Consider the following 71914-nt stretch of genomic DNA (forward strand, 5'->3'; position numbering starts at 1 on the left):
TGATTATAAACCCAGTACGATAGGTAGACAATCACACACATTTAGTTTTCCTGCACCGTATGTGATAGTGTCTGACATCACACACGCTTTGCAAATGGCAACTGTGTGCATGTTTACACACGTTTCCTCTCAGTGAACCGTCTCGAATTATGGTGTATATCGCAAACGTTTGTGTTTTACCAACCGTGTGTGTCGTAATGACCTGCACAACGTAATTTTGCCCTAATTCAATTGCTGCTATTTAAAACTGTACCTAATTTAAACTTGAAAGTAGGCTATAGCTTTATTCATATCCATTAGGTTCAAACAACCAATGCATTATTCGATTCATAGGTACATATGTTTAAGAATTACAGAAGCACCAAATAAAGAATGATGTATCAGGGTTCTATACTTGTACTATTATAGATGGTAAAGAAAGAGGCGACAGACATTCCAGTTGCTGAACAAGGTGAAGCGGAATGGCCCTATTGTGCTCTCCTGGATGCAGAAGGCATGCAGGACTCTAGTCCAACCCCTTGTGGTGGCCGGCTGCCAATCATGTAGTTTGAGAGGTAATCTTGAGTAAACTGCTTCAGGATCCATTGCAAAAGAAAAACGATTCAGATATTGTCATCTAACACAACTCATTACGGGCAGTAAAAAGAAGGCTACATGGTTCTTACTTACCATCATGCAGTTCACTATTGTCTTGCATAAAGTGTAAACAAATAGTTCGATTGACATCTTTTGACCCATTTTAGTAACAGTCTTTATCAGTTTCCTCACTTGATGCTGGTTCATGAATATCTCATTGCCCCATACGCAGAAAGGGTCGAAGTTTGAATCTTTGGCGATGATATATGTACCTAAAAGCACCAAGTTAATATTAGAAGCTAAACAACAGTTGAAAAATGATGTAGTACAACACTCCATCCATCCCATTATATAAGATTTCAGTACATGTATATCTAGACATCATCAGAACATTAAGGTAACACTCTTCCTTGTTGCTATGTAGCCTGGGATTGCATATTTAGTCATTCAGTACAATGCATGTTGCTAAACAACAATTGAAAAATGAAAAGGCACGTTAACTGCAATATCCTTAACAGCAACCAAATATCGTAATTCATAGTGGTATTGTTGAAACTATTATTGATGAAATTGAAATGCACAGCAAATAGTTGCACATATAGAGCATCACATTGTGAAGAACTGAAATAAACAAGTCATAAGGACAACTCTAGGCGATCCTTAAAAAGTTAAAGGACTAAAACCCTTAGTGGATATATATATATACTCCAGCAATTTTTGGCCTTTTCTAGTCGATCCCCTAAACTTAAGGTTGTAAACTTCAATTTGATCAAGTTCAAAGCAGGTTCAACCAAAAGTAGCATGCATTCAAACATAATCATAGATAGTTTTGCATAACTGAACATAAAAAATAAATTTAAACTAAGCTAAACTACTTTCGGTCGAAGTAGAGGTCGAGCCAATCCTTCCTCGTCATGTACGGTGTGCCACGAGCCGGGTCCGGGCCAGTACCGCTGTCGGGGTCATTGGGGAAGGCACTCCTCCACTCGTCGACGTCTATCTCCTCGTCCTCGGGGCCCACCTCGATGCCCTCCGCGCCGCCGTCGCCGCCACCTTCGACCTCGTCATCAGAGGGGAGCGCAATAACCTCGCCGCCCTCGACGCCGCCATCCTCGCCGCCTTCGACCTATCATCGGAGGAGAGCGTGATAACGCCGCCGCCCTCCGCGCCGTCAAAGATCTCCCGCTCCTCCTCCACGAGCTCCAGGTGCTGCCGGCGGAGCATGTAGGCCTCGTCGGCAACCTCGGCCTCGAGACACTCCCACGCCTCGCGGTCCTCCCATGCCATAGCCGAGCTCACCACCCCTGGCTCCGGCGGAACGAGGTGGACCGGATGTGTGCCGAAGGGGAAATTGAGCCTAGCCGCCGCGCCGTGGTAGCGGGCCTACCAGCGGTCATACTCCATGGCCGCGAGCTCGGCCGTGTGGAAGCTACCGAGCCACTAGCAGGTGTGGGTCTCTCGATCTGTAATATCGGCAACCCACGTCCCCCACCGCCGTTGCCAGACCCCGAAGTAGGACTTCGTCGGCTGCCGGGTCCGGGGAGGACGGGGAACTCCTCGAACCAGCGTAGGGGCGCGGCAGTGGGAGGATCGGGGGACCGACGACGGAGGATCGGGCCCGCGGAGGACGACGGGGACACCTCGGCGGCCACCTCACTGACGTTGGGAGAAAAGGCCGCGATAAACCTCTTTTTGGCCATTGGCTACTCGAGCTCCCCGGCACACAGGCATAGGGTGAGGATGGAGGCGCCGGCGATGGCGGCGACCTACCAATGGTTTCGAGGGTTGTGTGTGTCTGTGTGAGCGGAGGTTGTGTTTGAGGAAATACTGCGGCAACTGAAAATTTTACTAGGTGGGAGTAACAAGGCGGGGCTACTGAAACTTTTGATCAAGGGCGAGTAGATATTTTTGAGATTGCGAGGGATGCAGAGGCGGGAGTAAAATGCCGGGGCTACTGGAAATTTGAATCAAGGGACTGAAGCAGAGCAGGAGTAACAGACATCGCACATGGTCCGCACATACTAATCATGTGCTATCAAACATTAAAACCTTCCAAGCGGTTTCGAGATTGCGAGGATGCAGAGGCGGAGTTTTGGGGAAGCGAGCTAGTGTGCTTGACACACCGGCTGTGGACTATAGCCGACGCACCTTCTCGCGTAAGCCATAGACGTACTATACACTGACAGTGCTCCAAGACATTTTGTACTACATCTCACACGGTTGGTGAGAATAAACTGTGTGGGATCTACTTGATTTCAATTACAAAATGGGGTCACAGCGGCAATGGACGGTATTTGAATTGCTAGACCTTTTATCAGTGAACATGCAATTGTATGTGTGTCGTAAAAGATTTGGAATTATTCAGGGTTCGTTTGGACATTTCATACATTAAACTGGTTTTCTAGCCATTTCAGGTGCACAATTCAAAATTAAACTACATGCACATGCTCCGGTGCATACAAATTGGTTGAAAAATCAAATATGTGTCCTTCAGTGCATGCTTAGGTCCCATGGAAGAAATGGGAATGAATTTTTTGGGGTTCGTTTGGCCTTTTTCATACATTAACTGGGTTTTCTAGGCATTTTATGTGCATAATTCAAATTTGAACTATAAGCACAAGCTCCAACGCACCAAAGTAGGTTGAAAAATCGCATGCGTGTCCTTGGGTGAATTTCTAGGTCCCATGCAAGAGATGGGAATGAAATTCAAACACCATGGCACTATTGATTGCCGGCAAAACGTTGAGATGCCTGGTTTCTAAATTCTAGTAAATCCAAAACTCGTCTGAAATTCATGAAACTTGGCATGCTATCATGGAGCGGCATCAACATGCCGTGGTGAAAATTTTGTCTCATTTGGGGCAGGTTCGGGTATAAGCTTCTCACAAACTAGAGCTTCTCACAACAAGCATGATGGTTTCGATAGGGAATGTACCACCTTTGGTGGCGGGACAATATCCATTGCCTCTTATTGCTTTCAAAAATTTTCTAGTGTCAACATAGAACAACAGGAGTGTTGTGTTCAATCTTGGAATTTTTCGGGGTTCGTTTGGCCTTTTTTATACACTAACTTGGTTTTCTAGGCATTTTATGTGCATAATTCAAATTTGAACTACAAGCACATGATCCAATGCACCAAAATTGGTTGAAAAATCACATGTGTGTCCTTGGGTGAATTTCTAGGTCCCAGGCAAGAGATGGGAATGAAATTCAAACACCATGGCACTGTTGATTGCCGGCAAAATGTTGAGATGCCTGGTTTTTAAATTCTAGTAAATCCAAAACTCGTATGAAATTCATGAAACTTGGCATGCTATCATGGAGCGGCATCAACATGCCATGGTGAAAATTTTGTCCCATTTGGGGCAGGTTCGGGTATAAGCTTCTCACAACAAGCACGATGGTTTCGATAGGGAACGAACCACCTTTGGGGACGGGACGATATCTATTGCCTCTTATTGCTTTCAAAAAATTTCTAGTGTCAACATAGAATAACAGGATTGTTGTCTTCAATCTTGGAATTTTTTGGGGTTCATTTGGCCTTTTATGCATTAACTGGGTTTTCTAGGCATTTTATGTGCATAATTCAAATATGAACTATAAGCACATGCTCCAATGCACTAAGGTTGATTGAAAAATCACATGTGTGTCCTTGGGTGAATTTCTAGGTCCCATGCAAGAGATGGGAATGAAATTCAAACACCAGGGCACTGTTGGTTGCCAGAAAAACATTGAGATGCCTGGTTTTTAAATTCTAGTAAATCCAAAACTCATGTGAAATCCATGAAACTTGGCATGCTACCATGGAGCGGCATCAACATTCCATGTTAAAAAAATTGTCCCATTTGGGGCAGGTTCGGGTATATGCTTTTGACAAACCAGAGCTTCTCACAACAAGCATGATGGTTTCGATAGGGAACGTCCCACCTTTGGGGACGAAACGATATCCATTGCCTCCTATTGCTTTCAAAAAAATTCTCGTGTCAACATAGAACAACATAAGTGTTGTGTCAATTTTTGGAATTTTTCGGGTTCGTTTGGACATTTTTATGCATTAACTGAGTTTTCAATGCATTTATGTGCATAATTCAAATTTTAACTACATGCACATGCTCCAGTGCATATAAATTGGTTGAAAAATCACATGTGTGTCCTTGGGTGAATTTCTAGGTCCCATGCAAGAAATGGGAATGAAATTCCAACACGAGGGCACTGTTGATTGCCGGCAAAATGTTGAGATGCCTGGTTTTTAAATTCTAGGAAATCCAAAACTCGTATGAAATTCATGAAACTTGGCATGCTATCATGAAACGACATCAACATGTCGTGTTAAAAAATTTGTCCCATTTGGGGTAGGTTCGGGTATATGCTTCTCACAAACCAGAGCTTCTCACAACAAGCATGATGGTTTCGGTAGGGAACGTCCCACCTTTGGGGACGAAACGATATCCATTGCCTCCTATTGCTTTCAAAAAAATTCTCGTGTCAACATAGAACAACAAGAGTGTTGTGTCAATTTTTGGGATTTTTTGGGGTTCGTTTGGACATTTTTATGCATTAACTGAGTTTTCATGGAAGGGGGGAATCCTACTCCCGGTGGGAGTAGGACTCCCCTAGGGCGCGCCATAGAGAGGGCCGGCCCCTCCCCTCCTCCACTCCTTTATATATGAGGGAGGGGGCACCCCATAGACACACAAGTTGATCATTGATCTTTTAGCCGTGTGTGGTGCCCCCCTCCACCATAATCCACCTCGGTCATATCGTAGCGGTGCATAGGCGAAGCCCTGTTCCGGTAGCATCATCATCACCGTCATCACGCCATCGTGCTGACGAAACTCTCCCTCGAAGCTCTACTGGATCATAAGTTCGCGGGACGTCATCGAGACGAACGTCTGCAGATCACGGAGGTGTCGTACCATCGGTGCTACATCGGTCGATCGTGAAGACGTATGACTACACCAACCGCGTTGTCATAACGCTTCCGCTTACAGTCTACGAGGGTACGTAGACGATACTCTCCCCTCTCGTTGCTATGCATCACCATGATCTTGCGTGTGCATAGGAATTTTATTGAAATTACTATGTTCCCCAACAGTGGCATCCGAGCCAGGTTTATGCGTAGATGTTATATGCACGAGTAGAACACAAAGGAGTTGTGGGCGTGGGTATATACATATTGCTTGCCGTCACTAGTTGATTCTTGATTTATGATACGTCCATTTTGCATCATGCTTTTATACCGATATTTTATTGCATTATGGGTTGTTATTACACATTATGTCACAATACTTATGCCTATTCTCTCTTATTTTACAAGGTTTACATAAAGAGGGAGAATGCCGACAGCTGGGATTTTGGGCTGGAAAAGGAGCAAATATTAGAGACCTATTCTGCACAGCTCCAAAAGTCCTGAAACTTCACGGAAGGCGTTTTCAGAATATATAAAAAAATACTCAGCGGAAGAAATTCACCAGGGGGGCCACACCCTGCCCATGAGGGTGGGGGGCGCTCCCTACCCCCCTGGGCGCGCCCCCTACCTCGTGGGCCCCCTGGTGGCCCTCCGGTGGCCATCTTCTGCTATATGAAGTCTTCCGATGGGAAAAAAATAAGCCATCTTCTCGGACGAAACTCCGCCGCCACGAGGCGGAACCTTGGCGGAACCAATCTAGGGCTCTGGCGGAGCTGTTCTGCCGGGGAAACTTCCCTCCCGGAGGGGGAAATCATCACCATCGTCATCACCAACGCTCCTCTCATCGGGAGAGGGCAATCTCCATCAACATCTTCATCAGCACCATCTCCTCTCAAAACCCTAGTTCATCTCTTGTATCCAATTCTTGTCTCCAAGTCTGGGATTGGTGCTAGTAGGTTGCTAGTAGTGTTAATTACTCCTTGTAGTTGATGCTAGTTGGTTTAATTGGTGGAAGATCATATGTTCAGATCCTATATGCATATTAATACCCCTCTGATTATGAACATGTTTATGCTTTGTGAGTAGTTACTTTTGTTCCTGAGGACATGGGAGAAGTCTTGCTATTAGTAGTCATGTGAATTTGGTATTCGTTCGATATTTTGATGAGATGTATGTTGCCCTCATCTAGTGGTGTTATGTGAACGTCGACTACATGACACTTCACCATTTTTTGGGCCTAGAGGAAGGCATTGGGGAGTAATAAGTAGATGATGGGTTGCTAGAGTGACAGAAGCTTAAACCCTAGTATATGTGTTGCTTCGTAAGGGGCTGATTTGGATCCATATGTTTCATGCTATGGTTAGGTTTACCTTAATACTTTTGTTGTAGTTGCAGATGCTTGCAATAGAGGTTAATCATAAGTGGGATGCTTGTCCAAGTAAGGGCAGTACCCAAGCACCGGTCCACCCACATACCAAACTATTAAAGTACCGAACGTGAATCAAATGAGCGTGATGAAAACTAGCTTGACGATATTCCCATGTGTCCTCGGGAGCGCTTTTCTCTATATAAGAGTTTGTCCAGGCTTGTCCTTTGCTACAAAAAGGATTGGGCCACCTTGCTGCACTTTATTTACTTTTGTTACTTGTTGCTCGTTACAAATTATCCTATCACAAAACTATCTGTTACCACTTATTTCAGTACTTGCAGAGAATACCTTGCTGGAAAACGCTTATCATTTCCTTCTGCTCCTCATTGGGTTCGACACTCTTACTTATCGAAAGGACTACTCCCTCCTTCCATCTATATAGGGCCTAATGCGTTTTTAAGACTGCCTTTGACTATTGACAAAATTAATAGTACATTAGATGTATAATGTGAAAATTATATCATTGGGAGCTCCTTTCACATACGAATTTGACCGTATGCTTTGTGTAAGTTGCTTGTCATATATTATTGCTCTAATATTTGATCAAAGTTAGCCTCGAAAAACACATTAGGCCTTATATAGATGGAAGGAGGGAGTACGATAGATCCCCTATACTTGTGGGTCATCAAGACTCTTTTCTGGCGCTATTGCCGGGGAGTGAATCGCCTTTGGTAGGTGGAATTTGGTAAGGAAAAATTTATATAGTGTGCTGAAATTTACTGTCACTTGTTACTATGGAAAGTAATCCTCTGAGGGGGTTGTTCGGGGTATCTTCACCCCGACCAGTAGAGCAAAGAGTTGCTCCTCCACCTACTGAAACTACTGAAAATGAAAATGTCTGCTTTGAAATTCCTTCGGGTATGACAGAAAAACTGTTAGCTAATCCCTTTTTAGGAGATGGAACAAAACATCCTGATGAGCATCTAATATATGTGGATGAAGTTTGTGGATTATTTAAGCTTGCAGGTGTACCCGGAGATGTTGTTAAGAAGAAGGTCTTCCCTTTATCTTTGAAGGGAGATGCATCGACATGGTATAGGCTATGTGATGATATGGGGTCTTGGAATTAAAAACGATTGAAATTGGAATTTCATCAGAAGTTTTATCCTATGCATCTTGTTCATCGTGATCGCAATTACATATATAATTTTTGGCCTCGCGAAGGAGAAAGCATCGCTCAATCTTGGGGGAGGCTTAAATCAATGTTATATTCATGCCCCAATCATGAGCTCTCAAGAGAAATGATTATTCAAAAATTTTATGCTCGGCTTTCTGATAGCAATCGCACCATGCTTGATACTTCTTATGCTGGCTCTTTTATGATGAAGACTATTGAATTCAAATGGGATTTATTGGAAAGAATTAAACGAAACTCTGAAGATTGGGACCTCGACAAAGGTAAGGAGTCAGGTATGACACCTAGTTTTGATTGTGTTAAATCTTTTATGGATACCGATATTTTTCATAAATTTAGCACTAAATATGGACTTGACTCTGAGATAGTAGCTTCTTTCTGTGAACCTTTTGCTACCTACGTGGATCTCCCCAAGGAGAAGTGGTTTAAATATCATCCTCCCATAGAAGTAAAAGTAGCTGCACCTATTAAATTTGAAGAAAAGATTGTCACTTATAATGATCCTATTGTTCCTACTACATATGTTGAGAAACCACCTTTTCTTGTTAGGATAAAGGATCATGCTAAAGCTTCAACTGTGGTTCATAAAAGCAATATTAAAACATATATACCTCCTGAGCAAGTTAAAGTTGAACCTAATATTGCTATTGTTAAAGATATCTTGTCTAATAATGTTGATGGGCATGTTATTTATTTCTGTGATGAAACTGCTAGAATTGCTAAACCATGTTCTAAAGATAAACCTACACCTGTGGTAGGCATGCCCGTTATTTCTGTTAAAATAGGAGATCTTTGTAATCATGGCTTATGTGATATGGGTGCTAGTGCTAGCGCAATACCTCATTCCTTATACAGAGAAATTATGCATGATATTGCACCTGCTGAGATAGAAGATATTGATGTCACAATTAAACTTGCCAATAGAGATACTATTTCACCAATGGGAATTGTTAGATATGTTGAAGTCTTGTGTGGGAAAACTAAATATCCTGCTGATTTTCTTGTTCTTGGTTCCCCACAAGATAGCTTTTGTCCCATTATATTTGGTAGACCCTTCCTAAACATTGTTAATGCTACCATAGATTGCAAAAGGGTTGTTGTTACTATCGGTTTAGATGATATGACTCATGAATTTAATTTTTCTAAATTTAGTAGACAACACCGTGAAGAAGAATTACCTAGTAAGGATGAAATTGTTGGTCTTGCTTCTATTGCGGTACCTCCTAGTGATCCTTTAGAACAATATTTGCTAGACCATGAAAATGATATGTTTATGAATGAAAGAAGGGAAATAGATGAAGTATTCTTTAAACAGGAACCTATTCTGAAAAACAATTTGCTTGTTGAAATCCTGGGGGATCCTCCTCCACCCAAGGGCGATCCCGTGTTTGAGCTTAAACCGTTGCCTGATACTCTTAAATATGCATATATTGATGAGAAAAAGATACATCATGTTATTATTAGTGCTAACCTTTCAGAGCATGAGGAAGAGAGATTGTTGAAAACTCTGAAGAAGCACCGTGCTGCTATTGGGTATACTCTTGATGATCTTAAGGGTATTAGTCCCACTCTATGGTCAACATAAAATTAATTTGGAAGAAGATGCTAAACCAGTTCGTGATCATCAATGTCGGCTGAATCCTAAAATGAAAGAAGTGGTAAGAAAGGAAATACTAAAGCTCCTTGAGGCAGGTATAATCTATCCCGTTGCTGATAGTCAGTGAGTAAGTCATGTCCATTGTGTCCCTAAGAAGGGAGGTATTACTGTTGTTCCTAATGATAAAGATGAATTGATCCCTCAAAGAATTATTACAGTTTATAGGATGGTAATTGATTTCCGCAAATTAAATAAGGCTACTAAAAAGGATCATTACCCCTTACCTTTTATCGATCAAATGCTAAAAATATTATCCAAACATACACATTTTTTCTTTCTAGATGGTTATTCTGGTTTCTCTCAAATACCTGTGTCAGCCAAAGACCAATCAAAGACTACTTTTACATGCCCTTTTGGTACTTTTGCTTATAGACGTATGCCTTTTGGTTTATGTAATGCACCTGCTACCTTTCAAAGAAGCATGATGGCTATGTTCTCTAACTTTTGTGAAAAGATTTGTGAGGTTTTCATGGACGACTTCTCCGTCTATGGATCTTCTTTTGATGATTGCTTGAGCAACCTTGATCGAGTTTTGCAAAGATGTGAAGAAACTAATCTTGTCTTGAATTGGGAAAAGTGCCACTTTATGGTTAATGAAGGTATTGTCTTGGGGCACAAAGTTTCTGAAAGAGGTATTGAAGTTGATAAAGCCAAGGTTGATGCTATTGAGAAGATGCCATGTCCCAAGGACATCAAAGGTATAAGAAGTTTCCTTCGTCACGCCGGATTTTATAGGAGGTTCATTAAGGACTTCTCAAAAATTTCTCGGCCTCTGACTAATTTATTACAAAAAGATATACCATTTGTTTTTTATGATGATTGTGTAGAAGCATTTGAAATACTTAAGAAAACATTGATCTCTGCACCTATTGTTCAGCCACCTGATTGGAATTTACCCTTTGAAATTATGTGTGATGCTAGTGATTATGTTGTAGGTGCTGTTCTAGGGCAAAGAGTTGATAAGAAATTAAATGTTATTCAATATGCTAGTAAAACCCTAGACAATGCTCAAAGAAATTATGCTAGTACTGAAAAAGAATTCTTAGCAGTTGTATTTGCTTGTGATAAGTTCAGACCTTATATTGTTGATTCTAAAGTAACTATTCACACTGATCATGCTGCTATTAAATATCTCATGGAAAAGAAAGATGATAAACCTAGACTTATTAGATGGGTTCTCTTGCTACAAGAATTTGACTTACATATTGTTGATAGAAAGGGATCTGAGAACCCCGTTGCAGACAACTTGTCTAGGTTAGAAAATGTGCTTGATGACCCACTTCCTATTGATGATAGCTTTCTTGATGAGCAATTAAATGTCATAAATGCTTCTCATACTACTCCATGGTATGTTGATTATGCTAATTACATTGTTGCTAAGTTTATACCACCTAGTTTCACATACCAGCAAAAGAAAAAGTTCTTCTATGATTTGAGGCATTACTTTTGGGATGACCCACATCTTTATAAAGAAGGAGTAGATGGTGTTATTAGACGTTGTGTACCTGAGCATGAACAGGAACAAATCCTACGCAAGTGTCACTCCAAAGCTTATGGAGGACACAATGCTGGAGATAGAACTGCACATAAGGTATTGCAATCTGGTTTTTATTGGCCTACTCTCTTCAAGGATGCCCGTAAGTTTGTCTTATCTTGTGATGAATGTCAAAGAATTGGTAATATTAGTAGACGTCAAGAAATGCCTATGAACTATTCACTCGTAATTGAACCATTTGATGTTTGGGGCTTTGACTATATGGGACCATTTCCTTCCTCTAATGGATATACACATATTTTAGTTGTTGTTGATTACGTTACTAAGTGGGTAGAAGCTATTCCAACTAGTAGTGATGATCATAACACTTCTATTAAAATGCTAAAAGAGGTTATTTTTCCAAGATTTGGAGTCCCTAGATATTTAATGACTGATGGTGGTTCACATTTCATTCATGGTGCATTCCGTAAAATGCTTGCTAAATATGATGTTAATCATAGAATTGCATCTCCTTATCATCCTCAGTCTAGTGGTTAAGTAGAATTGAGTAATAGAGAGCTCAAATTAATTTTGCAAAAGACTGTTAATAGATCTAGAAAAAATTGTTCCAAGAAACTTGATGATGCATTATGGGCCTATAGAACTGCATATAAAAATCCTATGGGTATGTCTCCTTATAAAATGGTCTATGGAAAAGCATGTCACTTACCTCTCGAACTAGAACACAAGGCATATTGGGCCATTAAAGAACTCAATTATGATTTCAAACTTGCCGGTGAGAAGAGGTTATTTGATATTAGCTCACTTGATGAATGGAGAACCCAAGCCTATGAAAATGCCAAGTTGTTTAAAGAAAAAGTTAAAAGATGGCATGACAAAATGATACAGAAGCGTGAGTTTAATGTAGGTGATTATGTATTGCTATACAACTCTCATTTAAGATTTTTTGCAGGAAAACTTCTCTCTAAATGGGAAGGTCCTTACGTTATCGAGGAGGTCTATTGTTCCGGTGCCATAAAAATCAACAACTTCGAAGGCACAAATCCGAAGGTGGTGAACGATCAAAGAATCAAGCATTATATCTCAGGTAATCCCATAAATGTTGAAACCAATGTTATTGAAACCGTAACCCTGGAGGAATACATAAGGGACACTTTCCGGAACGTTTCAGACTCCAAAAAGGAATAGGTATGTGGTACGGTAAGTAAACCGACTCCAAAACAGTTTTTAAGGCAATATTTCTCCGTTTTGGAATATTTAGAAAAATAGAAAAATAAGAAGCAGTCCAGGAAGGACATGAGGGCTCCACGAGGGTGGAGGGCGCGCCCTACCCTACTGGGCGCGCCCCCCTACCTCGTGGGTACCTCGTGCGCTCTCCGGACTCCGTTTTCGTACATGACACGTATTTTGGTCGGTAAAAATTCATTATATAATCTCCCGGAGGTTTTGAGTCCCGTATCACGCAAAAATCTCTTGTTTTTGCTTCGAGCTGTTTTCTGTGAAGGTTGTCAAGGCCAAGCACTATGTCGTCTCCCTCCTCCTCCAACCATGAGGGCAACGATGCTTGGCTAATGAAGATAGAGCTGAAGAGAGAAGAACCCATGGAGATCAACAAGGATGAAGGGATCAAGAAGGCCATGGAGGACCAAGTTCCGGCAACAGAAGACATCCTTCAACTTGATCACAATCTTCTTACCCCAACTGAGATCGAAGCTTTCAAGATGATTGAGTTAGCTCGTATACAAAATAAGTATCTCACACGTGAAAATATTTTGTTGAAGGAGCATATCATTGCACTCAAAGGCATTATCCGCAAGTTAGAAGACCTCCTACGCTCGATTTGTGACTATCCATCATCAACAACTCCACCTTCTTCACCAACAAAGAAGAACTGAGCATCGGGTATGGGCACTCCCCTTGGCAACTGCCAAGCTTGAGGGAGTGCCCCGGTATCGTATTAGCATAACTTTTATCTTTACCATTTTTCTTAGTTCGATCCTTTTGGTAATATCTTGATCTAGTAGAATAAAAGTTCTTAGTATGATCAAGTCGTGAGTTTTGCTTTATAATTCCTCTATGTAATCGAGTTCGTGAGCTATATAATAAAGATTAGTGTTGAGTCAAGGGCTTGATTCTTTTGCCATGATCTTAAGTGAATAAAAGAAAAAGAGAAAGAAATAAAAAGAAACAAAGAGATCATATGGATCTCATGGAGAGTAATGAGCTCACATAGAAAAAGTATGATGAATAAAAGTTGTTGAGAGTTGACAAGCATAGTTTTGGTCATCGTTGCAATTAATAGGAAGTAATAAAGAAAGAGAGGTCTTCACATATAGATATACTATCTTGGACATCTTTTATGATTGTGAGCACTCATTAAAATATGACATGCTAAAAGAGTTGACGTTGGACAAGGAAGACAACATAATGGGTTATGTTTTCTTACATCTGAGTAAATTATATTGTCATGGATCATCCAACATGGTTGAGCTTTCCTTTCCCCCTCGTGCTAGCCAAATTCATCGCACCAAGTAGAGATACTACTTGTGCTTCCAAATACCCTTAAACCAGTTTTGCCATCAGAGTCCACCATACCTACCTATGGAGTAAGATCCTCCAAGTAAGTTGTCATCGGTGCAAGCAATAAAAATTGCTCTCTAAATATGTATGACTTATTAGTGTGGGAGAAAATAAGCTTTATACGATCATGTGATATGGAATAAATAAAAGCGACAGACTGCATAATAAAGGTCCATATTACAAGTGGCAATATAAAGTGATGCTCTTTCGCATTAAGATTTTGTGCATCCAACTATAAAAGTGCATGACAACCTCTGCTTCCCTCTGCGAAGGGCCTATCTTTTACTTTTATCTCCTACCCTGCATAAGAGTCATGGTGATCTTCACCTTTCCTTTTTACATTTTATCCTTTGGTAAGCACAGTATGTTGGAAAGATCCTGGTATATATGGCTAATTGGATGTGAGTTTTCATGAACTATTATTGTTGACATTACCCTTGAGGTAAAACGTTGGGAGGCAAAACTATAAGCCCCTATCTTTCTCTCTGCCCGATTAAAACTCCATACCCATAAGTATTGCGTGAGTGTCAACAATTGTGAAAGACTATATGATAGTTGAGTATGTGGACTTGCTGAAAAGCTCTTATATATTGACTCTTTCCTATGTTATGATAAATTGCAATTGCTCCAATGACTTGAAGAATTATATAAGTTGTTGTTCTAAGAATGATCATGATGCCCTCATGTCCGTATTTTATTTTTTATCGACACCTCTATCTCTAAACATGTGGACATATTTTTCGATTTCGGCTTTCGCTTGAGGGCAAGAGAGGTCTAAGCTTGGGGGAGTTGATACGTCCATTTTGCATCATGCTTTTATACCGATATTTATTGCATTATGGTCTGTTATTACACAATATGTCACAATACTTATGCCTATTCTCTCTTATTTTACAAGGTTTACATAAAGAGGGAGAATGCCAGCAGCTGGGATTCTGGGCTGGAAAAGGAGCAAATATTAGAGACCTATTCTGCACAGCTCCAAAAGTCCTGAAACTTCACGGAAGACGTTTTCAGAATATATAAAAAATACTCAGCGGAAGAAATTCACCAAGGGGCATACCTTGCCCACGAGGGTGGGGGCACGCCCTACCCCCCTGGGCGCGCCCCCTACCTCGTGGGCCCCCTGGTGGCCCTCCGGTGGCCATCTTCTGCTATATGAAGTCTTTCGATGGGAAAAAATAATAAGCCATCTTTTTGGACGAAACTCCGCCGCCACGAGGCGGAACCAATCTAGGGCTTTGGCGGAGTTGTTCTGCCGGGGAAACTTCCCTCCCGAAGGGGGAAATCATTGCCATCGTCATCACCAACGCTCCTCTCATCGGGAGAGGGCAATCTCCATCAACATCTTCATCAGCACCATCTCCTCTCAAAACCCTAGTTCATCTCTTGTATCCAATTCTTGTCTCCAAGTCCGGGATTGGTGCTAGTAGGTTGCTAGTAGTGTTAATTACTCCTTGTAGTTGATGCTAGTTGGTTTAATTGGTGGAAGATCATATGTTCAGATCCTATATGCATATTAATACCCCTCTGATTATGAACATGTTTATGCTTTGTGAGTAGTTACTTTTGTTCCTGAGGACATGGGAGAAGTCTTGCTATTAGTAGTCATGTGAATTTGGTATTCGTTCGATATTTTGATGAGATGTATGTTGTCTCTCCTCTAGTGGTGTTATGTGAACGTCGACTACATGACACTTCACCATTGTTTGGGCCTAGAGGAAGGCATTGGGGAGTAATAAGTAGATGATGGGTTGCTAGAGTGACAGAAGCTTAAACCCTAGTTTATGCATTGCTTCGTAAGGGGCTGATTTGGATCCATATGCTTCATGCTATGGTTAGGTTTACCTTAATACTTTTGTTGTAGTTGCGGATGCTTGCAATAGAGGTTAATCATAAGTGGGATGCTTTTCCAAGTAAGGGCAGTACCCAAGCACCGGTCCACCCACATACCAAACTATCAAAGTACCGAACGCGAATCAATTGAGCATGATGAAAACTAGCTTGACGATATTCCCATGTGTCCTCGGGAGCGCTTTTCTCTATATAAGAGTTTATCCAGGCTTGTCCTTTGCTACAAAAAGGATTGGGCCACCTTGCTGCACTTTGTTACTTGTTGCTCATTACAAATTATCCTATCACAAAACTATCTGTTACCACTTATTTCAGTACTTGCAGAGAATACTTGTTGGAAACCGCTTATCATTTCCTTCTGCTCCTTGTTGGGTTCGACACTCTTACTTATCGAAAGGACTACGATAGATTCCCTATACTTGTGGGTCGTCAATTTAGCGGCATTGTTGGATGAAGCAGCCCAGACCGACATTACGCGTACGCTTACGCGAGACTGGTTCTACCGACGTGCTTCGCACACAGGTGGCTAGTGGGTGTCTGTTTCTCCAGCTTTAGTTGAATCAGATTCAATGAACAGGGTTCTTTCTGAAGATCAAAAAGCAATCACTATACCACGTTGTGGTTTTTGATGCGTAGGTAAGAACGGTTCTTGTTCAGCCCGTAGCAACCACGTAAAACTTGCAACAACAAAGTAGAGGATGCTAACTTGTTTTTGCAGGGCATGTTGTGATGTTATATGGTCAAGACATGATGCTAAATTTTATTGTATGAGATGATCATGTTTTGTCACATAGTTATCGGCAACTGGCAGGAGCCATATGGTTATCGCTTTATTGTATGAAATGCAATCGCCATGTAATTGCTTTACTTTATCACTAAGCGGTAGCGATAGTCGTAGAAGCAATAGTTGGCGAGACGACAATGATGCTTCGATGGAGATCAAGGTGTCAAGCCGGTGACGATGGTGATCATGACAGTGCTTTGGAGATGGACATCAAAGGCACAAGATGATGATGGCCATATCATATCACTTATATTGATTGCATGTGATGTTTATCCTTTATGCATCTTATTTTGCTTAGTTCGGCGGTAGCATTATAAGATGATCTCTCACTAAATTTCAAGGTATAAGTGTTCTCCCTGAGTATGCACCGTTGCTACAGTTCGTCGTGCCGAGACACCACGTGATGATCGGGTGTGATAAGCTCTACGTTCACTTACAACGGGTGCAAGCCATTTTTGCACATGCCGAATACTCGGGTTAAACTTGACGATCCTAGCATATGCAGATATTGCCTCGGAACACTAGAGACCGAAAGGTCGAGCGTGAATCATATAGTAGATATGATCAACATAGTGATGTTCATCATTGAAAACTACTCCATCTCACGTGATGATCGGACATGGTTTAGTTGATATGGATCACGTGATCACTTAGATGATTATAGAGATGTCTATCTAAGTGGGAGTTCTTAAGTAATTTGATTAATTGAACTTTAATTTATCATGAACTTAGTACCTGAATGCATTTATGTGCATAATTCAAATTTGAACTACATGCACATGCTCTAGTGCATATAAATTGGTTGAAAAATCAAATCTGTGTCCTTGGGTGCATGCTTAGGTCCCATGCAAGAAATGGGAATGAATTTCAAACACCAGGGCACCGTTGATTACCGGCAAAACATTGAGATGCCTCATTTTTAAATTCTAGTAAATCCAAAACTCGTATGAAATTCATGAAACTTGGCATGCTTATCATAGAGCTGCATCAACATGTCGTGTTAAAAATATGTCCCATTTGGGGTAGGTTCGGGTATATGCTTCTCACAATCCAGAGCTTCTCACAACAAGCATGATGGTTTCGGTAGGGAACGTCCCACCTTTGGGGATGAAACAATATCCATTGCCTCTTATTGCTTTCAAAAAAATTGCCGTGTCAACATAGAACAACAAGAGTGTTGTGTCAATTTTTGGGATTTTTCGGGGTTCGTTTGGACATTTTTATGCATTAACTGAGTTTTCAATGCATTTATGTGCATAATTCAAATTTGAACTACATGCACATGCTCCAGTGCATATAAATTGGTTGAAAAATCAAATATGTGTCCTTGGGTGCATGCTTAGGTCCAATGCAAGAAATGGGAATGAATTTCAAACACTAGTGCACCGTTGATTGCCGGCAAAACATTGAGATGCCTCATTTTTAAATTCTAGTAAATCCAAAACTCGTCTGAAATTCATGAAACTTGGCATGCTATCATGGAGCGGCATCAACATGTCATGGTGAAAATTTTGTCCCATTTGGGGCAGGTTCGGGTATAAGCTTCTCACAAACCAGAGCTTCTCACAACAAGCATGATGGTTTCGATAGGGAACGTACCACCTTTGGTGACGGGACAATATCCGTTGCCTCTTATTGCTTTCAAAAAATTTCTAGGGTCAACATAGAACAACAGGAGTGTTGTGTTCAATCTTGGAATTTTCGGGGTTCGTTCGACCCTTTGTATACATTAACTGGGTTTTCTAGGCATTTTATGTGCATAATTCAAATTTGAACTACAAGCACATGCTCCAATGCACCAAAGTTGGTTGAAAAGTCACATGTGTGTCCTTGGGTGAATTTCTAGGTGCCAGGCAAGAGATGGGAATGAAATTCAAACACCATGGCACTGTTGATTGCTGGCAAAACATTGAGATGTCTGGTTTTGACATTCTAGTAAATCCAAAACTCGTATGAAATTCATGAAACTTGGCATGCTATCATGGAGCGGGATCAACATGCCGTGGCGAAAATTTTGTCCCATTTGGAGCAGGTTCGGGTATAAGCTTCTCACAAACCGGAGCTTCTCACAACAAGCATGATGGTTTCGGTAGGGAACGTACCACCTTTGGGGACGGGACGATATCCGTTGCCTCTTATTGCTTTCAAAAAAATTCTAGTGTCAACATAGAACAACAGGAGTGTTGTGTTCAATCTTGGAATTTTTTGGGGTCCGTTTGGCCTTTTCTATGCATTAACTGGGTTTTCTATGCATTTTATATGCATAATTCAAATTTGAACTACAAGCACATGCTCCAATGCACTAAGGTTGGTTGAAAAATCACGTGTGTGTCCTTGGGTGAATTTCTAGGTCCCATGCAAGAGATGGGAATGAAGTTCAAACACCAGGGCACTGTTGATTGCCGGCAAAATGTTGAGATGCCTGGTTCTTAAATTCTAGTAAATCCAAAACTCATATGAAATTCATGAAACTTGGCATGCTATCATGGAGCGGCATCAACATGTCGTGTTAAAAAATTTGTCCCATTTGGGGCAGATTCGGGTATATGCTTCTCACAAACCAGAGCTTCTCATAACAAGCGTGATGGTTTCGGTAGGGAACGTCCCACCTTTGGGTATGAAATGATATCCATTGCCTCTTATTGCTTTCAAAATATTTCTTGTGTCAACATAGAATAACAGGAGTTTTGTGTCAATTTTTGGGATTTTTCTGGGTTCGTTTGGACATTTTTATGCATTAACTGAGTTTTCAATGCATTTATGTGCATAATTCAAATTTGAACTACATGCACATGCTCCAGTGCATATAAATTGGTTGAAAAATCAAATATGTGTCCTTGGGTGCATGCTTAGGTCCCATGCAAGAAATGGGAATGAATTTCAAACACCAGGGCACCGTTGATTGCCGACAAAACATTGAGATGCACTCATTTTTAAATTCTAGTAAATCCAAAACTCGTATGAAATTCATGAAACTTGGCATGCTTATCATAGAGCTGCATCAACATGTCGTGTTAAAAAATTTGTCCCATTTGGGGCAGGTTCGGGTATATGCTTCTCGCAAACCAGAGCTTCTCACAACAAGCATGATGGTTTCGGTAGGGAACGTCCCACCTGGGTACGAAATAATATCCATTGCCTCTTATTGCTTTCAAAAAATTTCTCGTGTCAACATAGAACAACAGGAGTGTTGTGTCAATTTTTGTGATTTTTTGGGGTTCTTTTGGACATTTTTATGCATTAACTGAGTTTTCAATGCATTTATGTGCATAATTCAAATTTGAACTACATGCACATGGTCCAGTGCATATAAATTGGTTGACAAATCAAATATGTGTCCTTGGGTGCATGCTTAGGTCCCATGCAAGAAACGAGAATGAATTTCAAACACCAGGGCACCGTTGATTGCCGACAAAACATTGAGATGCCCGGTTTTTAAATTCTAGTAAATCCAAAACTCGTCTGAAATTCATGAAACTTGGCATGCTATCATGGAATGGCACCCGACATGATGTGGTATTTTTCGTGTCCATTTTGAGAGAAGGCGCACTCGAATAATGACAGCCAACAAAGGCATTTTGAAAAAATATCTGCCACTTTAATATCTCAAACGTTTGTATAATTCAAACTGTGTGTGTTCTGTTAACCATTCACGTGACGCCATGTGTCTTGGTTTTAATGGTTGTAGGAGATGCCGTGCGGACAGCTGCTTGACCTTGACTGAACAGGAGGCGTGCGAGCGCAGTCCAGTGCGCAGACTGACCGAGAGGCATGCAAGCTGTCCTCCAATGCGCAGGCTCACCGGGAAGCGTGCGAGCTGTACGTTGCGCAGGCTCACTGGGAAGCGAGCCCTTTGAATTCCATGGTCACCCGCCTTCCTCTCCAATAATGACGCCCGAGCCGCTGTTTAATATGGGCGGCCTTACTGTTCGCCTCACATTCCCCTCCCCCTGCAGACCTCCACCGCCATGGCACAGAATGATCATCTGCCACTAGTCTTCAAGTTTGGTGAAGTCGACTCCGAGCCGGGGGAGATAGAAAATAAGGAGGAATGGGGCCTCATGGACATGGCCCAGAACGAGCTGGCCGCGGCGGTTGCTGCCCCCGCTCCTGTCCAGCTCCCATCCCAGCGCCCGTGTCAGCGACCATCCCCGTAGCATTGACGGGCTGGTCGCCGAGCACTATCACAGAGCTGGAAGCCGCGGGTGTCAGCGAGGTCTTCGCGGACCCGCGTGAGCTCGTGTACATGCCAGCGCCAGCGCCCGTGCCCGTGCGCGCCCCTCCACCCACCGTGGCGCCGGCCCCCATGCGTTTAGCTGCACCCGCTGCCCCTGTGTGCGCCCCTCCACCCACCGCGGTGCCAGTCCCCATGCGTTTGGCTGCACCCGCCGCGCCCGTGCCCGTGCCCCCCCCCCTCAGCGGCATGGGACGCTGCCGTCGACCGCTACCTCTCAGCGGTGCCAGTTGCCGTCCTTCCGCGCCCTGCCCATTGATCGCGCGACGACATGATGTTTGATTTACAAGTGAAGAATATTTTGTGCTGCCTTGAAGACTTCAACAACGGCATCCCTGAGGACAACAACGACAACGACGGCGCGACACGCCGCCTCCGCCGCTGTCGGAAATAGTTTTTTTGGGGTCTAATACTGTATCTCGAATTCTCGATCATATGAATATAAATTCGCAGTGTGACTGAATGAAAGATATGGTTTGAACGAACTTGTGTTTTTCTCTCTTAATGTACAGACTTATCAAATGATTTATTTTTTTAAAAACGTCAACGGTTTTTAAATATAAAACACTCATCGCAAACATTTTAGTTAGAACACTCGTATGCAAACCGACAGCTTCCCCAGGAAGCCAAGGCAAAATGTGTCGAGCAGGATTTCTGCATCCCTTCAACGCAAACGGTTGTTTTGCATGACCCGTGTGCAACCATGTATAAAAAATTGGGTAAGATTTGCATATCTGTCATTTTGGGTATGTTGCTATTTCTCAAACTGGAAAGATTGGCATTTGCTTATCTAGTAACATTGCCATTTGTCAACCTTGTAACACTGCGATTTGTCAAAATATGCAGCTACAAATCACTAGCACTATCTAATTTTTGTAACTAAAATCACTAGCACTGTTCATATGGACACCACTAGCAGGTGTGAGTTCATGGAGGCATATGCAAATGTACCATTGATTACATACAACAAGTCATCAACCCACAATGACAACGAGGATACACGTTGAATTATAGATCATTTCCAACAAAACATTCTAGTAAAGTTTTTCTCACACAACAAATAACAAAGCGGTGAAATGAACTTCACCTCAACCACTCGTCGGTGTTGGAAATGCTTGCTTTGAACCAGAAGTGATTCTCTGGGAAGGGCCAGCTACTGTCAATCTCGAGACCAATACAGGACTGATCATCCAGGCTGAAGCGCCCTATTTCAATACCGTTATTGGGACGGTAGGGAAGCATAGTAATGTCCGAGGTATAGATATAGTTGCTTCTCATAAATGGTAGTAACATTGTGTCAATAGCAGCTGGATCGCCTTCCACCATCATTGAATAGTTTTGTCCAAGGAAGAGCGAGTTTTCTCCAAGACTTTCAACATTGAACCAGGGAGAAGGTGTTGGTGCTAGTACACTAGTATCCATCCCGAATACCCTGCAATGGATGTTGGAATAGGTCCGGAGAGTGCGACCATACGAGACAACACCTGCTTCCTTAGTAACATCAGCAGTGCCCCGTATACAGACAAGAAGAGGTGATCCATCGGAATAAGTTGCCAGGCGCCACTGAGTATATGGGTCCTGCTTGTCCTCACACTCGTGAATAAAATATTCAAGTATAGGTGGTGGAATGTTCACAGGACCTTGGAAACACAAGAAGGTTAATTGGTAAAGGGAAACTAGCTAACCCGCATGCATGTGGATGAAACAATTATAATTACGGTGGAAGACAAACGTACCGAAATCATGAGGATTCCATGCAAAAACAGTGCCACGAGTGGTGGCAGCAAACACAAGACCCTCGTATTGAATTGCATCACAGTACTCATCCGTGTATAGCAACTGATTTTTGAGCAATATCCATCGAGTCGAACCATGAAGGATGGCAACAAGCTTGTCGAAGATAGCGACAACATAAGCATCCCTATAACCCCAAGAGCGGTTGGGAACTCAACAAATTGCTATCTTCCATAGACGACGGTCAGCATGATCGTATTTGAACTCGTGTAGAATACCAGTGTACTCAACCTCTAGGCAGTCGTCTGAGATTTTTTGAAGTGGAACCTGGTGACGAGTGTACACATTCACAAGTTCCCACTCGCAGTTGTACCCAATATAAACAACCCAATCTCCATTTGCGCCTGCCCAAGCCTTGTCATCAAGCGATGGCATCTTAACATCATATGTATCATTATCAAGCGGCATCAACTTACACAAGGCGAGGCTTCCCTCGTCCCCGCGCCAGTCAGCAGGGTCACGACGAAGAAGATAGGGGAGATCAAACCACTCCTGAACCCTTGGGTTCCTTGTGATGATGTTATTAGTTGAGTCGAGAATGGTCTTGAACGAACCTGCCATGCTAGCCAAGGTGATGACATTGCACCGATCAATGAGTTCCTCCACCACGTCATCATTCAAATTGGGGCAAGAATAACAGGGTCATTTTCGGCTTGTTCCCTCCATGGAGAAGACGATCAAACAATGGCAGAAGGAAGGGTGAAGGCAAATGGAGGAGGGAGGAAGAGCTAGCATGCGACAACAGTTCCAACTCGAGAGGGAAATGCGAGGAGTCGGTGGACGGTTGCCACGGTACACGAAGAGGCGCCTGGGGAGCGAATGGTTGCCACAAAGGTCACACACTGACGACAACGGCCGAGTGAACCGCATGCAATCCCATCGCACAACACACACGTTTTGTTAAGTTGAACCATTTCTGTTCTCTTGTGTCAACGCAAACAGTTCATCTGAGTGAACCGCGTGTCCTATATCGCACACACCTTGATCTGGCTAACCGTTTCTTTTGTGTTGCCTAATCACAAATAGATCATCCGAGTGAACCATATGTTGTATATCGCACACACTTTCATCTGGTTGCCCATTTCTTTTGTGTTGCCTAATCACAAACAGTTCATCCGAGTGAACCGTATGCTGTGTATCGCACACGCCTTCATCTGGCTGCCCGTTTCTTTTGTTCCTCCTCATCGCAAACAGTTAATTGAACTGAACTGTATGCCCTTCATCGCACACGCAACTAAAATCTAAACCGTGTTTGATGCATCCTCCATCGCAAACATTTTCACCTTTTTGACGGTTTTCATACACCACCATTTGTGATTATTGCATCGCACACAGTTTCTCGAAGGGTCTCTGATCGTAGTGTCGCGTTAGCAGCATCCTGCAGTAGTGACACTTAACGTTCGTTGGCAGTATAGTATTATGTGAGTTGGTGACTGAATGTTGTTCGGAGTCCCGGATGAGATCACGGACATGATGAAGAGCTCCGGAATGGTATGGAGGTAAAGATTGATATATATAGGACGATGCTATTTGGTCACTAGAAAGGTTTTGGAATGTACCGGATAATCATCGGATCGAAGCCCCGGGAGGTTAATGGGCCATATGGGCCAAACAAGGGGAGCACACCAGCCCACAAGGGGCTGGCGTGCCCCTCCTCTGGCCGCAGCCCTTGGGGAGAAAAGGAAGGGGGGAGTCAGCCTCCCCTTGCCTTCCCTCTCCTCCCCTTTCCTTTCCCCCGAGTGCAAATAAGGAAGGGGGCGCCATAGGGCAGGCACCCAAGGGGGCCGGCGGCCACCTTGGGGCGCACCCTGGCTGCCTCCCCTCCCCCCACCTATATATATATGAGAGGGAGGGGGCGCCACACATCCCACGACAATCCACAAGCCGTGTGCGGCGCCCCTATCCCCGGTTTCATCCTCCGTCTAGTTTTCTGCAGTGCACGGCAAAGCCCTGCGGAACAAGTTCACCACCACTGTCACGCTGTCGTGCTGCCGGTACTCATCTACTACTTCGTCTGTCTTGTTGGATAAATAAGGCAAGGACGTCATCGAGCTAAACGTGTGCTGAACGCGGAGGTGCCATACGTTCGGTACTTGATCGGTTGGACCGTGAAGGTGTACGACTACATCAACCGTGTTGATATATGCTTCCTCTCTACAGTCTACGAGGGTATGTAGACATACTCTCCCCTCTCTTAGCTATGCATCTCCATGGATAGATCTTGCGTGTGCGTAGAGTTTTTGTTGTTTTCCATGCAACATTCCCCAACACCCCAATCCCCAACACACTCGAGCACATGATTCCGTAAACTGTATGCGATCGGGGGTCTAAATCATGTGCATTGCCCCTATTGTGTACTTTACATGGGCCACAAGCTATTTAAACTTACTTGGACTGATGTAACCCTAGCCCCCATACACCTATATAAGAGGAGGTAGGGGCCTCCCAAGTTGGCATCCATGGGATCTTAGAGATCCGACCTACACATCTCCCATACGAAACACCATAATACAATCAGACAAGTGAGTAGGGTATTACTCACCTTGATGGCCTGAACCTGGGTAAATTGTTCATCTTGTGTGCATATAATCTTCCCCTCCATGTGTATCATCCCATGACTATAATATGTCAATATGCAAGTCGGCGGGCTGCCAGAATTTACACTAACATTCATCTTCATTGAGCATGGCGGTCTTGAGGGAATTGGCAACAGCGGTGAGCCACTTGGTTTGCCCATTCAATTTCAACCAACAATGCATATAGATGAACTACTTCTTCTCCATCTTCGCGTAAAAGTTGCACACATGCCCTAGGCTAGCAAAAAGGAAGATAGTGAGTGGGCGACAAGTTGCAACAAGCCAAAAATCGATGAAATGATCAACGTATAGAGCAACAAGCAACAAAACTTATGAGCTCTGGCACTCCACCTGGCCACCCAGTTTTCACTTGATTGTAGATGCCACAAAACTTGTTGATGTGCTGAATGGTGTATTATCGATTGGTGAGCAACTTCACATTGGTTGATGGATCGCTTCTTTCTAGTACCGACCGTAGTGCTTTCGCTCGTGAAACCATACATGCACGCCATGCCAAAACACCGAGCCCCTTTGCGATCCATGCCTTGAAATGCGTCGACACTACATGCCAATCATGTGGTACACAACAATTTGTCCTTCTTTGGGGAGAAATTTAGTCCCCTATGATTCTTCTTTGGTTCGGCATCTAGTGCCCACTGCTCATATGAATCTATGTCCGCCTACTAGGTGTATGGCGGCTGGGTACATGTCTGCTGGGAATCCGATTGCGGTTGTTCCTTCTAATGGGAGACATCCACTTGTCCATCTTCATAGCTACCTCCATCGTGGATGATGTTCATTGCTGCCTCGTCGGCCTCCTCTGTCCCGCTAGGATGAGGCATTTCGACAAACAGTGACCGGGCACCGACGAACGAGCGTCCACAACCGGCATCCGTGACCAGCCAAACCCCGGTGACTGCGACTCTGGGAAGGCGAAGTTGGCATTGAGGTCGACGATGAACGAGACTCGATGGACGGCCGCAAGGGAGGACGCGGACTGTTGCGGCGATTGCTGCGCACTGAATTGCTGGGAGGCAAAGTAATAGGGCAACTTGAATTGGGGCAGCCACAGTGGCGGCGCGCTTTGCTAGATGAGGAACTGGATGTAGGTGCACCACCTGTCTTTCTTCTTCTTTGCCTTTTGGCGGTGGGTGTTGCGTTCCGCGGACGCGGCCACCACCGATGGGTCCTTTGACATCGGCGTGGATGCATGGGAAAGGGCGGGGTTTGGCACGAAAACAGTTGTGGATGTCCAAATATGTGGGTTGTGGGTGGGATTTTTGGGTGGGCCCGATGGGCCGGAGTCCGACATGGTGGATGTCCGAACGCCCTTAAACATTCCCTATCTCTGGTGTCTTTTTTTGTGATTTCGGACATCGGGACCGGTCTGAACAAATTTGATGATCGGCGTTAAATGGCAAAGAATGTTCAGATTATCCGGTTCAAACATTTAGAAACGATTTGGCGGACCCTACCCTAAGAAGATGAGATTTTTTTTTCGAATCATAGTGACAAAGGTGGGTATTTCAGTCATACACTCGTACCACTGGCGTGTGGGCTCCATCCGTCGGCTGACTCGGCAGTCCACGTGCGCATCCGAGTAGATAAAGCTTAGCTATAAATCCGGACGGGCTCGCGTCGCGTGCCCGGCCGGCAAACCGCGACCGATCGAACAACCCGAACCGCCTGCCACCGCAGCAGCGGCAAATCCGAGCACGCCGGCGGCGGCGGCGGCAGCACGGCGCGGGGCCGGCTTCACCGCACGCGCGCGGCTCTCGTGCCGTGCGCGCCTCGACCTCCCCCCGCTTTCCCCAGGCGCCGGGAGGCGGATCGTGGTGGGATTCGGGTGCGGGTCAAAAGGCCGGGGATTTGAGGAAAATGGCGGTGCGGGCGGGGTGGGTGGTGGCGGTGGCGCGGGGGTCGGCGGCGGCGTGGCAGCGCGTGGCGTGCAACCCGGAGACGCTCCCGCCCGACCGCGTCCTCGCGCTCATCTTCTGCGGGCCGCTCCACCTCCTCGCGCGCCTCGCCGCCTGCCTCTGCGTCCCCCTCCTCGCCGCCAGCGCCCCCTTCCGCTTCGCCTCCCCTCGCCGCCGCCGCCGGATGCTCCTGCTCCCGGCCACCGAGCTGTTGCTAGCTCCGTACTCCCCCTCCCCCTCCTCCTCCTCCTCATCGTCCGACGAGGATGACGACGACGGCGACTACGGCGGCACTGAGGACGGGGGCGGCATCAGCCCTCACGTCGATTGAGGTACACGGCTGCTCATTCACTGCTTTTGAGCTCATGCCTGATTGCTTATCGCGTACTAGTAAATTAGCTTGGAATAGCTTTGTTGTGCTCCTGTTATGGAAATGGTTTGTGCAGTGCGTGAATTCTGAATAATCTGTACCTCCATAAGCAATGAACATCAAAATTCAGGATGGGCAGTGTGGCTACTACCCGAACCTGATGGATTTTATTTTGGGGAATTCAACCGCATCACAACTGTTCCTTGTAATGTTTTAAACATAGCTCTTCAAGTAAGATCTGGTGTCCTTTTCGAAAGAAAGAAAAAACTCAATCCTATGTATCAGTTCTGGGCATGTGGTCATTTGACAGTATGGCTTATAAGACGCTAAAGTTTGGATGCTACAAAGCGCTAGTATATCTTGAGGAGGTGGATCATATAGCACCATGCCTGGAATTCTGCTGATGTTTGCCTGATATAGAAATCGTTGAGTTGTGGTGTTATTGTGCATTTTCATTGTTTACTCTGCTTTTGATCATATTTCAGATTTGAATGCGGCGTCACTGAGTTGCACACCTGATTTAGTCAGTCTACATGATCAAGTTATCGCCATTAAAACAAACATAGTAGTTTAGTTGCCCATCTAGGAGTTGCATTTGCAAGTTGGTGTCCAACAAACCTTGGATTCTGAACGGACAAGGTGACTCTGGAGTCTACACGCACTCATTTTCCAAGGTCGTGAACTTAGTCATGAGAATATCGATTCTTGAGAGAAGTCTTGCATAAAAAACGTGCTGTGCATTGTTGTTCCAAGACTTGCTCTGTTTTATAAGAGCTATTGTTGCATTAAGGCCTGCTGTAAGCTTGGTCAAAATATGATTTTGAAATTTCAGATCAGTTGCATATCCTGAATTTCTGATGTAAACAGAAAACTAATGCCAGGGGAATCAAAGACTAATTTGACAATGATATTCAAAATGCTGGTTCAGGTTTGGACTCCTAAGCTCCGCCAGAGCAACTTGATGACAACGATTATAAGGACAATAGTTCTCAAACACATCTTCATAATTGACCGTCTCTCCACCTTCCTCGATGAATGATGACGATATGTAGTGACTTGCATGTCCAGTCTGCTAAAACATTTAGATTCACTGCTCTGCTTGATTTTTGTTGCTTGACTTCCCAAAAGTAAGACCTTAGTCTTAGAGAAGAAGCATGTTTCTGGAGTACCATGTGGAAAAATGGAAATGTTCTATTTCGACGGGCACATTTAGGCACTTGAACTATAGTTATCGAATCCAAACGAAGCTTAAGATGAATCTTTAGCCAATTAAGAAATGTGACATAAGTTTTTACGGTTTAACTGCAAGCAGAAGTTGTTTTGATGCTTTTAGAACATAAATGGGTTTATTTTATTGACCAGTTGATATCATGCCACTCTAATGAACTCGGTAGTTTTGTAATTTTTAGTAGATAGACAGTGTCATCAATACCATCATGGCGACATTTAAGGGCTTCGGTGCTTATAGATCATAGATATCTTGTCCATATATGTTACTCTCATGTGTAGAGGATATTTTGGTAGAACAAGAACAACACTTTGTTCATCTTTACACCTGATACACTACCCACTTTTTATTGAAACTAAGCTACTAAAAAGAATTCTAGCTGAAAATATAGAAGGAGATTAGAAGGAAAAGTTACAATTTTGATATCTCAACATTCCTCTTCCGCAGAACTTTGAAAATTTCTTTCACCCTGACAATGGGGCATGTATGATTGATGCTAGTTTGCATTGCATTTCTTAGAATAAGAATTTCTATGGGAAATTTCTAACTTCTACATCCTCCATCCTTCTCTAATTTGTATCCTTTTCAGGTTGCTTAGGAATAGGCTCTGGAAGAGAAAGAACTTTGGTCTTCAGTTTCAAAGATTGTGCACTTGCCTGCGATACCTCACGCAAAACCATCAGGCTTTCTTGTCTCTTAGTTTTCAGGACCTAACAATTTGTGGATCATCATTGTTAATAAGCTTATGGGCTGGGAGCCACGAAACAGACATCCGAGAGATGAAAACTGGTTGACATTGTCGGTGTGTATATTGTTGCATTGTATGTATAAGTGGATCTCATCACCAAGTAGTGGTGATGAAATGGCGCCTGTGTGGTTGTGTACTCGAAAGTCGAAATGCAGTTCCAGATTTCATTTGAAATGCCTACCTTCGTGTGTGCAAATAACAAGGTCTAGCTGTTGCTACTTGATGAGTCACATCACATCATTGGTTCTCTGAAAGCACACTGGTATTTAGGAGTTATAACTTATCCTTTGATAGTACAAGGAAGGAAATACTCCCTCAGTAAGTACACATAACTAATCTGTGGTTGCTCTCATCTATATTGGAAACCTATTTTGCATTGTGAATCAGTTAGCTTTGAAAAACGTTCTTACATTATGAGACGGAGAAACTATCTACTAAAGTTGTCGTAACCCAACATGAACACATATAGCCAGTGGCGGATCTAGGACCCGGGGCACGAGGCCTAAATCCTTTAGGGCCTCTTTGATTCATAGGATTGCAAAAACACAGGAATAGAAAAAACGCAGGATTGGAATGGCATGTCCATTGGATCCCTATAGGATTTGAGTTTGTTTGATTGTGTCAAGGAAAAAATAAAGGATTTCTTCCAAGAGGTTTGAGTGGATGCTAGAATTCCTATGAAATGTAGTACAAATAAATCCTTAGGAAAAAAATCTTATAGGATTCAATCCTACGAATCAAACGATCAACCTAGGAAAAATTGCTAAGGATTAATCCTTCAAAGATCCTACGAAAATCCTTTGAATCAAAGAGACCCTTATATTCTGTAGCAAAATTCTTACAATTGCTACAGTATACGTAGGCGGCCGGGGAGGTCAGATAGTTAGGTTAACCAGCCTATATTTGGCACTGGTGCTTACATTAGTGGGAGGAGATACCAATAACTGTTATCTCTAAAAGAAAACCAAAAACTGATTATTAAGCAAAATCTTGGCTAACCCATCCTCCGGGTAGATATGTCCAGCCAGTGTGGCTTTGCCTGGACGTCTCCTTTCCTTTCCCTCCCGCCTGGAAGCAAACCGCGAGCAGAGCAGGGGGAAACCCCACCGCGTGCGATCCCAAACCCAAATCCTTACGGCTATATCACCCCGGCTCCTCGCCCCTCTCCTCCATTGCCTGCCTGTCGCCGGATCTCTCGCTTGCCCTCGACTCGAGGTACTCCTCCTTGCCAGCTACCTATTTGCTCGCCCGGGGTTCGTGTTCGTTCGTGGGAGCTGAAGGTGGCGAGTGCCGGCCGACGCGCGGCCAGAAGGTGAACGGGTTGTTCGATCGGCGGAGATGGGGTGGCCGACGTGTGCCCAGGCAATATGGGCGGCGGCCGCGATGGTGGCGATGCTTGCCGCGGCGGTAGGGGAATCCGACGCGGGCGAGCTAGAGCGCGCGTAAGTACTGTAGTAGTACAAAATTTCTGAAAAGAGACGCTACTGTACAACAAGGATCATTGTAGCTATGTACCAGAGCTTTTACCGATGCTAGTTATGCATGCAGGTTTCCGATCGTGGAGCCGGATTACGGCCACACTAAGCTCCGTCTTTCGAAGCAAGGCCTGGAGGCAATCCAAAGGATCAACACCCCGATAGCTGCTGTCTCTGTGCGTACAGTACCAAATTGCTAATCTGAATCAACTGTGCTTCCTCCTCGTTATTACAGAGTTGATTTCTTTGTCATTTTTCTCCCAATTAATGACACGACAATGCAGCTGTCTCTGCGCACACTGACTTCTTTCTATGTGTCTGCTTGTCAAATCAGGTCATTGGTCCATATCGATCTGGAAAGTCTTTCCTTCTCAACCAGCTTCTCTCCTTGTCATGCGACAAAGGTAACGCCAAGCTTCTGGTCTCTGTCTCCTTATATCATATTACACGACGATTGCTTCAGATAAGTGCTTGTTTTGACCAGGACGGAGAATGATAAATTTGCTGTGCAGGTTTTGGAGTTGGACACATGCGAGATACCAAAACCAAAGGTAAGATATATATATATGCCACCAGTTTAATGTTCTTGTCAATGTCGCACACATATGCTGATCTGAGATACCAACGTTTGAAGGTATATGGATTTGGGGTACTCCCGTTGAGGTCTATGTTGATGGCTCCAAGGTGTCTGTCCTTTACCTGGACACTGAAGGATTCGAGAGCATTGGAAAATCCAATGTATATGATGACAGGTTTGTTGCTGTTGCCTACAAATAAACTGTGCAGTAACTAATTAGGCATTATAAATTCTTGGCTCTAATGTAAAATGCGTCGTCGGACGTTTTGTTTTCATGTTAGGATATTTGCTCTGGCAGCTGTCCTGAGTTCTCTTCTTGTCTACAATCTCCCTGAGACGGTAACGCCCTCACCTCGGCTCTACTCATCTTTTCTTATAGGTGTTAATTTAGCAATTTGATAGCCGTCAATTTTACATACTTGATAGATTCGTGAAGCTGATATATCCAGACTCTCATTCGCTGTTGAACTTGCTGAAGAATTCTACGGAAGGTTTGGTTGCTGCCATTTCTGATTGGACCTTTTCATTTTAACAAGTTTATCTTCCTAGTGTGTTCTAACAAGTTTCTGTTTTTCTATATGGCTTGTGCAAAACAAGGGTGAAGGTAATAATACTTCATTAACTTGACTCTCAGAGTTATGAAAATTAATTGAACACTATATGTAAATCGTGTCTCCTGTTTCTGCAGGGCCAAGATGTTGCTTTTGAGCCGGCAAAACTTCTGTGGCTGATACAGAGGGATTTCCTTGGTAAGTTGTTTGTGCATTAATCAGGTCGTTTTGTATCACGGGGTTTTATTTTGGGAGAAACATATATAGTGTATGACAGATCAGATCATCAGAATTCTAAATGATTAGCAAACTTGGTTCCCTGAATCCTGATCTCATTGAAACTGCTGCATTCTTTCTGATTCTGAAGATTTGATCATTTCTGAATTGAAGGCTTCATTCAGGATATGATTGACTTTCCGTGTTGTAGATAGATGAATGCAACAAAATCTCTAAGTTTCTATTTCATTTCTCTTATGTGCAGAAGAGTTTACATACCATAGTCCCTTCTGCAGACCAGTAGACCACACCGTATTGCCTGAATAGTCCTAACATGTTGTTTCTATCTCGTCTTTTTATCTGATTATTAAATAGCACTTTGGCTGAATGTAGCAACTTAGAGATTAAGTAAATTGGCCTTAATCCACTTAGAGATATTGAATGCTATGATTAGCTACATTAGAGCTGAGATTTCGAATTAGCTAAGAGAGCCATCTTTATAAATAGGGCAGCATGTATTTGAGTCATCTAGTGTATGAGATAAACTACTTGTAAAGATATGAATCCCAGTCCCCAAACTTTACCCCTGCCATCCCCAGTGGCTGCCTACCCTCACTCCTTGGAGACGTAACTCCATGGCACGTCACTCAGTCCTCGGACTCTTAGCAACCACAGCAAGTGATTACTTATTTCATTGATGCCATTGAGAACGAATGACGTAATCACTAGTCCTTGCACGGCAAAACATTTTCAGGATACTCTTGGCATGGAGTTCATAAAATTCATTTATTACAGTAAATGGTTGATGCTCCTTAAAGTATCCACATTTGTTTTAAATAGTTTTTAGTTAAGTACTTAGCATGGGTTTTAGACTTGCAGCGCTAAATATATAGTACATTTTTTCACACAAGTCACTGTTTAGTCATGTCTAGTATTTGCACTTCACTGTTTGGTCAAACTTCCTTTTTTTCGTTTTCTTAACTGTTAATTTTCATAAAACAGAAGGAAAATCTGTACAGCAGATGGTTGATGAAGCTCTCCAACGGGTGCCTAACAGAAATGGTTAGTTCAAGTTATATTGCTGACGACTCCTACTTTTATTAGTTTGAGATTCTTCTGCTATTGAAGTACGTCTGTTTGCAGCTGTTGGATCTCGGAATATCTTTTGAGCAGTTGAATTAACCTTCTTTTAATGTCTTGTTACAGGAGACAAATATATTGACGAGGTACAATTATTTTGAGCTATATCTAAGTGGGAAAATATGATATGCGAGTTTGTTAACAAAAAAATGGTTTTCATGTTATATTAGGTCAACCAAATCAGAGACTCGTTGGCAATTATGGGTGATAACAGTACTGCTTTTAGCTTGCCCCAGGTGTGTTATTATAACTTATAACAAGACAATTATAGTTGTCCTGCCCATAACTCAATCTTTGTTCATTCCAATGATTCTATGCTAAATTCTCTTTTGTGTCTACACCTGATTGGGAAGCTGAGATGATGAAATTATTCTTTTCCAGCCTCATCTCCAAAGAACAAAGTTATGTGATCTGAAAGACCAGGAACTTGAACCATTGTATGTACAAAGGAGGGATGAATTGAAGCAATTAGTTGCATCCATGGTAAAACCAAAAATTGTGCAGGGTAGAACTTTAAATGGAAAGGAGTTTGTAGCCTTCTTAGGGCAGGTAATGCTCGTTAGTGTTCATATTTTTATGTATCTTTAACCTTGATATTTTCTTGAAAAATATTATCTGACATTGTATGACTTTGTCTAGATACTTGAAGCTTTGAATAAAGGCGAAATTCCATCGACAGGGTCGCTTGTTGAAGTTTTCAATAAGGGCATCCTTGAACGTTGCTTGAAGGTGTATACTGAAAGAATGGAAATAGTGGCTCTACCAGTATCAGTTGATAAACTTCAGCTGGCTCATGGGTTGGCAGAAGATGAAGCTAGAAAGCGTTTTGACAAGCAACATTTTGGTAAACATTATGCTGCTCAGTCCTTCCTCAATCTTGATGAAGAAATAAAAAAGGTTCTGTTTGCAGCACTTAATTTTATGGACTTCAAATTATATACGCCCCATTTTTAGTTAATTAAATACTAGATGGCAATATCTATACTTTCAGTTAACTGTATATTCTTTTTAGGTGTTCAGAAGCTATGGATTAGCCAATGAGTATCAGTCATCAAAGCTGTGTGAAGCAAAGTTCTCAGAGTGTGAAGAAAAAATGGATCACCTTCAAGCCTTGAAGCTTCCTTCCATGGCAAAATTCAATGCAGGATTTCTCCGCTGCAACCAAAGTTTCGAAATGGAGTGTGTGGGGCCTGCCAAGGGTAGCTATGAGCATCGAATGTCAAAGGTTTGTTTCTTTCAACGCAAGATACCTTCCATGAGGAGAGATGATCGTCCACTAACTGCAAATCCCATACTATTTTTTCTCATAAATGAAAACTAGAAGAAATCATCCTTTCACTTTATATTCGTATGGCGTTCTAATTTAGTTGATGATGACTAATCACATCTTACTTTGTTCTGCTACTTATATATATTTATTTGCTGTTTTCTTTCTAATAAAGTAAAACATTCACTGAAGTAGGTAATGATGTAGAACTAGCTTTAAGCACCTTTTCTGATTTATATGGATAAAAATTGGAAAAGACTAATCATCTAGACACTAATCATCTGTGGAAATGCCAAAGTACACTTTTTGGAAGATGCTGTATTTTAAGGCCTGGAAACTCTCGTGGTGTATATTATCTGGCTCTTAGGCCGGTAATCAAAGACTAATCATCTAGACATTAATGGTATGGCCAAAAATATCGCCCTCCTGTTCTGTGAAATGCCAAAGTAGTACACTTTTTGGAGGATGCTGTATTTTTAGGCCTGAAAACTGTACTCGAACATCTCTTACAGAAGCCTATATATAATCTCTCATGGTGTCATCTACTGTATTAGCTGACTCTCATTCCCATGCTGCATTGCATGCTCCAACAGATGCTCGCAAGGTCCCGTGCTCTGTTCATCAGGGAGTATAACAACAAACTCTTCAACTGGCTGGTGATCTTCTCCCTAACCATGGTGGTGATCGGGCGATTCATCGTAAAGCTTCTTCTACTTGAAGTTGCTGCATGGGTGATGTTCATCTTCCTGGAGACATACACGAGGTTGTTCTGGTCATCGGAATCGCTCTACTACAACCCCGTCTGGCACGCCATCGTCTCTTCGTGGGAGGCCATTGTGTACAGCCCTGTTCTTGATCTTGACAGGTTACCTAGCTTTCCTCCTTGCTGACACAAGTCCACAACACATAACAGATCTCTTTCTGAATTCTGACTGACTGAGTGACTGCTATATCACTCTCACAACATTGTTCTTTGTTGAGCAGATGGGCAATCCCAATTGTTGTCATGCTGTCCTTCTTAGCTGTTTATTGGCGTTGCATCGGCGCAAGGGGAAGGATCGGTCGGTCGGTGTTACCCATGTACAATGGGTCTTTCAGAAGCAGCTCCGGTCGGCCCAGGACGGATTAACACCCTTCACATATGAGAGATGGATATGGATGGATGGATTGATGGTTCAGACAGAGTGTTTGACATGATTCTCTTCGTGATAAAATCGGAAGGCAGAGGTCTCGGATTCTTTCAATGGGGATGGATGAAGGCGCAAAAAGGGTTATGCTGCTGACCCTGTGAATTCCTTGGCATCACCAGGGTGTACTGATTAGTGATTACAAAGAGGATCCTCCATCATTGTTAATGAGCTCATGGGCTGGGAGCTTCAAAACGGACATCTGAGAGATAAAAACTGGTTCACATTGTCAGTGTATATATATTACTGCATTGTATGTATATGTAAGTGGAACTCAGCACCAACTATATATTGGTGATGAAATGTGACATGTATATGTGCTTGAAAGTCGAAATGCAGTTCCAGATTTGAATTGAAATGTCTGCCTTCACATGTGCAAATTCTAACAAGGTCTCACTGTTGCTACTGGTTTTTATTGGAAACCTTTTGCTCTGTGAATCAGTGATGGATTACAGCTGCGCACTATAATGCCATGCCGACTCCTGTGTCCTGATTAAAGGTGTTTGCAACATGCGGTGCTTTCCATGATCCCGTCGCCGTCGGTGTTGGTAAGAGAACTGAACAGGTGACGTGCCTGTAAAACTCTGCTGCCTTTTCTTCAGGAATTGGATGTTATATTTGTGAGAAGAGACAACTTTTATCATGCTTCACTCAGCAGGGAATCTGGGTTGGTGGGTCTGACTCAGAAGCACTAATTATGTGATGATTCCACACTGTATTTTTTGGCCGTCAAATCATTAGTTCATTACCTCCAATTTCTTTGCTTTTTTTAGGCAATCCAAATTTCTTTGCTGTTATGGATATCTGTTACCCCTGGTATGGCCAGGGAATAAGTATGGGTTTGGTGGTGGACTGGTGGTGCAGGGATCGACATGGGCATGGACAGAGAGAGGTGAGGGATCTTATCATGTGCAGTGCAGATGTGCCACCGCATTGTCATTTCTGTGCTCTCTGCTCATCTGATAGAGCCAACAAATTTCATTTCCCCTTTTCAGCTCTACTGGGTTGTGTGTGTATATCCAGCTTTCTCTTGGCTTCCAGCCCTCAAGGGGCACGAAACTGAATATACTCCAGATTCCAGATTCTTAGGCCTCCTTTGATTTACAGGGTTTGCATAGGAATTTTACAGGATTGACACCCTCTGGAATTTTCCCTTTACATGTTGTTTGATTCTTAGGATTGCATTCCTCAGGAACCAATCCTATAGGAACTTCTTAGTTCATTTTTACAGGAAAACAAGCATGAGGTTGGACTTCTTGAAAAAAATCCTCTGTTTTGCTACCCAACGTAGGATTTCAGTGGACGTTACATCCCATTCCTGTATGTTTCCTATTCCTGTGCTTCCTAAACCCTGTGAATCAAAGGAGCCCTTAAAAGGTAGAGTACATTTGTATCCATCTCTATGATGTACGTAGCTCCTTCGTATTTGTTCTGTTTCGGCTATTTACTTGCGGTGTTCCACAATAATGTGTGCGTACACCTTACCTACCATGATCCAAGGAGTAGTATGATCCAACAGGAAGGCGGCCAAAGGCAGCCTTTCTGCCTACCCATTATCCTCCATAATCCATCCATCCTGCATTTAAACCTTTTTGTCCCTACCCCACAGTTGAAATGTATGCCACATGCCGACTCCTGCGTCCCGATTACTGATTAAAGGTAGTGTGCAGCATGCGATGCTGTAAAAACTGTGGAACCTTTTTGCTTGAGGAACTCGATGTGTGTTTGTAAAGACAAGGAGATCATCTTATCTGTGGGCACACAACTGAACTTTTATCATGCTTGCTTTTCTACAGCAGGGTATCTGGATAGTGGGTTTGAGTTCAGAAGCACTAATTATGTGATGATTCCGCATGGTATTTTGCTGGCCATCATGTGTGGTTTAGTCTCTCGATTTCAGTTATCCGTTAATGACATGCCCTGTGGTCGAGGAATTTTGTTAGCCCTGGTACGGCCAGGGAATAAGTATGCATGGGGTAGGTAGGTAGTTGGTGGTGCGGCCCGGCAGCCGTGCAGCTTAGGCCAACTCCACCGCACGACCCCAAACGGATGTCCGTTTTGTCCGGTTTTTGTTCCTTTGGGTAGGGATTTGGGGTCGTGTTCGGGCCTGTCCTGGGATGCGGTGTCCGTGCGCCCGGCGCGCGGACGTATCCCGGCCGCATCCTGTCCGCGTATTATTTCTTTGCAAGTTCTTAACTTTATTTCATCATTCATTTTTGGTACATGAAAAATACATCATCACATTTTTACTAGCAAAGCAAGACCAAAGAAAATAAGAACCACAAGAATACATTTTAGAAGATACCCAACTTCCATAACTGCTCCCTTGAGTTGGGTTAGAGCCTTCTCGATGCACTCGTTGTTGATCTGTGGAGGAGGAGGCTCGATCTGGCATCCTCCTTTCTTCTTCAAGCCAGAAGTCGATGTTGCTTCCTCCTCACACCTAGTCTCGTGTCTAGCCTTTAATCTAGCAACAAGTGCACTTGTCTCATTTACAGCCTCTATGCTAGCTAAAAGTGCACGAACATGTACTAAATTTCGCTCTATCAATATGTCGATGTACTCTTCTTCCCAATACCAAAACTTGCATCCGTACTACACAACAAAATTTGAAGTTAGCACAACTAGTTAAATCTAGAGCACAAACCGAAGCTAAAAAAAAGCGCATACCCCATCGTTTAAGCACTTGATGAACACCCATCCGGGATGTTCCGGCGTTGTAGACACGCGGCGCACGACCATCCTTGGGCAGTGGTTGCACTTAATGAGTGGCAACGGTGCGCCGGCAAGCTTTTGGGCAAGCACCGAGCCCGGCCGACCGCCATTCGTGTATCTGCCGGCGGACCACCGATGGTGCAGATCCGAGCGGCTAGAGGAGGAGCCACTGCCTGCATGTGGCCTTGCGGCCCTGCCAGGGCCTTCCGGCGAGGTGCCCGGCCAGTCCATGCCGCGGCCCGGCCTCCCACAGTCGGCCGAGCTCAAGACCGACCGGATCCGCCCCAAAACCGGCCGGCGGGTGCGCAAACCAGGTGGCCGTGATCGCGTCCGAGCCCGGCGCCGAGGGGAAGGGGTTGGGCGAGCTCGCGTCCGAACTGCACGGCTGCAATGGCAGCGGCGACGGCGGCGGCAGCGACGGGAAGAGTGGGGAAGAGTGGAGGGGGTGCGGCCGGAGGGAGGGAGGGGGGCGGATAGAAAAAGGCCCGTCTTGTGCCACCAACGGGCGGGCCAGGGGAGTACACGCGCAGACGACTCGCGTGTCCGCGTGGTGTCCGTTTTACCCCAAAAGGGGCGCAAGTTTGGGCCGGGAATGGATCGAAAGCGGACACAAAGCGGACAAAAGTCCGTTTGCTCCCGCGCGCTGGGCCGCCTTTTTTATCCCTTTTACCCCAAACGGATGGGACCGGGACAGGATAGGGTCGTACGATGGAGTTGGCCTTAGTTAGACAGAGAAAGTTTGGGGATCTTATCATGTGCCACTGCATGTCATCTCTATCTGTGCTTCTGGTCTGGTACGGCCAACAACACATTGATCCGTATGTTCTACCACGAGCAGTTTTCAGCCCCGCCTAAATTTTAAGTGTTCCATTCTCCCTTTTCAGCTCTACTGGGCTTCCAGTTCCAGACCTTTTTTTTCAAGCACACGCAAAAGACTTGCGCGCTTTCTGTATTAAGAAGAGAAGAGTTTTTAAATGTTACAAGGCACTGATAATCAGTGCAGCCACAGAGAAGCAGAACTTAAGTTACATCTCTCACTATCCCACCTATTTTAGCTCTCATCCACAGTTCCAGCCCTGAAGTCTCAAGAGTGAAGAGGCAAGAAACTGACTGCCTGTTTGGAACCTCTCCAGTTTCCTAACTCCGCTCCGCGTGAGGAGCTCGGTTTGAGCCGCTCCCTGCAATTGTGCTGGCGCCTCCTCCGCTTCGGGAGCTGCACTTGTAGAGCGGAGAGGATCCGAACAGGGCTTGAATGTACTCCGGAGTCCAGATCCCAGAATCTGTACCCATCACTATTGTACCTATGCGTGCAACGTAGCTTTGTTATGTTTATTATGCTATATATACTCCTACTTGCGTTGCTCTACATGTGTGTGTATGCCTACAATGCATGATCCACGGAGTAGTGTCCAAATACGGCCTTCCTATTCATCCATCCATCCATTTATCCTGTTTTTACAGCATCAAGAAGCTAGAGAGGTCGCCATCCTCTTTCATTTTCCAAACGAATGATCTCCTATCCCATCCTTAGGTTGAAACGTAGCTTTCGGAATATTCACCGAACAAATGGATCAGGGTAAAAAGAGTGCCCTTCACTCATTGTGAGTGTGGAAGTGGAACCCTGCGGTGCGTGAACAGCCCCGGCACATGATCGGCTGGTCATGCACCCTGGACACGTCGGGTCCATCCCATGGAGCAGCACACTAGTTTACCTTACCATGGTAGTAACACACAAGCCTTTTAGCCAAAGCCATGGCTGCACCTGCATTATGGGGCGTGTCTGCTAAGCCTCGGCCAGCTGTGGACAAGAGCGATTCATCCCTGCTTTGGAGCCCTCCCTAGACCCTAGAGGGAGGGGGCACTGATGAAAAGGGATTGGCTCCTAGCAGCCTCCCTCCTGGCCTAGGCAAATCTAATCGCTTCACGGGCAAGCCATCGGTCCATAGAGATAGAGGATTGTACTCTGGCACGCATACGCTATGCCTTCCTGTCTTTCTTGGTCTTTTATAATTTATATCGCTCGTTGGAAATCTGGTTTCCATTTGAGCCACAGTACGCACTAGCTGTTTGAACCCTTGAGAGCGCTGAGATGGGGGAGAGGGACTGTGATCCCACTCTCTTCTTCAGGCAGATTCTACTGCCTGGCGTACTGGCGTTTCTCAGTAACTTTTGCATCAGAGCTTGGGACCCGTCGACTTGCATGGGACCTATTTTTTTTCAAAACGGAGGCAAAAAATTTGCCTCATTCATTAAATAAGAGAGAAGTGTTTTAGAGTGTTACAAATGATCCGTATGCCCGGCATGGCAACTACTCGCGCACAAGAATACACCCCAGTTTTTTAGCTCCCGCGATAATCCAAAGCTTGACGTCGTTGATGATAGCACGGAGAAGGACCAGAGGCGGTGCGCTCTTGTGTCGGAAGACCCGAGCATTACGCTCGCTCCAGATCGTCCAAGAGACTAGCATTGTAAGTGAGGCCAGGGCTCGTCGGTTTGGGTTTTGCAAGCAGGTTCGCTTTTCCCACCATTCTAAAACGGATCCATCCAAATGCCAAGAGGAGGTGTCCATGTGTGCTAGACCAAATTCAAGGATGACCGAGTTCCATAGCCTTATGGTGTAGCGGCATTTGTAGAAGAGGTGTGCACCCGTCTCGCCAACACGATTGCAAAGCGGGCAAAGACCACAGTTTTGCCAACCGCGCCGCTCCAATCTGTCGGCTGTCCAAATCCGGTCTTGCATAGCCAACCAAGCAAAAAAACTTGATCTTAGGAGGGGCCCAAGCCTTCCAGATCATAAAGTCCATGGGCGAAAGTGTCAGTCCAAGAAACTGAGCCTTGTAGGCGGTGGCCGCGGAGTAGGACCCGTCGTTGGCGTGTTTCCAAATAATGTCATCGTCAGTTTGTTGATCCAAGTGTAGGTCATGCACAAGCATCCATAACGTGAAGAATTGGAGGATGTGGGCACCGGAGACAATGGTGTTGCGACCGATCTTAAGAATCCAAGCATCTCCATGGAGGGCCTCCCGCACCTTCCAGTTCTTGCGCGTGGAGGCTGCATAAATCAAGGGGGCAATGTCCTTCGGTTTCCGCCCAAGAAGCCATGGGGAATCCCAAAAAGGTGTTTTGGTACCGTTGCCCAAAATGATGGTCGTTGAGGCATAGAAGAAGTCCATGTCCTCCTCCGTGCAAGGGTTCCCAAGCCCCACCCAAAGCTTGTTTGGCTCCTTCCATTCATACCATGGCCACCTAAGGCGTAAGGCACAAGCAAACTTGTCAGTGTCTAGAACCCCAAGGCCTCCATATTCCTTGGGGTGGCAAACCACCTTCCAATTCACTTAACATTTGGCACCGGTCGTCTTATCTGAACCAGACCAAAGGAAAGCCCTTTCCAGTTTGTTGATGTTGTGAAGAGAGCGTGGTGGCACGATGAGAGGTGTGATGGCATACACTGCTTGGGAGGCAATAACCGATCTGACCAGTGTTGCGCGCCCGATGGTGGTGATATTTTGGCCATCCCAGGTGGCAAGCTTGCCGGCCGCCTTGTCTTCAAGGTATTGGAAATCCACAGTCTTGAGCTGCCAGACCGAGAGTGGGAGTCCCAGGTATTTCATCGGGAAGGTGGCTCTAGACATGGGAACGGCACTGAGGACATGATCCAAGTCAACATTGGCACATCTGATTGGCACAACCGAACTCTTGTGGAAGTTGGTGCATAGACCCGTGACATCCCCGAACCCCTTCAAGATGGTGGCGAGGTTGTCGATGTCGCTTTTGATTGGGGCCATGAAAATAGCTGCGTCATCCGCATATAAGGAGGTTCTCATCATAGCGCCTCGTCCCCGAATCTTATGCAGGAGGCCCTTCCTAGTTGCCAACTCAAGAATTTGGTGAAGCGGGTCAATTGCGAGGACGAATAGCAGCGGCGAGATCGGGTCCCCTTGACGAAAACCACGACCATGATAGATGGGAGGTCCGAGCAGCCCTGAGCAGGAAACGCGAGGATGAGGAGCAAAACAGTGCGGCAATCCAGTCACGGAATTTGCTAGGGAAACCCCTACGTTGCAGGAGGTCCAGGATGAATTCCCATTTGACAGAGTCGAAGGCTTTTCTTATGTCAAGCTTAAACAGAAGGGCAGGGGTCTTGCGCTTGTGGAGGCGTCGAGCAAAGTTCCGCACATACATGAAGTTGTCATGGATACTTCTCTTGCATGGGACCTATTCAGTGCAATTTTGAGAGACCATATTTTTTTTTCAAAGATTGCAACTCAAAAGGGTCCATGTGAGACAGAGGGTGGACAAAGCCCAGGCCTGTATATCGTGTACACACAGCTTTGTAGGGGCACTCGTACGTACGGGAGATTGCTGCATACATTGCTTGCTGACTGCAGTAGTAGTACGTGGCAGCAGGATAGGTGGTCCAGCTAACATGGATGCAATGCATAGGATGGACACGCTGTGATTGAGCGGACCACAAAATGTTCCTGTGCATAGTGCATAGGGATTAGGGAGTACAATTAGGCACGGGCTGTCATTTTGGTGACACGTCTCCTTGGGCCGGCCGGCGTCTCAACCACACACAGGAAAAACATGCTATCAAACTAGATGAGCTTTTAGTGTGTACTACAGCTCATGTATAGGTTTGGCCGTCTAATCGTCCCCTGGCCTGGATGCTGCTGACGGGGAAACGTACGTGCTCACAGCATCTACAATCATAGTTGGCATATCCAAGCCCCTAATACGCCAACGGATGCGTCCGGACATGCCCACTGACACTGACCGGGCATACCTCAGATTTCTTCCCAAACAATCATAATAGGCATTTCGATTACCATTTGCATACAAACCATGCAACGGCGTTATCAACCTACTCATCCTCTCGTCAGAGATTACTTGAGTGAAGTGTGTTATCCGGCCCCGCGGCTCCTCTCCTCCTTGCCGGTCGGCATCGGCGACGACCGGACCCTTTCCTCCCCTCCGCTAGCAAGATCGGCACAAATCTTCTTCTCGGCGGGTGACAGCGACTGCGGGCTCCCGTGCATGCTCCACGGCCGCTGTGACCACGTGGATGGCTGTGCGGGGCACGCCCGTGGTGGCCACGGCTAGATCTTGGCGCTGACGACCCGGGTGGCGCGGGCCTGCCCTCCGGCGGATGTTGCTGGCCAAGGATGTTGCTCCTGGTTGGTCTTCGCGGTGGGGGCAACTCATGGTGGTGGCGCTAGTTGTAAGCTAGGTCACGGCACGACGATTCGGCTTGACGGCGGGGTGCGGGGGCGGAGGTGGCCTCTCTTCTCCTAGGTTCTGGCTAGCGGTGCTCTTGTGTCGGGGTGGCTATGATCTAGGGTTTGTGCTCGGGGGGACCGGATTTGGGCCCGAGGCAGGCCGGAGCAGTTGTTCCGGGTAGGTGAGGTCAGGTGCGGTCCGGAAGGTGCTCGCAGGTTGTGATGGGGAGGCACGGCTGCTTTGGTTGGGCGGCAGTGTGATCCGGGTTGCTGGCGTCTTCAGTGGGCGATGCCGATCTAGATGGTGGTGGTGGACGATGCCCGACGGTGCTCAGGTACTCGGGGTTGACTTGGTTCGCATTGGATGCCTTTGCGTTGTGCCCTTCGTGCTTGGTGCCTGTTTGTGGTGCCGGTCCGAGGGTTGCTCTCGGTGCGTTGCTGTGTTGTCATACAGATAGACGCCATTGACCAAACTCATGGCGGCGTTCGAGCGTGCTTGGCGGTGGCCGTCGGTAGTCACTGGGTTGTTTCCCCCCACTGCCCCCCCTGCTCCATCAGGATCGGCTGGGGGCATAGGTGTGGGTGCTTCCTACTGTGGAGATGTCGACCAAACCTGGTGGCTGATGTCGAGCTAGGAGTGAAAGGTGGTCCCTTTCACTCTTACCATTGTGGTTGGGTGGTCGTGACATGGATGGTCGGCGGTGCCCGAGGGAAAGGATGTCGGGACGGCGGTCCCGGATGGCGGCCTCCACGGTTGGCTTTTCGGCAGGCTTTATGGTGGCGGTGGTGGTTTCATCTTTTGGTCGTGTGAGCAACTAGGGGTGTAGTGGCAGGAGGCTCAGGGTGGCTCTGGCAATGCCCAGATCTTTGGTGGACAAGTTGGCCCTCGGTGAGGTGGTGGTCGGTGTTGGGGAACGTAGTAATTTCAAAAAAATTCCTACGCACACGCAAGATCATGATGATGCACAGCAACGAGAGGGGAGAGTGTTGTCTACGTACCCTCATAGACCGGAAGCGGAAGCGTTATAACAACGCGGTTGATGTAGTTGTACGTCTTCACGGCCTGACCGATCAAGCACCAAAACTACGGCACCTCCGAGTTTTTGCACACGTTCAGCTCGATGACGATCCCCGGACTCCGATCCAGCAAAGTGTCGGGGATGAGTTCCGTCATCACGACGGCGTGGTGACGATCTTGATGTTCTACCGTTGCAGGGCTTCGCCTAAGCACCGCTACAATATTATCGAGGATTGTGGTGGAGGGGAGCACCGCACACGGCTAAGAGATCAATGATCAATTGTTGTGTCTCTGGGGTGCCCCCTGCCCCTGTATATAAAGGAGTGGAGGAGGGGGCCGGCCAAGGAGGGTGGCGCGCCCAAGGGGGGGAGTCCAACTCCCACCGGGAGTAGGACTCCCATTTTTCCTATTAGGAGTAGGAGAGGGAAGGAAGAGGAAGGAGGGAGGAAGGAAAGGGGGGGCCGGCCCCCCTCCCAATTCGGATTGGGCTTGGGGGGCGCGCCCCCTCCCTTGCTCCTTCCCCCTCCTTTCCACTAAGGCCCAATAAGGCCCATATACCTCCCGGGGGGTTCCGATAACCTCCCGGTGATCCGGTATTGTCCCAATCTTACCCGAAACCTTTCCGGTGTCCAAATATAGTCGTCCAATATATCGATCTTTATGTCTCGACCATTTCGAGACTCCTCGTCAAGTCCGTGATCACATCCGGGACTCCGAACAACCTTCGGTACATCAAAATATAAACTCATAATGAAATTGTCATCGTAACGTTAAGCGTGCGGACCCTACGGGTTCGAGAACAATGTAGACATGACCGAGACACGTCTCCGGTCAATAACCAATAGCGGAACCTGGATGCTCATATTGGCTCCTACATATTCTACGAACATCTTTATCGGACAGACCGCATAACAACATATGTTGTTCCCTTTGTCATCGGTATGTTACTTGCGCAAGATTCGATCGTCGGTATCTCAATACCTAGTTCAATCTCGTTACCGGCAAGTCTCTTTACTCATTCCGTAATACATCGTCTTGCAACTAACTTATTAGTTGCATTGCTTGCAAGGCTTAAGTGATGTGTATTACCGAGAGGGCCCAGAGATACCTCTCCGACAATCGGAGCGACAAATCCTAATCTCGAAATACGCCAACCCAACATGTACCTTTGGAGACACCTGTAGAGCACCTTTATAATCACCCAGTTACGTTGTACCGTTTGGTAGCACACAAAGTGTTCCTCCGGTAAACGGGAGTTGCATAATCTCATAGTCATAGGAACATGTATAAGTCATGAAGAAAGCAATAGCAACATACTAAACGGTCGGGTGCTAAGCTAGTAGGATGGGTAAAGTCAATCACATCATTCTCCTAATGATGTGATCCCGTTAATCAAATGACAACTCATGTCTATGGTTAGGAAACATAACCATCTTTGATCAACGAGCTAGTCAAGTAGAGGCATACTAGTGACACTCTGTTTGTCTATGTATTCACACATGTATTATGTTTCCGGTTAATACAATTCTAGCATGAATAATAAACATTTATCATGATATAAGGAAATAAATAATAACTTTATAATTGCCTCTAGGGCATATTTCCTTCAGTCGGGACTCCTCTTGGTGGTGCAGGCGAGTGTCTGAGTGAAAAGCTCCGCGGTTCTGGCACCGGCGCCGGCGATGCCCTTGAGTGCCGCTTGCTTCTTGAAGACAGTGTCGTGGATCTCGTCCTTGTGCCAGGTCTCAAGGTGGAAACCTTTGTCTATTCTCAGACTCGGCAGCGGCGGCGCTTCACGCCGTCACCCTCTTGGGGGGCTTTGTCATTGAGCTCAGGGGTCGTTGTTCGTGCCTCAGCGAGGTGTTAGGCTTGTTCTAAGCTCATGGTGTATCTTTAGATCTGCTTTGTGAGGGGACCTCACCACCATATTGTATCGTTCGGTCGTGTACATTGGTTCGTTGCTTTATATATAAAGCGGGGCGAAAGCCTATTTCGAGAGAGACGTCGACAAAGCTGGTGCTGGAGCCGCCGAACTCGTTGTCATTGACAACCAGGCGCACGTCCGGCTCGTCCTTGTCCTCCTTCTTGAGCTCGTCGAAGAGCTTGCCGATCTCCGCCTTTCGCCGACGGAGGATGTGGCGGTTCTCCTCCACCTCGTGCTCCGACTTGAAGGACTCGAGGAGGGGTCTGCTGCTCCGCCAACTCCGACTGGGCACCCTTGAACTCCGCCATGGCGTTGGCCATGTCGAAACCTGCAGGCATTAGATTTGCCGCCGCCTCCTCCTTCGGCCTCCCTCGGACGCCTCCTCCTCCAGCAGCTCCAGTTCCTCCACCTCCATGGCAGCGTCGTCCTTCTCCATGCCAGCATCCTCCTCATCCGACTCAGCCTCATCCTCCTCCCGCTTTAGTTCAGACAAATCTGAAGGCAGGCAGGCAGCGACACGAGCAACGCGTCTAGCCCGGATCTCCTCCTCGAGCTGCAACCGGCGTTCCGTCGTCAACATGGCGTTGGTGCTGATCCTCTGTCGGGCCATGGCTAGTGGCTACAGCGAGTGGATGGAAGCTGATGACGCAGGTGGGAGGAAAATGGAAGAAATGGTGGCTAGGGTTGAGCTGCCACTATCCGGCTTAAATAGATGGACTTGCACCCTTGGGCTGCACGCTGGAGCGGCGACACGAATGCTTCCACACCAAGAACCGGAGGAGGTGTCCATCGGAATGACAATCTCTACGTGTGAGCGCGTGGGCCCTCACTGCCGGACACTCCGGGCGTTTGGGCCGGATTGCTAAGCGACACGATTGGGTGCGGTTTTGGTCTCCCGGAGTTTGGGGCGGGTGTTGGGTCCGGTCGTAGATGTTCTTACTCCCTCCACTCCATAATGTAGTGCTTCCTCTATCCCCGTGCTTCAGCTTTGACCGTAAATTTAACTACCAAGACTGATTGCGGCAGGAGCAAAAATTATATCAGTGAATTCGTATTCGAAAGAAGTTTTCAATTATATAATATTTTTCTCCCGTCGCAGTTGGTTTTGTTGGTTAAATTTATGGTCAAAATTAGACCTCGGAAAACACGGGCACACTATATTTTGGAATGAAGGGAGTATTAGGCAAACCGAGTAGTAGACCGTGGACCAATGCATGTTGTTGGCACGTCGTTTGTTTATTACTATTAGTGATTCAAGAATGGCCGGTGGCAAGAGAATGATCAGGACGACGCCGTACTTCATTATCAGAATAAACACGGCAAGGGCGACCTGCTGGTGCGAGGCTAGATTAGAGAGCGATCCGCATGCGAGGCATCCCGTCAGTCAGGCCAGCCGAACCCGGGCTGGTTGCCACCATCCCAATCAAACAGCACCGTGCAAAAGGGTGTGGCCGTACGTGGCTTTGTGCCTTGTGCGTCGCATCTTTCTTTGCCAGATTATATTCCTGTTGCTAGTTTATGTTGAGCATCTATCCATGCATGCATGCTGACCTAATTAATGGGCGCACTGCAGCCTGCCTGCCTCCGGGGAGTTCGTTCGCTCCATCTTGACCGTCGACTTGAATGTGGTACTATGTGGTAGGAAGACCCAAGACCGGAGCGGAGAAGATCGAGGATACAATGCTGTGCGTTCACTGCTTCAGCTGCGCCGCTTCTTCATGCATCGGCACGTTCCCTAGACAAGCCTGCTGGCCGCATCCACGCCGGCATTGCTCGCTAGGGACTAGGGAGGGAGGCACACCACGTGACATTATATACCGGCGTTTGAATTGAATTCAATTGAATTGCGGCCCATGACCAACCGACTGACCCCTCTTGTGTTCTTACCTGGGGTCCCAGCGCCAACGCCATCGCCACTGCAAGCAAGCTGCCAGCCAGCATCCTCACCACACGCCAAGCTGACTGACGTACTATATGCCGAACGTGCTCTTGCTGACGCTAAATAATGTATGCAGGCCCGTTCCATTCCATCCGGTTCAATTCATCTTGGTGCACCACCGATCTCCATTTTGCTCCGTCATTCATCATCGAGTGAGTGAGTGAGTGAGCTAGGGCATGCAATGCAATGATTCGGCTCTCATTATGGTCGGGAAGTATGTATGGCCATTTGCTATAGTAGACTAGGCTTTTGGTAACTACTTTGTTCATGGCCGATCGAGAAAACAATAATGGAGGCACCAAAGTGCGTAGGAAAGAAAGGCGTCTTTCGGGCGCTTGTGGGATGAGGATAAAAGCCAGGGGCTGAAGCAAATCGACGGCTTTCTACACAGATTGATTCCCTCTGTTGGCCATTTTGCATTGCCTTTTGTTTTACTTAAGCTCAATGCTCCAGCAGCAACTTGTGCATCAAGCACATGCCATGCCACCCACAGTGCCACTGCGCATAGTAGCATATCGAAATTTCCTAGACAGGTACCAAGTGTTTTTTTTCTTCTAAAATTGGTTTATTGGCTCTGATCTTGTGCTTATCAGACCAAAGTAAAAGCTTGGGCGCTTCCTCGAAACAGAAAATGAAGAGGGTCTAGTTAGTTGTATAGGCAGCCCAGCCGTACAAGAGTGAAAACTCTTTTATTTTACTGCTTGCTGCAGTGCTTTGCGCCGTTCCAAGCTGATTGTGTTTCCACTGCCCTTCCTTCCCTGTGGGCCCTCACCCAGTCAGTACAGGAGGGGTGTGGGGTCCTGCCATGCGGGCCCTTGCCCCGTCAGAACCAAGGAGGGCCACACTTACGTACTGCACGTAAATGAATCTTTTTTTTTAGGATCAACGTATCTTTATTTAACCGTAGCCAGGAATCTCATCTGAGATAATCTGGAGGATAGACTCCGGTGGTACATTCCACCACACATTACAATACTCATCTCCCAAACCAACTTTCGCAAGCTTATCAGCAGCGCCATTTGCTTCTCTCCTTGCCCAAGATATTTTGACCTGCATAAACTGGGTTAGCATGCGCTTAATCTCCTGGATGCTCGGACCCAAGGGCGAGAGATCTTGGTCATTCTTGTTGATCGCTGCCACCACCCCAAGGTTGTCCAGCTCTACATGTAGCCGTTGCACATTTGCTTCGATTGCTAGCTGGATCGCTCGCCGGCAAGCCACCACCTCCGCCTGCTCCGCGCACGTCGCATGGTCGACGAAGAGGCAAGCCGCACCCATAAAACCTTCCTCATGGTTTCTCAAGACCACCCCCGCTCCACCCTGACCTCGACTTTTGGAAAACGCCCCATCAGCATTTACCTTTACCCATCCCTCATCCGGCGCTTCCCACCTCGCACGCACTATAGGGTGGCGCTCAGTAGTTTGTTTCTCATGAACTTGTTGCCATTCTTCAACTAGCCTCATCACCCGCTTTATTATTTCATGTGGTTCCTCAATTCGTTTGCCATCCCAGGCCTCATTACGAGCTAGCCAAAGCGCGTATACCGCCTGTATCATAACAGCTCGCTCCTCCTCTCCTGCATGCTCGAACCACTCAAGAAGCCATCTTGCAACTGTCCTCTGGGAATCAAGCTGACACGGTGGGATCGCCACCGCAATTCCCTTTTCCGAAAAACAGCCGAGTGAGGACATCCCCAGAATCTATGATAAATTGTCTCATCCCTTCCACATGCCGTGCAAACAACTCCCGCTTTGATTTTACGTCGTTGTAGTTCATGCCCAACAGCCAAACCATTGCGGAGCAAACGCCACATGTGAATCTTTGCCTTTCCCGGAGCCGACGTGTCCCGCACAGCCATCCAGCTCTTGTGTTGATTTACTGTTGAGGAGGATCCCTGCCCGCCTGATCTAGCCCGATTCTGAGAGATTCGCAGGTGATACGCCGAATGTACTGTAAAATGTCCATCCTTGGTAAAGTTCCACGCTAGATAATCCTCCACGTTCTCTCCGCCAATATTGATCTGCTTTATATCCACTGCAACTTGAGGTGAGAACATGGAGTCCAGCAGCTGTTCATTCCATCTCAAGCCCGACTGATCAAACAGGTGACAAACCTTGGAAACTCCCGCAACATACTCAGCACCCAGTGGTGTTAAGCTGCCATTCCGCGGTATCCACTGGTCATGGTGGATATTTATCCTGGAGCCGTCTCCCACCCGCCAGACCAGGCCCGCTCGAAGCAAATCCCGACCATGAAGAATGCTCCTAAAAGTGTAGGAGCCGCCATCAAGACAAGTTGCACTCATAATCCCTCCCTCGCTGAAAATATCTTGCCTTCAAGACCCTTGCACAAAGCGATGAGGGAGCTCTAAGGATCCGCCAAGCTTGCTTCGCAAGTAGAGCTTGGTTAAATGCCTCGGCATCTCTAAACCCCATGCCACCCTCTTTCTTTGCTGCACACATTTTGTCCCAAGAGATCCAATGTACTTTACGCTCACCATTAACTGCCCCCACCAGAATTTTGAAGAGATAGAAGTCAGGTTCCGGCACATCTTCTTTGAGAGGAGAAAACAACTCATGGTAAACGCTGGAGTAGATTGGAGCCCCGATTTGACAAGTACTTCTCGTGCTTTCTTAGACAATCCTTGCCCCTTCCAACCTGTAACTTTTTTCTTTGAGCTCTCCACAACATATTGAAATGATCCATCCTTTGCCCTCCCAACGACCGTTGGGAGACCCAAATATCGCTCACTCAATGCCTCAGACCCGATCCCAATGGTCTCCTTTAGGGAGTCCTTGAGCTCCTGCTGACATCCATTGCCAAAGAAAACCGAAGATTTTTGTAGATTCACTTTCTGACCTGAAGCCTCCTCGTAGACACCCAAGATCTCCTTCAGCGCTTGAAAATTATCGACAGGGCCCTGAAGGAAGACAATACTATCGTCATCAAATAGGAGATGTGTTATCTGGGGGCCAGTGCACCCAAATGACACTCCTTTAATTTGATGATCTTCTTGGGCTTTCTTTAGTAGCGCAGAAAAACCTTCGACACAAAACAAGAACAGATACGGGGACAACGGATCCTCCGGCCGCAATCCACGTGATGGAGTGAACATCCTGGATAAGCCCCCATTCAATTTCACCACAAAATTGGCAGACGTCACACACCTCATTATCATGGAAATCCAAGCATTGTCAAAACCAAAGCGTGCTAGCATTTGTTGAAGGAAAATCCACTCAACCCTGTCATATGCCTTCATCATATCCAATTTTACTGCACATAAAGGTTTCTTCCTCCTCCTCTTTCTGATAGCATGCACACACTCATAGGCCACAAAAACATTATCAGTGATTAACTTGCCCGGTACAAACGCACTTTGTTCCTCAGAGATCAGAATAGGGAGAAAAACCTTTAGCCTATTTGCTAACACCTTAGATGCTATCTTGTATAAAACATTGCAGAGGCTAATGGGGCGGAATTGCGATAGTAACTCCGGTGAGTTTACTTTCGGTATCATTACAATAACAGTCGCATTAAAAGCATCCGGTGCTGCCACTCCCGCAAGAAAATCACGGACAACTCTGCACACCTCATCCTTCACCAACGACCAGTGTTGTCGGGGATATACCCCGTGGTGCAAACCGACCGGAAGTTAACCCGGCCAGGACTTGGCGGTTTATCTGAAGACCCCGCTGACACTTGGCGAGTCACCGGCGACCCGCCCTGACCTGGCGGTTTACAAGCAACCCACCTGGTCATTATGACTCACTGGTAATCCGGCGTGCGGGACAGACAGATGACAAGGCCCAAGACCCAGAAGGCCGGTTCACGTCTAATGGTGGGCCGGTTTAAGAGGAAGGCAGGAGGAATATTATCTTACAAGGATTTAAGACCTGGACTTGTATCCGGTTTGTATTAGAGATAGACTAGTCCTAATCCTAATAGGACTCTACATGTAACCCGCCCCTCCAACATATATAAGGAGGGGCAGGGATCCCCAAAAGGGAGAAGATTGACAAGTTCCACAAGTTGGACAAGTTAGGTTTAGACAATAGCTCTCGAGATAGAGCACTCTTGTAACGGTGATCATAATCATCAATATCAATGAAGCAGGATGTAGGCTTTTACCTCCACCGTGAGGGGCCGAACCTGGGTAAAACATCGCGTCTCTCGTCCCGCTCAACCCCTCTCAAGTTACCACATAGATGCGTTGGCCTCGCGACTAAGTCCTGACACTAAGGACATCTGCCGTGACAGTTCCACGACAGTTGGCGCCCACCGTGGGGCCTGCGCACGGTGGTGTTGAGTTCTTGGAGGGATCGTCCAAGGGATCGAGAAACTTGCGATTGATCGGATGAAGAAGAGCCGACGTGGAAGAATTTATATCAACCACAAAGTCAAGATTGAAGAAGTTTTCAGCAGCGGTATATACAAGATTGAGCATGAAAATTAGGGTTCTGTCTGTGTAGCGCCACGCCCCAAGTCACCGAGTCAGGCAGGAAGTCGGTCTCGCCGAAGATAAACCGCTGCGCTCACGTGGTCTATTAAAGCTGGTAGGTTCTCTCAATGGAAGGAGATACGTCAAATCAATCCTTGTCCAGTCCAATTTAAACCAGTGCAATCTTAGAAAACGGTGAGCCAGACAGCTGCTTGTGGTCACGTGAGAGCTCCAGATCGATCTAATGAACCATCAACTAGTACTACCGATTCCAAATGTGAAGGCAAAAAGTGATCTATCCAATGATCCATCAGCATGAGAAGAAAGGTCAAACCAACAACAAATCGGAGGAGGATTTGGTCATGGGCGCATGTCGACTCCGAGTCGTTTCCAACCTCGCTCTGGCCGTACCGGCTCCGCCTCCGCCTCGCTCCAACAGCCGCCGCTGTCCGAAGGCCGCTACTGCTACCCCGACTCGTCTCCACTTTGCACCACCTACGCCGCCAGCCTCAGTGTAGCCCGGATCGCCCGGATGGTCTTCGCCGCTGCAAACTGCCCGCGGGCCGGCCCTGCGCTTTTTCGTGTTACCGTGCTATCGCCCTGCTTCCGCCTGAGCCTTTTCTTCTGCCGTGCCACGAGTCGGCTGCGGCCTCGTTCAGCTGCCCCCGCTGCTGTTCTCAGACCGCCCTTCGCGCGGCTTCGCAAAACCGCCGACGTTCTTCACCGGCCAAACACCGGCCTACTCCCGGCGGAGAACCACCCGCACTTGGACTCCTTCTCGCATCGACCGAGGCCCGTCGCCGTGGCTCCGTGTTACTGGCCTCAAGCCGCGTGATCACCTTCGAGCCGTGATCCCTGTCCGCACTGGCTCATGCCGCGGCCGACTCATTTACTGTCCGGACGAGTCAGGTGGTATCCATCTAAAGTTTATTTTATTAAACATATTGTTTTTATCAAAGAACAATTACTTGGTCTTGTAATATTTTTGCAGGTGTCGCCTAAGGGGGCGCATCAACATCACTTTTTGCATTGGTGTTGTCCATGCATCTACACCGGTTAAACAACGTCATGTTTGAATCGCCACCCGCGCCGCTTTACAAAACGCCATGGACGACTCGTCCATCTGCCCTCACGGCGGTTCACGCGTCCGCACCGACTTACAATGCCACGGCCGACTCATCTGTTGTTCGGGCGAATCAGGTGATATCCCTCTAAGTATAATTTAGCACATATTGTTTTTTTTCAGAGAGCAATTACTTTGGTCTTTGCATTTTATATGCAGAACAATTGGTCATTGCAAAGCCGATGGCCGGATCATGGATATATAAATTGCGTAATTACTGTCATGTGCTAGCATATGACCGTGCCACAATGTTCAAAGAATATGTGTGCAAGACGCCGCCCTTGTGGCCCGGACTACTTCGACTCACCGGGACCGCGCCCGCGATTAACTCGCCCGTCCGAGCCGGTTTACAACACCGGTGAAGATTTTCCCCGTCCGCACCGGTTTACAATGCCGCGGCCGATTCATCTATCCGAGCTGCCTCTGATGTTGCGGTCGCTTTTGTCGTCCGTCTCTCGCGGCCTGGTCTACATCAACATATCGGGCCGCACCTGTCTGCATGAGATGTTTATTGGGTATGAGTAAGTCACAGCTTGGGTAGCCCGGTTTTCTTTCAAATTGGAGACAAATTATCATCAAACCGCTGTTTGCACTGGATGGTTCAATGGGCAGGCGCACAAGTCGCCGCCACTACAGTTTTAACTTCAAATCGTCAGTTGGAGAAAACCATTGGCCGAGTTGCTGACAGGCTCATATGGGATCATTTACAACCCGCCGCAGTCACCTCAACATTCTATGGATTCACATCGTGCTATCAACGCCAATGATATACTAGTTATGCCGGTTTATATCACGGTCAAATATGGGGAGTCTCAAGCCAGCTCCTCGAGTCACCTTTGAGATTTGGAGGCTACAATGATATGACTCAGCGAATCTTGCCAGTTTCAGCAAATTTAAGAACCCCAGGACGATGGAGGGAAAGATAACCCGGTCCCGGAGGCTACTGTTATATTGATGAAAGTTTAAAGGCCGTCAGAAAATTTCCGGCTTAGAAAGTATATGACAGTTATAAAATCCCGCCTCGATGAAGTTCCAGGTCATCAGAAATGGCTCCGGTTTGCAATCCGGTTCAAGAAAAATATTCTCCTACAAAGCTCTGAAGCGCTCAAATCCGTTTTAACAATGTCCGGTTCAAAAGGGAATTAACCTTTCGCAAGTTCGAGTTTGAAGGCCGTCAGAAAATTTCTGGCTAAAAATGAAGATTCCGGTTTAAAATCCGGTTCAAGGGAAAGATGTCTCCCATAAAGCTTTGAAGCTCTCAATATCCGGTTTAACATCTGGTTCAAAGAAGAATGTATCTCTTGCAAAAAGTTAAAAATTGCCGAAGAGGACCTGCTGTCACGATGCGCGGTTCAAACATGGATATTCCGCCTTACTGGCCTGACATATTATTGATCACATGGGGGCTTCTGTTTCATAAAGCGGGGTCTCTGGTCTTTTACATCATGTGAGGTTACACGGAGTTGCTCTAAAGCGGCCTCCGGTTTACCCCTTGAGTTCACTTTGCTAAAAGCATCGTGTTATATCACTTGGAGGATTGGTCGTGTCCGAACCAATACCATGCCTCTTGATAAGCGAGAGCCACCAGATCACTTGGGGACTTGGTCATGTCTGAACCAGTCAAGCCTCTTGGTCGGCCTAAGGCCACAGAATCACTTGGGGGCTTGGTCGAACCCGAACCATGACCACGCCATTTGGTCGGCATAAATGCCACAGAATCACTTGGGGACCTGGCTGACTAGAACCATAGTTACACCTCACGGGAGCTTGGTCGTGTTTGGCCATGGTAACGCCATTTGATCAGCTTAAATAAACCTTTTTTGGCAAACGTTTTTGTCGTTGCTTTTGCTTCACACTTTTCTTTGAAGGGGGGTTTTTGCTTTTCATTGTGTTTTTTAAACCGACAAAGTTTTTTAACCAATCAATTGACGGAACACAATTCACGTCAATCCGGAGACTATTTGCCCAGTTTGATCCTTGTTGTTAACACCCTCTTATGGAGTAACACGGTGTTTATCACAATCCGGCACGGTTTTATTATAAACCGGCACAATATGGAAAGAGTTATCAGTACTCAAGATTTGGGTTATCACCCTTACTACAAAAAGTTGGTAAAACCAACGATGTGATTCAATGTCACAGGTATGATATATTTTATATTTGATTATTCTTAAGTACAGCCTTGGTTATAAACCCGGGTTATATGTTGGGTATTATGACCCGTCCGGCGGTAAACCGCCAGGACACTTTAAACTTGTTGTATGCAGAAACAGGTTTGTTAAACCAGCCTGGCTTTGGACAACAAGTCACCAGTATATATTTGGATTGCGCCATTGGAATCATGCGCTTATAAATCATTGGGTTATATTATTCAAATAGCCAAACTTGGCTGAAATTTCATTATGATGTTGAATGAATAAGGTTTTCATACCGGATTATATTATCTTGAATAGCCAACATGGCTGGATTATTATTGTTAAGGTTTTCAAAAGTCGCTATAGCGCAATGTCTACTCTTTTATCAAAGGATATGATTTATTCTACAATGGAAAGAATAGTCTCGAGTCGCTGCAGGCTTACAACCCGGCATTTGGGGGCTACATTATTCAAATCGAGATTACATGCAAGTCTCATGTCGCTGCAAGCATGCATCATGACACTCGGGGGCTAATGCCAAGTCATTTTTAGTCTTACTGAAGAACCCGACTCATCATATTATCATGACCCGGCCCTTGGGGGCTACCAATTGCTCCTGTCAACAATTCAAGGTACACAAGTTTTTGTCCATAATATTGAAGGATCCATTGCTCAGTTGGTAAAGCATAAAGCTCTTAACCTTGTGGACGTGGGTTCAAGCCCCATGATGGGAGTTACATAATATAATATTATTCTCAATGAAGTATATATAAAGTCTTAGCTCAATATTATCTTACTGAGCCGGCCCTTGGAGGCTACACGTTGCTATTAAAGTCTACATGATCATATTTTCAAAGTCCCTGCTCATTCTTTATATAATGACCCGGCCCTTGGGGGCTACACTGGTTGAAGTTTTTTATGAGCATCGGGAAATTATAAGTCCCAGGTTGCTGCAAGCATGACAACCCGGCACTTGGGGGCTACATATATGGAGTATTCAGTTTTGAGATGAACAAACCGGATTTCTTCAAGGTTGAAACACTTATTGGAGCAAGTCTTAAGTTATCACTATGTTCTCCTCTTAAGACTTGGGGGCTACAGGTATTATGCATATAAAGGAGGAATATATTCATTTTATCAGTTTTGAGCAAATCAAGAAGATCAATTACATAACCCGGTGTTGACAACAATTATGACCCGGTGCCATCAATATTTATAAACCGGCCATTTTGGTAATATTAAACCGGCAAGTTTTACATCTTCAAACCGGCTGAATATCAGATAAGTATTTTCAGACCCATATTTCTTAAACCGGCGGAGCTGAATCAAAGGAGTTATTCTTCACAATATTTCTCGGTGACAAGCCAATGTCGGAAAATTGATTATGAAGCTGGTCTGTTGACCCGGATTTCCGAGAAGGAGGAAATAACAAGGACTTAAGGATGATCAGGTACTGGTTTACAAAAATTCTTAACCCGGAGCATAACCTGTCAAATTTGTTCTTGTGTTTATTTTGCAGCATAAGTTTACCATGAATAAATCCAAGCTAAACTTGGGGGCTAATGTCGGGGATATACCCCGCGGTGTAAACCGGCCGGAAGTTAACCCGGCCAGGACTTGGCGGTTTATCTGAAGACCCCGCTGACACTTGGCGAGTCACCGGCGACCCGCCCTGACCTGGCGGTTTACAAGCAACCCACCTGGTCATTATGACTCACTGGTAATCCGGCGTGCGGGACAGACAGATGACAAGGCCCAAGACCCAGAAGGCCGGTTCACGTCTAATGGTGGGCCGGTTTAAGAGGAAGGCACGAGGAATATTATCTTACAAGGATTTAAGACCTGGACTTGTATCCGGTTTGTATTAGAGATAGACTAGTCCTAATCCTAATAGGACTCTACATGTAACCCGCCCCTCCAACATATATAAGGAGGGGCAGGGATCCCCAAAAGGGAGAAGATTGACAAGTTCCACAAGTTGGACAAGTTAGGTTTAAACAATAGCTCTCGAGATAGAGCACTCTTGTAACGGTGATCATAATCATCAATATCAATGAAGCAGGATGTAGGCTTTTACCTCCACCGTGAGGGGCCGAACCTGGGTAAAACATCACGTCTCTCGTCCCGCTCAACCCCTCTCAAGCTACCACATAGATGCGTTGGCCTAGCGACTAAGTCCTGACACTAAGGACATCTGCCGTGACAGTTCCACGACAAGTGTCGTTGGTAGAATAAAGCAGGTAGCCCATCCGGACCCGGAGCTTTAGTTGGACCCATCTGGAACAGCGCGGTCTCAATCTTCTCGTCCGTGATTGGTGCCACCAGTTTTTGGTTCATGCTCTCAGAGACTATCGATGGGATATTTTCCAACAAAGCCTAAGCACCTACCGATCTTCAGATGTGAATAACGTCTCATAGAACATCGTTGCCATCTCTCTCATCTCTTCATCAACTCTGCACCTCGAGCCATCCTCCCAGACTAGCGCTCGGACTGTGTTCTTCCTTTTCCTGTGAGAAGCCCTTGCCTGAAAATACTTTGTGTTCATATCTCCTGCCGCTAGCCAATCCACACGTGATCTTTGCCGTTGCATCACCTCCTCCCTAGCATAAACCTCCTGGAGTTGTTCTTCAATATCTCTAATTTCCGTGGAGTATCCAGTCCGTAGTGATCTGAATTTAGCATCATTTAGCTGCACTTTCAGTTGCTTTATCTGGTTTCGGATGGATCCAAAGACAACTCTTCCCCACTCTTCCATGCTCGTTGTCAACTTTCTCATTTTACGACACGTCTCAGAAAGGCCAGTGCCTCCTGTATCCGCTTCCGCCCATTTTTCAGCAATCATCTGCTCATACCTCTCATGACGTGTCCACGCTTCTTCATACCTGAATTGCCTCGTGCCACTACGTTCCCGATCTGGAGCTGTCTCCAGAACATGCGCAAGCAATGCAACATGATCAGATTCCTCCGTAACAATATGCTGGACATGCGTTTCCGGAAACATGGCAAGAAAATCATCATTACATGTGCATCGATCCAGCCGGACTTGTATATTGTCGAGCCCCTGTCTTCTGTTATCCCACGTGTAAGGATACCCGGAGAAGCCTAGGTCAGCAAGGCCGCAGTCGGCCAAGCAATCACGAAAATCTTCCATTTGCATGTAACTCCTAGGATTTCCACCCCTTTGTTCAGATCGCAATAAGGCTTCATTGAAATCCCCTAGACATAGCCATGGTAGATTATCTTGTCTTCTCAGGTATCTAATTGCATCCCAGGACTTCTTTCTTTGCTCAACGTCGGGCTCGCCGTAGAATCCAGTGATTCTAATGGTCTTCCCTTCCCATATCACCTTAGCATCGACAAAATATTGGCTCCATGGCCTGACAGTAACTTGGAGATGATCTCTCCACCACATAGCCAAGCCCCCGCTCTTCCCGCGACAGTCAACCGCCACTCCACATCTAAAGCCCAAACTCCATTTCAGTTTTTCCATAGCTCTTGCCTTCTTCTTCGTTTCACTCAAGAAAACCACCGCTGGGTTGTGGGACCTAATCAGGTCGCGGAGTTCGCCCACTGTCGAGTCCAACCCCAGTCCTCGACAGTTCCAGGCTAAGACGATCATTGCTCCCGGCGGCCCCGTCCCTCGGGGTCCGCCGCTTTATCCACGTTCTCTGTGATGCGCTCAAACACTGTCGACGTCTTACGTCGCGTATCATGAATGAAAGCATCCGGTCCATCTACTCTTTCTCCATCTCCCTTTGCCACCCAAACTTGCCTTGGCCCGCGCTTCCTGCTATCATAGTTGGTTCTGTCACGCTGGCCCTCATGGCGATCATAATCATGGTTTTGTCTGGGTTTCCGGACATAGTACCCTCTTCGTCTCCCAAACTGTCCCTGCACTCTATGCCCCTCCTGTACCTCATCCTTCTCATAGTTCTGATTATAGCGACCTCCAGGTGTGGCCTGAACCGCGTCCTTGCCCTTCCTTTCCCATGGGATATCCCTAGCAAAACGCCTATCTCTCTCTTGACTGGATTCGAACAGTTTTTCTCTCAGATCCCGCTCCCTTCTTCTCTCCAGCCCCTCTCTCAGATCATACTCTCTTCCACCTGCACCCCTCATGCTATCCCATCTCGGGCTGTTAAACTCACCATCACGATGCTTACTCTGCCCGCCAGTGCGATTTTCAGCAGACTGAGAGAACTGAGAACTTAAATTTCTCTTTGTTGGCAAGTCCCTCACGCGAACATGATCATCCCTGTTCCTAGGTCTACCTCCTTCTTCATGCACCGATTGGTTCCTGCTATCGCTACTGCTGGCTGCTCCCCCGGCAGAAGTGTCTTTGCTTGTGTTTCTTCCAGGGGAAGCACGCAGCCACCCTCCCCATTGCGACGATGAGTCAACTGGGGGCTCACAAAACCCCGACTTATGCACAAGCCGGCCACAATCGAAGCGGAAGTGTGGAATTTTCTCGTAGTAAAAATCGAACCAGGTGCCTACCTTCTCCTCCTTTGATTTCTTCAGGTGGAAACCCCTAACCAGGGGTTCATACACGTCAATCTTAGCTCTGACTCAAAGCTGATTCCCCCTTGCAATGCCATCCTTATCCACGTCAACCTTCACCACTTCACCAATCCAGTTTCCCAAAGCTTTCCCAAAAACAGCTGTCCTCTTATCCGGTGGCAGATCCACCACTTTTACCCACATATCTACCTTGTCGAAAACCATCTCTGATGGTCTCGTCTTCCCTTCATACTCCTTCATAATTAGCACACTGAAGTCGAATTGCCAAGGCCCATTGTTCATCACGTGCTTGTAATCCCCTTCAATACAAAAGTGCACCACAAAAATATTAGAGCCCATATCTCTGAATTGAGCTTCACGATGCAAACCCCACGCCCTTGTCATAGCCCTCTCTAGGCCAGTCTTGTTCACTGGGCGCCTGGTGCACGCCTTACAGACCGCCGACCATCTAGAGCTTTTTGGCAACTCTGACTCCAGATCTTCAAAGACGAAACCCTCAGCTTCCTTCTCCATGAGAACCAATCCTCCCAATCTTGCAGACAAACTCGACGTTGGGTCCGGGGTCTTGCTCTCCAGTGGAGATTTCGAATCCTCCCTGGATCCTGACGCACCCGTCTGTCGCGCCACCGGCGTTGCCGCCGTCGCTGTCTTCGGGGTTGCCGGTTTAGTTCCTGTTCCCGTCCCTGATGCCGCCGCCGCCCTAGGCGTTTTCATGTCGTTTTTTGCAGCCGCCGTCGACTTGCCATCCCTCGTTCCCGTCATGAGCCACAGCCCACAGCGAGAGCTCCGATCGTAGCCTGCGTCTAGGGTTGCGCCGTCGCCCCCCTCTTCGCCGCCAGATGCCAAAACCACCCCCGATGAGCAAAACCCTAACCCTAGCGTAGGATGCGCAATCGCCTCGCGATCGCCCCTCCTATCGCTTTAGTGTTTTCTCTCGTGGTGGACCCGTATGACATTTATGTCATTGCTGAATCGTAGCACGTAAATGAATCTTGTAGTGTTCTGTTTAGCATGTTATTATTTTCACCCCGGTTACCGAGACTGTAAAGATCCGGTCGTGGGGAGACCGATCCTCCCGTTTTATACTACTGAATTGTAGCAGTGCATTGACCATTTGTTACTGCTGCTCCCGCAACGCGCCAACCAACAGTCAGACCACCACAACCCCGGCAGCACCGGTAACACTATAATTACCGCGTGCAGTGTTCTACTACCAGGGGTTGTTTAGGTAAATTTATAAAGTACTAATATTTTTTTTGAGATTTATAAAGTACTAATATGTTATTAATCCTGCCGTTGTTGGTGGCGGGGTTACTGACTGACGCGCCTCTGATTGAGACTGATGCGAAAAGACATCCCGGCGATGTTGTCTGCAGCGGTGAGGGTTAAAATATCACTAGCAGGCTAGCAGCGTGATTAGTGTACGGACAGACGGGGTGCCCGCCCTATGATACTGTTGTGTACGAGCATTGACCCAGCATTGACCCATTTCGCAACATTTTCACGAGCTGAGGTACGACGTGTGTGACGATGTCGTACATATTTCAGGCTTTGGAAATTTTGATTGATACACAGATTGAACAGTTTTTTGTAGGCTCTGTGTAGGATGGTCGTGTCTGGTTGTCCCCTACAGATCGATCGTGGTAGTGCTAGACGGTGTTCACAGCAACTCCAACAGCCCGACCTAAATGGACGACGTTTTTATCCGTTTTTTGTTCGTTTGGGTCGGCTCCCCGCTCGCCGTCCGCTCTTTTTTAGTTTTGAATCGACAGTGCGTCCAACGGGCCGATCCATTTTCATGACCGCGCGTGTTTAACATCGTGCCGTCACCCTGGTTTTGGCGCTCCAGCGCGCGGGAAAGGTTCGCGCGCGGGAGAAAGCGGCCTAGCGCGCGCAGATTTTGGCGCTCCAGCGCGCGGGAAGGTTGGCGCGCGCGTCGCGGCCGGCGCTCGCTATAAAGAAGGCGCTCCCTCCACACTCTGTCGGCCGCCCACTCTCCCCGCCTCTGCGCCACCATGTCGATCCGCCGTCTGGGCGCTTCGGATTTTCAAGGAGTCCGCGGGCGCCGCTCCGGTGCCTTCTCCGTCGAGATCTGGTTTCGCGAGAAACGTCTCGTCCTCGCCACCTTCGACACCGCAGAGGAGGCGGCCCGCGCGCACGACGCGGCGGCGTGGCGCCTCCTGAGGCCTCGTCGGGATATGAATTTTCTCAACGTGTCGAGTCAGCGGGCGCAAGATCTGGTGCCTCTCCCGCGGCTTTTTACCGACGAGGATCGTCGTGTCCACCGGAGGCGGCAGCGTCGCCTCGCCATCGCAGAGAAGGACGTGGAAGCTTTGGTGGTGTGGCGCGGAGGCTACCCGCGGGACATCGTCGACGAGCGCCAGTTCTACGAGCAATTGAGATCGGAGAGGGACGCGAGGAGGAGGGAGCGAGCCGTCTATCGGGAGGACAAGCGGTCGCGGAAGCAGGCAGCTCAATTGAAACTGAAGCTACGAGGAACGGCGGGTTTGGACTTTGAAGACGAGGCGTATGCTGAGCCTACATCCAGACATTGGAGGAGGACATTACCGAGTCGGAGTCAGAAATCGACGAGTGGTGGTTTTTCTTTTTATCTGTGTACGCTAGAATTATCTAGGTATCCATTTTTATCTGAAAAAATGGTCAGGCGGCGTCGGCGACGTAGTAGGCGGGGAGGGTGTGAATTCAATGTGCCACCGACCAGCGAGCTCGATGAGAAAAGAGGGCGAGCGCGCGCGCGTCCGTCTTGCATCCGTGACGACGCAATCAGGCTCAAAAATGAATCGGGAATGGGTCGGCGGGCAGACGAAAGCGGACGCGCGTTCATTTGAGTCGGCGCGTTGGGCCGGTTTTTTTGTCCGCATCGATCTAAACGGACGGCCGCGGACGAAATGGGTCATTCCATTGAAGTTGCTCTTATTAACAGGTGTTTGAAGCGCGTTCGCATGCTGATCGTGATGGAAGCTGAGCTTAAACAATTGGTAGTTTAGTACCGTTGCTAGTACTGTACAAAAAGATTAGGCACTTAAGCAACATCTGTACTACATACTGTACACAGTAATAATCAAGTAAGGGTGCAAGATTTGTTGTACCCTGCCCTGTTTGTATTGTAGGCTCCTTGGCTAAAGCTCCCGTACAGGTACAGGTACAGTAGTAAGCACCGGCTGGCTAATCACTTTTACTCCAAAGGGAGCTTTTCAGACGAGGCCATGTCGCTAATCACACGGTGCGTGCATGCATGCGTGCGTCCGACCGGATCCAATGCCACACCACCACCATGGGAACCCTTCACGGCTTCCTTCTCACACGGGTGCGCGCGGCCGCTCGCACGCACCGAAAGTTGAAAGGTCCATGCCATCACGGCCCCACCGGTCGGCGAGCAGCTCGCACGTGGGCGCGGGTGCGGGCTGACAGGGACGGGACGTGACGCGTCCTGGGGCCCGATCCTGGTGGGGGAAATTACAAACCGCACGCACGCACCATTTGAGAAGAAGATTGGGTTTGGCACGCGCACGTCCGAGGCGTGAACGGCGGCCATAATGCTATCTTAACCTTAAGAACAAAACAAAGAGCATGCCCGGTATTCAACCCGTAGAGCGACTTGGAGAGGTGGCAGACGTGTTGCGGGCACTCGGGGTCGACAAAGCCGGGAGGCTAGAAGCAATAGACCTCTTCGTCGAGCATGCCTTGGAGGAAGGTGTTGGAGACGTTGAGTTGATGCACGGGGCAGCCACGCGGCGTGGCGAGAGTGAGCACCGTGCGGATCGTGGCTTGCTTGACGACTGGCGAGAACGTCTCACCGTAATCAATGCCGACGCATTGCCGAAACCCGTTCACGACTCATCTTGCCTTGTAGCGCTCCAACGAGCCGTCGGTGTGCAGCTTGTGCTTGACGAGCCACTTGCCAGTGAAGAGGTTGGCGTCGGGAGGGCGGGGAACCAGCTCCCAGATCCTGTTGCGGACGAGAGTATCGTGCTCAACGCGCATGGCAGCGAGCCAGTGCGGGTCACATCACTCCGATGAACGGGGTTGCCTGCATGTTGTCATCACTTTGATGAAACAGTTCACATCACGTACCAAATTATTGTAACCTACTCCATCCGTTTTAAAATATAAATACGTTTTTAACACTATACTAGTGTCAAAGACGTTCTTATATTTTGAAACAGAGGGGGTACGTACTTATCATAATAACGTTGGACTCTTTTCTGCGTTGAGGAAACATGGTTCGATGTGCTGTTCGTCTACTTGAACCTTTGTATTTTAGGATTTCACATTTGCTAAGCATATCAATATATTGCACCCACCGCTAAACCGATGTCATATCTTTCACAAAAATACAGGCTACTGCTCATCAACACAACCGTTTCTTGTTTTGGAAATTTTATTTACACTCATCAAACATACATAAAATTATTGCTAGGACCCACATTCCAGTAGGGCTGGCTCCACCTGACGTCCGCTCGCCCGGAGCCCGGAGCAATGTAGGAATAGAGTACCCCGGAAAACGGCAAAAGCCGCAGCGTGCTCGGCTGGGCTGCGGACGGACGACCTCTTCCCATTCCCACCAAAGAAAACAAACACCGCAGTGCACTAGTGCCAGCCGCGGCCTCGCAGCTAATTTTTTTTAAATAATACACTTTTTTAAATAAATTTAAGAAATATTACGCCATTTTGATTTTTTTCAAAAATAATACAGCCTCGGCGTGTGGGAAGCCGATAAGGCCCAATCGGCCTGCGAGAAGCCGAGTAGGGCCGAGTCGGCCGCGGCTATGCCGATTAGTGGCTACTGGGCCACCTGACGCACGGCCAGTCGGCCATGGTGACGCCGAGAGGCCAGTCTATCGGCTTCGGCGAAGCCGATAAGTGTGCATGCAAGTTCAAATGCACATAGAGTACATGCATTCGTTACGTACAAAAGCTAGCTATTGTTGAGAAAATCGTTAACCGGTAGCTGCTCGGTCGGCTGGTGAGTAAGGGATTAATAGACTAATCAGCAAGTTAATCGGCCATTTAATCAATTAATCAGATGATTTATCGGGCAATCGTCTACTCGGGGACCCTATGAGTAGGGATTAATCGGCAAGTTAACTGGTTAATTGAATGAATTCTTGAACAGGAAAGCTAGCTATACTAATCAAGATAACCAACAGCTGAGTCAGCTGAGTGCTCCGGTTTGCAATATATTAGAGCAACTCAAACACGCCGATCCATTCCATTTATGTTTGGGTCACGGCGAACAAAAAAGACGGTCAAACGCGTCGATTCAAACAGACATGCACTCATTTTTCGTCCGTCTACCGCCGCCCATTTGTCGGTGCCTCTGCCAGTAGCCGGCGCCGACACACCTTTCCCCAACGTCGTCACCTCATCGCCCCCACCACTATCTCGCCGCACTGGCACCGAAGCTTCCCAACGCCACCACGAGCTGGAAGCCGCCTCGCCGCCCCCGGCCAGCTCCTTCGTACTGACGCTGGCACGCTCGTCAGACTTCGGCACGCTCGCCGGGCGTCTCCAACCCAGCCACTTGGTCCAAGGGAGGCGATAACTATTTCGAGTGCAAAGAGTACGCCCTTGAAAAGATTGGCTTCCCATCTTACCAGAAATGCACTGCAACCATCTGGATGCTTGCATACGGAATGCCCGATGATCTCATTGAGGAGTACGTCCGTATGAGCGAGTCTACATGCCTATAGTCCATGTACAGGTTCTGCAGGGTTGTGATTGCTGTATTTGGCCCGAGTACTTAAGAGAGTCGACTCCGCAAGATACAGTTTAGTTTTTATTCGGCAGGGCTGTGATAGATGTGTCTTTTTTTCACATGCATTTGAGACAGTTTATTTTTTATTCGGCTTGTAAAATTATGCTTAATTTATTTGATTGTAAAACTATGCTTTATTTGATTGTGAAACTATGACATTTTTTATATGTCTGCTTGTTAAATAATGCAAAACATATGCATATTTGTTGAAAAAAAAGGCTCATTGGTCATGCTGCTATATGTGGGTCGGCGTGTTGGACGCACTGCCGACCTAAATGTTAAATAGGCCGGACGCTGAGCGGAAGGTCGAGCGTACATCGAGTTGCTCTTACTAGTGAGCAGTGTCATCTTGGGTGCAATGACAAGCAATCAGCTTGAAACTTGCTAGTGTACGTGAGCGACTCCGCTTGCAATTACATTTGCACTGCCTAGCTTTGTGAACGTACACATTTGCATGCATATAGCCACTTAGGGCATCTTCAATGGTTGTAAAATAGTTGTTGGTAGATTTTGCCACATAGGATTTTTGATGATGTGTCATACAATAAATAAGGAAAGAGAGAAAGGTTGTATGTATATGAACCAACATCCATTGCATAAGCTTCAATGTAGAATGAGAGAGCATTCCATTTATTATCTCATATTTTATTGGGCAAACTAAATACAACTCATTGGAGTTGTTGTATATTAAGATATTGGTTGATGACATGACAACATACAAACTATTGAAGATGTCATTATCGGCTTTGCCGTGGCCGACTACATGCAGGCCTGGCCAACTGACCGTGTGTCGGGTGGCGTAGCCACTAATCGGCTTAGCCGTGGCCGAGTGGGCCTTACTCAGCTTCGCGCAGGCCGACTGCGCCTTATCGTCTTGCCCGTGGCCGACAGAAGCCAATCGGCTTCCTGCAAGCCGAAGCTGTATTATTTTTGAAAAAAAATCAAAATGACGTAATATTTCTCAAATTTATTTAGGAAAGTGTATTATTTAAAAAAAATTAAGCGGCCTCGCACTCGTTCCACTGCCCATTTGTTGCAAACCTCATGCCAATTCCAGCGCACGACCAAACAGACATTTATTTTGTTCGGATTCTGTTTGTTTTGGTAGGGTAAGAGCAACTTCAATGAGATAACCCATTTCATTTGCGACCGTCTATTTAGGTTAACGACACGGACACAAAAAGCAGCCCAACGCGTCGACCCAAATGGACGTGCGTCTGTTTTTCGTCCGCGGACGACTCGTTTTCGGCCCATTTTTGAGTCGGATTTACGTCGGTGTGGACACGCGACGGATGCACGCCCGCTCGCCTACTCCTGTCCCCGGGCCGCTGGTCTGTGGCACATTGGCCTCCCGTCTCACCCCCCGGCCAACACCCGCCTCCTCCGTCGCCGACACGGCCGCCCATTTTTTCGGTGACTCTTCCAGCTGCCGCCGCCTCCACATCCACCCAGCAACGCCGCCCCTTCCCTCTGTCGCCCTCCGCCGCTGTTTTGCCGCCGGGGAGCAAACTGCTTCACACCGCCGCTTCCCCCACCACACAGCCGCCCGTGACTAAGAAGCCGCCTCGCCGCCCCTGCCACATCGGACCAGCATGCTCGTCGGACGCTGGCAGGGCAGCTAGCTGGTCTATGGGCGCCGCGACTACCCTCGCCGGCCGTCTCCTTCGTCGACGCCTGCAAGCTGCTCGACAGTTTGCCAAGGTACGAAATGGACTCTCCCGATGAGTTCTTTTTCCACAATTTCCTTTGCGACTCCGATGATTCGTCGTCCGACAACGAGGAGGAGATATTGGCTGCCATGTTGGTCCATCACCACCTCAACAGCCAGCGGCCGTTGTTCTGTGGCTCCATTTCGGGCCACCTTTCGGCGTTGAATCGCAACCGAGAGAGCGGGCATTTCCTTCTCTGGAAGGACTACTTTGATACAACAAATCCGTTGTTCAAACATCACAAATTCCGCCGCCGATTCCCTATGAGTAGGCATGTTTTCAACCGTATTAGAGAGGGACTGGTCGTTTATGATGACTATTTCGAGTGCAAAGAAGATGTCGTCGGCAAGATTGGTTTCTTCTCTTATCAGAAATGCACTGCCGCCATCCGAATGCTTGCATACGGAGTGCCCGGTGATCTCATTAACGAGTACATCCGTATGAGCGAGTCTACATACCTAGAGTCCCTGTATAAGTTCTGCAAGGCTGTTATTGCTGTGTTTGGCCGTGAGTACTTGAGAGAACCGACAACTGAAGATACAGCCCGTTTGTTGGCAATGAATGCCAGCAGGGGCTTCCCGGGGATGCTTGGCAGCATAGACTGCATGCACTGGGAGTGGAAGAACTGCCCTTCTGCTTGGCAAGGGCAGTATAAGGGACATGTCAGGGCTTGCACTGTCATACTAGAGGCCGTGGCGTCTCAAGATCTCTGGATCTGGCATTCTTTCTTTGGCATGGCTGGATCACACAATGATATCAACGTGCTTCAGCGCTCGTCGGTGTTTGCTAGGCTTGCCGAAGGCAACAACCCACCGGTGAACTTTACTGTCAACGGCCACAACTACGACGAAGGGTACTATCTGGGTGATGGTATCTATCCTCAGTGGACCACTATTGTCAAGACAATACCCAACCCTGTCGGAGAGAAAAGGAAAAGATTTGCCCAGGAGCAAGAGAGTGCTAGAAAGGATGTCGAGCGTGCCTTTGGCGTTTTGCAATCTCGATGGGGCATCCATCGGTATCCTGCTAATACTTAGAGCACGCAGAAACTGTGGGAGATGATGACTGCTTGTGTGATCATGCACAATATGATCGTAGAAGACGAGCGCCCGGAACGTCTATACGATCAAGGCTTTCAGTTTCAGGGTGAGAATATTGTGCCTGATCATGGAGTAGCGGCAACATTTGAGCAGTTCACTCAATTCATGAAGACATGCGTGATTGGGAAACTCATGTGCAACTGCAAAATGATTTGGTTGAGCATATGTGGGCTCATGTTGGCAACCAATAGATGTGTCTTCTTTTATTCGTTTGCAAAACTATGTGAAACATTTTTATTTGTATTTGGCTTGTAAAACTATACTATTTATTTGGGCGGCCAGACTAAACATTTTCATTTGATAATATGTTGAATGCAAATCAATGTACAATTGGGCGGTCAGCCGGCCACGCCGGCACATATGGGTCGGCGCGTTAGGCGCACTGCCGACCCAAATGCAAAACTAGGCGGACGCCGGGCGGGCGGCCGATCCAAACGGACAAAAAGCGGACAAATGCACCGTCCGTTTGGGTCGGTCCATTGGAGTTGCTCCAATGAGGTCGTGTCTGGGCCTTTTCTGGGATGTGCCGGCCATGCGCCCAACGCGCGAACGCATCTCCGGCCGCATCTCGTCCTCATGCATTTTTCTTTTCAAGCACATACCTTTTTTTCATCATTGATTTTTGATACATGGAAATGCATCATCAAATTTTGACTACAAAAGCAAGACCAAATAAAACAAGAACCACAAGAATACATTTTAGAAGATAACCAACTTCCATAACTGCTCATGTAAATTGGATTAGTGCCTTCTTGATGCATTCATTGTTGATCTGCGGAGGCTCGATCTTGCGTTCTTCTTTATTTTTCGAGTCTAAAGAAATAGACGTTGCTTTCTCACATGTAGTCTCATGTCTAGCCTCTATTCTAGCAACAATAGCATTAGTCTCATCTCTAGCCTCTATGCTAGCTAAAAATGCACAAACATCTACTAAATTGTGCTCTATCAATATATCGATGTATTCTTCTTCCCAATACCAAAATTTACATCAATTCTACACAATAAAAACTTAAGTTTGCACAACTAGTCAAATTCAAGAGCACAACCGAAGTTAAGTAACACATACCCCATCGGTTGAGCACTTGATGAACACCCATTCAGATGTTCTGACGTTGTAGACACGTGGCAGAAGACTTTCTTTGGGCAGTCGTCGCACGTAATGAGTGGCAAAGGTGCGCCGACGAGCTTTTGGACCAGCATCGAGCCCGGTCGACCGCCGTTTGTGTATCTGCCGGTGGACAGCCGACGGTGTAGATCCGAGCGGCTGGAGGCGGAGACAGTACCTCCATGCGGCCTTGCGGCCTTGCCGGAGCCTTCCGGCCCGGTACCCGGCCAGTCCATGGCACGGTGCGGCCTTCCTTAGCCGAGCGAGCTCAAGGCCGACCGGATCCGCTCCAAATCCGGTCGCCGGGTGCGCAAATCAGGTGACCATGGTTGGGTAGCTCGGGGGCGTCGAGGGAAAGGGGGCTAGACAAGCGCGCGTCCGAGCTGCACAGCGGCAATGGCAGCGGCGATGGCGAGGGGTAAGAGTGTAGGGGATGCGGCTGGAGAGGGAAGGAGGGCGGATAGAGAAAGGGATGTCTGTGCCACTGGCGGGCCCGCCCGTCCGCGCGCTTTTCTTTTCACCTCAAAAGCGGCCTAAATTTGGGTCTGGATGGATCGAAAGCGGACACAAAAGGAACAAAAATCTGTTTGCATCCATGCGCTGGGCCATCTTGTATGTGTGTTTTACCCTCAACAGACACACTCGAACAGGACGGGTAGCCCGGTGGAGTAGGCTCACTGCTCCTCAGCCCACACGGCGATCTGCCCGAGAAGCGGAGAGCGTGCCACTGCCACCGCTCCACTCCCCACGCCACACACCCCGCATTGTTTCAAAATCCGCAGGCCGGTCCCCGGAGGCGGCGAGGGGCGTCTCTGGTGCAGAAGGGCGCATGCTTCTTGAAGTTCTAGCGGGAGGAAGGAGCTGAAGGAAATATGCCCTAGAGGCAATAATAAAGTTATTATTTTATTTCCTTATATCATGATAAATGTTTATTATTCATGCTAGAATTCTATTAACCGGAAATATAATACTTGTGTGAATACATAGACAAACTAAATGTCACTAGTATGCCTCTACTTGACTAGCTCGTTAATCAAAGATGGTTATGTTTCCTAACCATAGACAAAGAGTGATCATATTCTTAGCCGTGTGCGGTGCCCCCTTCCACCATAATCCTCGATAATATTGTAGCGATGCTTAGGCGAAGCCCTGCGACGGTAGTACATCAAGATCGTCACCACGCCGTCGTGCTGACGGAACTCTTCCCCGACACTTTGCTGGATCGGAGTCCGGGGATCATCCTCGAGCTGAACGTGTGCTAGAACTCGGAGGTGCCATAGTTTCGATGCTTGATCGGTCGGGTCGTGAAGACGTATGACTACATCAACCGCGTTGTGCTAACGCTTCCGCTGTCGGTCTACAAGGGTACGTAGATCACACTCTCCCCTCTCGTTGCTATGCATCACCATGATCTTGCGTGTGCGTAGGAAATTTTTTCAAATTACTACGTTCCCCAACAGTGGCATCCGAGCCTAGGTTTTATGTGTTG

General features: G+C 46.7%; 3 protein-coding genes and 1 pseudogene across 3 annotated transcripts; 3 read left to right on the forward strand and 1 right to left on the reverse strand.

Annotated features, from left to right (window-relative positions):
• The first annotated feature begins 26653 nt into the window (after window positions 1-26653).
• On the forward strand, window positions 26654-29463 carry LOC125511052 (uncharacterized). Its single transcript, XM_048676333.2, has 2 exons — window positions 26654-27271; window positions 29127-29463. The coding sequence occupies exon 1, from the start codon at window positions 26902-26904 to the stop codon at window positions 27268-27270; it is 369 nt and encodes a 122-aa protein (XP_048532290.2). The 5' UTR covers window positions 26654-26901; the 3' UTR covers window position 27271; window positions 29127-29463.
• Window positions 29464-29608: 145 nt separating this feature from the next.
• On the forward strand, window positions 29609-36699 carry LOC125511053 (uncharacterized). The gene is made up of 17 exons (XM_048676334.2): window positions 29609-30727; window positions 30834-30936; window positions 31095-31164; window positions 31273-31311; window positions 31395-31512; window positions 31619-31676; window positions 31764-31828; window positions 31935-31941; window positions 32026-32086; window positions 33107-33166; window positions 33311-33330; window positions 33415-33480; window positions 33626-33793; window positions 33884-34141; window positions 34257-34469; window positions 35105-35376; window positions 35496-36699. The coding sequence occupies exons 1-17, from the start codon at window positions 30624-30626 to the stop codon at window positions 35638-35640; spliced, it is 1827 nt and encodes a 608-aa protein (XP_048532291.1). The 5' UTR covers window positions 29609-30623; the 3' UTR covers window positions 35641-36699.
• Window positions 36700-59826: 23127 nt separating this feature from the next.
• Window positions 59827-60972, reverse strand: LOC147973352 (uncharacterized; annotated as a pseudogene).
• A 1775-nt stretch (window positions 60973-62747) lies between these two features.
• LOC147973353 (uncharacterized) lies at window positions 62748-63740 on the forward strand. The gene is made up of 2 exons (XM_087524652.1): window positions 62748-63259; window positions 63677-63740. Exons 1-2 carry the CDS (start codon window positions 62748-62750, stop codon window positions 63738-63740), a joined length of 576 nt encoding a protein of 191 aa, XP_087380778.1.
• The last annotated feature ends 8174 nt before the right edge of the window (window positions 63741-71914 follow it).

This window comes from Triticum urartu, chromosome 5A (genome assembly GCF_056163025.1).
Source record: "Triticum urartu cultivar PI428250 chromosome 5A, HENAU_Tu73, whole genome shotgun sequence".
Taxonomy (NCBI): domain Eukaryota; kingdom Viridiplantae; phylum Streptophyta; class Magnoliopsida; order Poales; family Poaceae; genus Triticum; species Triticum urartu.

Excerpts from the sequence above, each read along its gene's own strand:
- LOC125511052 (XM_048676333.2), top strand. The coding sequence starts at position 26,902 with ATGGCGGTGCGGGCGGGGTGGGTGGTGGCGGTGGCGCGGGGGTCGGCG.
- LOC125511053 (XM_048676334.2), top strand. The coding sequence starts at position 30,624 with ATGGGGTGGCCGACGTGTGCCCAGGCAATATGGGCGGCGGCCGCGATG. Across the intron at positions 30,937-31,094 it reads CCCCGATAGCTGCTGTCTCT|GTCATTGGTCCATATCGATC; the intron begins GTGCGTACAGTA and ends TTGTCAAATCAG. Across the intron at positions 31,165-31,272 it reads CTCCTTGTCATGCGACAAAG|GTTTTGGAGTTGGACACATG; the intron begins GTAACGCCAAGC and ends TTTGCTGTGCAG.
- LOC147973353 (XM_087524652.1), top strand. The coding sequence starts at position 62,748 with ATGTCGATCCGCCGTCTGGGCGCTTCGGATTTTCAAGGAGTCCGCGGG. Across the intron at positions 63,260-63,676 it reads TTGGACTTTGAAGACGAGGC|GTGTTTGAAGCGCGTTCGCA; the intron begins GTATGCTGAGCC and ends TCTTATTAACAG.